The following is a 71,696-nucleotide window of genomic DNA, read 5'->3' as shown; positions in this document are numbered from 1 at the left end:
TACTCCAGTGAGACAGATGCTGTGTCAGCAGGCAACACGTGCACATCACACCAACAAGGGGCCATTGTGAGCGCACGCTGGGTGCTCACAACCATGCACGTTGACACACAAAATACACATGTTCATGCCTTTTGGCTGAAAAAAAAAAAAAATCCATAGATAAGATCCTTGGGTAAACAACAGCGATTGCCGTTATGATCGCTCAGCTGTTAGTCTAGACGAAAGTGTGTGTGCGCGGCGCTTCACGACAGGCAGTAATGATTGAAATCAACCCGCTGAAAGTAGGTCACCCATCCATCTGCACCAGCACCCTATAATGTTTTATGACAGGTGACACGATCGCTGACAGCCGCGCAGTAACCGATGCCATCTTATTGTTACGTCTTTGTGACAGCGTGCGGGGGCCATTTAACTGTGGGGCAAATTAGATTAGAGCAGACGCTAAACAGGTCAGCGCCATAAAGCAATGTTTCACACGCGCTCTCGGAATCCATTAGAAGCCCATTAGTACGTGTCGTTTGTTGTGTGCTGCGGCCTTTTGATCCTGCAGAAGTCAAGCACGCAGGAGAGACAGACTCCCCACAGACCGCCACTGATCCGTGCATGGGCTAACTAAAGCTCGGTTTCGTGGCACCGGGGAATAGAGCAAATCATCAGCTGCTTAAACAGCGAACAGTCGAGTTGGCCGTGAAGCTTCCACACATCGAAAAACAATCACACAACTCCGTCTCATTGAAGCTGAAAGTGTGTTAAAGCCCTGTGAAGTAGAGGTTCATTGATGAAAACACGGATGCATAGACAATCACAATGACCCCTGAGAAATAAAGCATATAGAGAAACCAACGTCGCCGCCTTGTCCATAACTATAATTGCCTTGGTTCTTGTTTCACATCCTTGGCAGGCCCCGGCCATTTATCACTATTAAGCACCTGGTACCCACACACAACCACACGGCTTTTGGTTTCCTTGGCAATGAGCGAGCTAAATCCTGCTCCGCTTCTTCAGGTGGAAGTGAGTCAAGAGTGCTGTTGAACAAATCGCCCCCGTGCCGTAGGCTATACTCATGTTTTGTGTGAGCTCGGTGTTGAGTAGGGAAATAACAAACACAAAAAAAGATGAAGAATAACGAGCACAGAGACGGACGACAGTGTCCTGCCATGGACAACAGACTTCTCCACAGGACAAACACGCATTGACAAATGAGCAGCCAAGACTACAAAGGCTTATCTGAGATAAACAGGCTGTGTGTTTTTCATTCATCCATCTAGGAAAACACAACTGAGCTCCATTGCTCTTTTTTTTCTCCCATCAGCGCCTTGGCACACCTGGGAGCTGTCAATACAGCAGCTATTTGTTGGCCACTGAGCAGCTGCTCTGGGGAAAGGTGCAGCCACTTTAGGACTAAAGTGATGACCCCGAAATCACGATCGCATCAACCTCCAGAGACCGCTACTGCCCTGACTTGAAATAACACAAATTGTCTTCAATGACCCCTTTACACAGTATCACACATTAGTGCTGAAATGAGGAGTTGATTAAAATTGTATTTTTGGGGGATTTGCTACTTTTTTTCCGTTTATATCTTTGTAAATTGAATATCTTTGAGATTTGGGATGGTCTGTCGGACAAAAAAAGCAATTTAAAGATGTTGCTTTGGTGTCTGGTGAATTGTGATGGATGGGACTAAAGCATGTTTTTTTTTTTATTGTGACAGCTGCATCACATATCCGATAGAGATTATGAATATAGCATGAGATCTGTAAAAGAGACAGCTGGATGCAGCGTGGATCTCAATAACACTGTAGTGCAAAAGATCTGAATCCTGTGGACTCAGTCAGCATTAAAAAAAATGCCAAGTCACCATGGTAACAAGGGATGCAACACGCTTTGTAAAAAGGGGTGATGGAGCCAGAAGGCTGTTCGCCACGAGCACCATCGCGTGATCTATTTCAGTTTATGCGGTGATTAAAATGTACACACACACACACACACACACGCGCGCGCACACAGAAAAACGTTGAACAAACCGGATATCCCATCAGATTTTTGTGCACCACTACCACAGTCAGAGCTTTTGGCCACTAGGTCACGTTGAAGCTCCTTCATATTACATAACTGCGTTGAATTACAGTGGTAGAATTAACCAGGCGCTGACGAAATCAAAATTCTCACACGAGTGGTATTTAAAGCTGTGAACAAAATTGCTGCTTAATATTTGGACCCCCCTCGATGGTTTTTTTTGGGGGGGGGGGGGGGGGGGGGGTTGCGCCAAACACGTCAACCACCAGCGATAGTCTACAAAGTTGCATAACAATTCAGTCACATTTCCCCCCCGTGCCTAACGACAATATTTAAAACTGCCCATTATTAAATCATGGCGGGATACATCTCACGGTAAACTATAACACCAGTCCACAAGAACGATATACATGTAGGGACATTGTTGTAATTTTTAATTCGTGTAAACAGGACAAATGCGATAACCCCCCCTAATGTGTCCACCCACATGATGACATCTGGGAAAACATCGAACATCGATTCTTTTTTTTGGGGGGGGGGGGGCAGGCAGGATGGATGGATGTGCGCCTACCTGTCCGCAGGTTGAAGGAGAGCCGGGCTTCAACGAGATATGGGGTATCGCTCTTGGAGCGGAGTCTCCTTCTCGGTCGGCGGTCTGTGCTGCTGTCTGGAGTGGTCGCCATCAATTTTGGACCAGTGTCCGGGGGATGACTGCCGGCCGACTTGGGCAGACGCAGAACCTCGGCCACTCACACTGAGAGGTGGCTATCGATGGGGAGGAGGGAGTTCACAGAGGGAGGGAGGGAGAGAGAGAGAGAGAGAGAGAGAGAGAGAGAGAGAGAGAGAGAGAGAGAGAGAGAGAGAGCGAGAGAGCGAGAGAGGGAGAGAGGGAGGCGTTGGTGGCATGGGAAAAAATATATATAATGATGGCAATTTATGGGGAAAAAAGGCAAAAATCGAGCTGAGTTTTCCAGTTAAAAATTGGCTTGACCATAATTAAGTAGGCTACAGTAATACAATAATAAAAGTAAGTAAAAAAAGACAACGAATGGCTTTCATGTGTCTACATGTACATGTAAACATATCATATAAAAATAGTGAGAACCACAGAAGGAGATATTTAAAAGGGCATATTTTAAGAGGGATCAGTACAGTTTCATGTGATGTGTGATTAGTTCAATCATCAGATCTTTATTGTCCCGCAAATGAAACACTATTTTTGCAGCAAGGCAACATGAAAACACGGATAGAAACACAGCAAGACTGATGGTGGAGCATGAAGTGCTACTCTGAACCATAATCAGGGGAATGAATGAATCATCCTGAATGAATCACACTTCCGGCAGTCTACCACTAGATGGCTCTCCTAAACTACACTTTTTTTTAACTTCAGTTGATGAGCATTTGTCACAGCGCGGTTTACGACAGTGTGGTGCGGTTTACGGCCTCGCATGATAAAATGCAGTGACAGAGGTAAAGCTAAACAAGCAAACTCGGCGTGACTTTCTGCTCCGTGAAGTGTGGATATCTTCTAGCGAGGTGAGTACGATAAAGTGACTAAGGAAAGCTCATTTACATGCAATTCACCGGTCCTGTTTTCCAGCCGACATTATCCGTAAACACAACTGTCTGCATGTGCAACTTAGTTCCTGTTTATGTGACAGAGAGCGCAACGAGATTTAATCACCAGCTAACGTCGCTACAAGCGACGCTATGTTGACGTAACGTTAGTTTTTTTTAAAGGACTACGCAACATGTAAGCTAAAGTTGACTTCATGCTATGGTTAACTTGGGAAAAAAGTGTTTTAAAGTCTGTTTAAAGATGGTCAACAAACAGCCATAACAAGGAGTGCAACTGTAACTAAAGGACGTGTGCAGAAGGTCTTTGTAGTCTTTTATACACTAGCCTGTGCAGCCCGTTAGACCTGTTGGGTCACATTTGGCTTCGGGCTCCAGCTCGTTTGAGGCGTGCCCAATTGTCTGTTATTATTGTAGTAGTATTAGGTATTAGGCCGTTTAAAACCAAACTCTTACTTTTAGCTCCAGTCTAGTCGTTTTCACATGTTATGTTAGCGTGTTAATAGACTTTTTTTTTTAAAACCAAGAGTGGAAAAGTATATGCTTGCAGTCTTTCCAACATTTAGAGGGAGACGGGAGTCATTCGGCGACATCTTTAATTTCCTCAGTTAATATCATGGCGACTCCTCGTGCGTTTTTTTAAAAAGGTGCACACACGCACACACACACACACACACACACACACACACACACACACACACACACACACACACACACACACACACACACACACACACACACACACACACACACACACACACACACTCTCGCTCTCTCTCTTGGACTTATCAGTGTCAAATGGTCTGGCCTCCTCGGGTTGTTGCAATTGCAGGTTACAAGACGAGAGTGTCACTGCTGTGATTGCACAGCCACATGACCTGCATCCCTGCAGCCATGTCTGGTATTTATTTTTCAGTGTGTGTACACAAAGTGGAACAGTTTGCACCGGCTCACTTCTATTGAATACCTTGCTTAATAATCATTAAATGTCCAAACGTGTGCTTTTTTCCCTGCACTTCCTTCATAGAGAAATAAACTAAACAAGACGACATGTGCTTTATGGCTGTAGACTGTATTACACCAACTGCAGACATTCCAGATTGCTTTTGCATCATTTTATACATGCAAAAGCATCCAAATGTAGCGTGACGTAATTTTCGGGTTCCCCGTTAGGATTTAAGGTTCTGCAGGTCTGAGCGATGCTTAGCTGCACAACGTGAGTTTGTAAATCATCTTCATATTCAGTGCTGAAAAGACCTGATTGCATGTAATATAAATAGAGAAAATCATCACCACACACTGTGAATCAACACAACTACTTGGTGAGGACAATATAATAATTTGTTTGTGTTTTTTGTGTTCTCTTTTCATGTCTTTCATGTGTTCCTCTGGTCCTCTGTACGAGTAGCGACAATGCTTCTCCAAAATCGAGCTGCCTTTGCGCTGGGCCTTCGCATGTGCTCCACTCGTGTGATGAAAGGCCCTTTGATGGACACAGCGAGACTCAACTCAGGTAACAGGAAAGCTGTGTGTATGATGCTGGCCTGCTGCTGTGTCAGGTCAATATCAGTCCTTCATCAAACAATAGATATCAGCCTGTCGGGTCATCCCTCCTGACTAAGAAAATCATTCAGCGAAATGTTGAAATGAAAGGTTGTTTTTTTTTCTAAATGTTTTGATAGATAGATAGTTACTTTATTGATCCCGCAAGGGGACACTTTTACGCTGTACTTTTCCAACAAGGTACAGAAACAATCGTAGCAAATAATGGAGGAAATGAGTGAAAAATCAATCAAGTAGTAACTTGATTGATTATATAATAATGATAAGTTACTATTAAACTCACTCAATGTTAGTGAACCACTGTGTAATGATTACAACTGTATATTTGCATAATTGATCAGTTGTTCCTGAATCCACTATTGCAAAGTTTGTGGCGGGGGACACCAAAAACACTACAATATATGACTCAAACATTGTAATACTTACTGATATATTGCCCCTTGGCATTAGTGGACATATTGTTTGGACTGTTAAAATTGCTGCTGCATATCAGGATGAGCTCAAATGGCTGGATTGGGTATGGGTGATCTGGTACCATTATTTTAATAAATAACAATTCAGTACTCTATATATATATATCCAGATGCTGAGAAAGCACTTCATCACATGTTGCCCTTCCTTGTAATTTCCCAGACATGTCTGAATTCCGCGAGGTGTTTTCCAAAGCCAAGCACATAGCAATCATCACAGGGGCCGGCGTGAGCGCAGAGAGCGGAGTGCCGACCTTCAGGGGAGAAAATGAGAAGTGGAGAAAGTGGCAATCTCAGGTAATTTCTTAAAAAGCAAAACGCACACAGTTGTGCGTGGGTGTATATTTTGTCTTTTTATTTAGGTCAAAGTTTTTTTAGTTTGGTCTGACATCCAGCTGTGGCTCATAGTTGTTGCTGCGGCGTGGGTGTATTTAATGTTTACATAATACATCTTCACAGCTCAGCGGATTTATCTCGGCAGCAACAGCCAGCAAAGAGAGAAACGGCGTTTGTTGCATAATCTGGTTTCTTGTCGTGGGCTGCAGCAAGATTTACCTCCAGGAGAGAATCCAAAATAGTCTTTCATACAAAAAGAAATGCTAATCTCCCTCCCTAATTGAGGTGTTTAAACTTAATCTGCGCTGCCTTTCACTAGCTGTCCAATTCTTGCCTGTGAATATGTTTTGTGGTCTTGAGTTGTGACCTAAAAACACGCCTGTGCTGATGCATCCTCAGGACCTGGCCACCCCAGAGGCCTTCTCTCGAACCCCGTCTCGGGTCTGGGAGTTCTACCATTACAGACGGGAGCTGGCTTTGAATAAGAAGCCCAGTGCCGCCCATCTGGCCATAGCGGAGTGCGAGGCCCGGCTGAGGAAGCAGGGGCGCTCCGTGGTCGTCATCACCCAGTGCACGGACGACCTCCACCGGCAGGCCGGCTCCAAGCACGTGCTCAAGATTCACGGTGCGGGAACTACAGACTCTCATGCACTCACACTGACATGATCGTAGTCATTTTGGAATCATTTCATTTGGGAAAGGTTTTATTACCCAGAATGCAAATTTTACAGGAAAGAAATCTAGCTTGTTAAAGATGGATTCCAGTAAAACCGACACCAAAGCGTTAAAACAGTTTTTCTTTGCTAAAATCTGGCTTCAATCGAGTTGTGTGAGAGTGAGGAAAACAAAACCATCATTGTCAATAAATTGTGTGGAGGGGGAGATGTTTTGTGTGACTCCGCCAGGCCTCGATGAAAAACAGCTGTGTTTTTTTTTTTTTTCCGCGTGTAACTGACTGCAGGCAGTCTGCTGGAGACGCGCTGCGTGAGCTGTGGACATGTGACCGTGAACAGGCGCAGCCCCATATGTGCCGCCCTGAAGGACAAAGGGTAAAAAGGCAGCACCTCTGGAGTGTAAACACACACACAAACACACACACACACACGCGCTGATCAACATGCAGGATGCGTAGCCTGATCTCTTCAGTTAAACCCCCAAAGTGTCGGGTAAAAAGTCATTTAACCAACCGTGTGTGTTCTCCTAATGTGCAGTGCACCTGACCCAGATGTTGCTGATGCCCAGATTCCTGTGGATAAACTGCCCAGGTAGGATTACTGTCGCCTCGTATTAATACCGCTGAGGTCAGATTTACTAAGCCCTTTGTACTGCTTTTCTGATGCATATACTACACATGGAGTTTGACTTTTTATTAAACGGCCTGAAAACGCAGTCGTCTTTGCATTCTGCATGGCTCCAGTGAAGTGTGTGTGTGTGTCTCTCCTCTAGTTCTACATGCATTTGAAGGAGGGTTGTGCAAATAGCAGGAGATTTGGATTGGCTTAGTTTTGTGTGTGCCAGTTTTATGTGGAAAACATTCTGTCCCGGTAAAGAGCAGGTGCAAGCACGTTAAAAAAAAAGAAAGAAAAGAAGGTTGTTGTGGGGAAAGAAAATCCTGAGTGAACCTGTCTCGCACAGAACTATCTCTGAGTGTTATAACGAAGGAACAGAATATCCACGTCTCGTACAGTCTGTGCTCATTAAACATTGACTTAAGGAGCCTGGGGGGGAAATATTCAGAGCAAAAAAAACTCCAAGATTAAAGTCGTAACTTTACGTAAAAAGCCTCACAAATTTGCAATATTATAGTCCTAAATTTATGAGAAAACCATTCCTGCGTTACCATGGTGACACACTGACGCTTTTAAGGGACCGTGCCCAACTGTCGGTGTGAAGAGGAAAACAACACAGAAAAGGCACATGACGTGAACCACAGATTATGGTGAATTATGTCCTTAGAGCTTAGCCTGCTGCTCCTGTGACCCGGCCCTGGATAAGTGGATAAGAATGGCTGGAGGGTCCGCTTCAATACAACATACATGTTGCACTCGGCCGGCTCACGTTACCGCTGTGTTTACCGGTACCGGTGCTATGCTGTGATGAAGTTTTTCTCGTAATTTACCACTTTTAATCTCGGAAATTCTGAGATTTTTCTCATTCTCTTAATTCTCATTATTAAAATTGTTTTACCTACAATTACCCTAATACATAAATCTCAGTATTCTACCAATTACACTCTGTAGATAAGAGCGATTAGGTGCCATTCCTCCTCTATGATTGTGAGATAATTGTGGTATTAACCACCGTCTCCACCTGCTCCGCTCTGAGCTTCTGCTGGACCTGCTGCTCCCTCCTGCTCTAAGCCCCCCCCCCCCCCCCCCCCCACACCACCACCACCACCTGCTGCAGTGGCCACACGAGCAGCGTCTGTCTTTGGACTTACGCTTCTGTGTTGCGGCCCATTGTGTTCTGTGATAAATGCGGAATGACACGATGAATTGTCTGAGGACCTGTTTGGTTCCGCTGTATCAAGGTGCGGCGAAAGCGACTGCCGCGGTCTGCTGAGGCCCAACGTGGTGTTTTTTGGAGAAACTCTGGACTCTCACATCCTGACCAAGGTGGAGAAAGAGATGGAGACCTGCGACCTCTGTCTGGTGGTGAGACTTGCTCAGTTTCACGTGCATGCACGTCCTACCCTTTTCTTGTGCAACCAATAAACCAATAAAAATTGCTCAGAATCTCTCAAGGGCTAGACCAGGAAATGAAGTGCTGTACCGTGGATTTAAAGCATTTCCCCCTGTCGTCAACCTATAGGTGGGCACGTCTTCAATCGTGTACCCAGCAGCCATGTTTGGCCCTCAGATTGCATCCAGGGGCATCCCAGTGGCGGAATTCAACACCAAAACAACACCAAAAACTGAGTACTTCATGTAAGTGTAAAAATGAAACCAGACCAGCGAGTTATGAAGCATGATCTGATAATATATTGATATTTACTGCCATCCACTGGCAGCGTAAGCAACAGCCAGCTGTTCACCGAAAATTCTGACTTCTTTGTGGTGTGTGTGTGTGTGTGTGTGTGTGTGTGTGTGTGTGTGTGTGTGTGTGTGTGTGTGTGTGTGTGTGTGTGTGTGTGTGTGTGTGTGTGTGTGTGTGTGTGTGTGTGTGTGTGTGTGTGTGTGTGTGTGTGTGTGTGTGTGTGTGTGTGTGTGGGGCGCTCAGGTACCATTTCCAGGGTCCGTGTGGAACCACGCTGCCTCCAGCTTTGGTGCGACACGAGTCCGAGGTTGTTTGACAGCCCGTTTTGTAAAGAGAGTGACTTCTTCTACAGACCAATGTAATCCAAATGTTTGCCTTAAAATCAGTTTGGCTGGTGATGCTTGGTAGATTTAAACGTAGAGCTTCTTTTAGACTTTGGATATGGATCTCTTTATACTTGAATATACTGTGTAGCTCAATAAACTGGAAATGGGATATTGTACGTTTTTACATGTTGGCTGCTTTGAGTCTGACGCAGTAGCTATGCAGCTTTAATGCAGAAAGGAATGCACTATGTATGTAGTTATTGGCATAGGATGGCCTTGTTATTCCACACACATCTTGTGTGTTAGATGCTGGTGAGGGAGCGTAATGCTTTGCTGTAGATCGTAACCTATTACTCCTGGTGTCCACGGGGATCTCTCTCTCTCGCTCTCTCGCTCTCTCGCTCTCTCTCTCCACTGAATGAACAGATGTACATAACATAATCTTGTGCCTTTCGAAACTGTTTACACAACCATGACCAAACGCTCGCTTTAAACCTCAGGTGCAAATCAACCGATGTTACAGAGATTTAGTTGAGTGTACAGAGTTTGCTTCTGATCAAGGACAGAGGGGGGGGGGTGCTGTCCCCTCAGTCCTAACCTGATTGAGCAATATTTCCATCTCATGCTGTCTGAATGTGTCTATTGTGACATTAATGTCTCGAGTTATTCATCACACATTTTTACATTAGTGTCTGTTTTCAAAAAAGTAGTTGGAAATTGTCTAAAAGTGAATGCAATCATATATTTGAGATAACATGATTATCTGGGTTTTTTTAACAACTCTTTTTTTGCCCATCAACATCATGCACAATTTAATATGATGAATACTGCCATTGCAAATATGCATAATGTAATTATTAAAACACTACTTGCACGTTTTGTTTTTGTGTCTTGTTATTGCGTGTACTGTACTGTGTGTGTGCCCCAAATGGACAGCAGATGCCAGCATGCAGCTTTCTATCCCAACCGCAGATTACACAGGATCCGCGTAACACCGCTCTGAAAGGGGGCACGGGGAAAAACAATATTGTATCCACATAGATTCTCCTCTTAGCATGCATGAGTGAGAGGAAACGCAGACTTAAGTGCCCCGAGGCCATCGGTGAACTCAGATTTGTAACGGCTGAGCCGAGCCGGGGAAACGGTATCGACTTCAATCATAATGCTGCTGAGAATGGAAACGGTTTGAAGAGAGGAGCAGAGTGTGACATCTGTTATCCCAGCAGATCTCTGAACATGGACCTACATACATTTTATCAGTTCATTTTTTGAGGTTTAAATATGTTATTTTAAATGATTGGCTGAATGAGAAAACACAGTTCATGGGTGTATTGCCGGCTGTGACCAGTTTAACTTTCATCCTTTGATTTATGAGAATACAGTAAGAAACGACCCACTGACTCACAAGGAAACAATTGGAGGCAAAGATGACATGCGTTGCAGAAAGGAAACCTCTTGCCTTCATCGTGCGACTCCATGTGGGGTCCCGGCCCCCCGGGGCTGGAACATCGTGGCCTAGTGCATCGTAGAAGGAAAAAAAAAAAAATCCTACTCCTAAAGGGGTTCATCTTCATTGACTGACTGCACTAACATGGTTAAGTCGCCCACTGGAAATGGGAGAGACAGGAGGGGCTAAGAGTCATTCAAATTAGCTGTGGCAGGCTGTGTTCATTAGACAGTGCCATGATAATGTACTGATACTGATGTACTCGTAAAGGAATTATCTCCAGAGAGCTAGGGAGTGTAACACACACACACACACACTCCATCTTTAGAAGCTAAGGAGAGTCACTCAGGGTTGGCTCATTTCATGCCTGCTGTAGTTTCAGCACTTATACAATGTTTGGTCCACACAGCATTGCAGCGCCTCAAAACACCACCGCAGCTCATCCGCACTGGTGAAACGGCACCATTACCTCTCAAGTTGTATTCCGCAACAATTAGCATCCAAATCAAATCCTTCCGCATCTGTCAACAAGGCATGTCCATCTGTTAGTGTACATCCTCATCATTGCCGTGATTAGATTCCCTCATTTCCTCTTCTATTACCGCTGCCTCCCCTTTCAAGGGAGAGGTAAGGCCAAGTCCCATTTGTCATCAGGAGAAAAAGGTACATGGAGAGGCACTTAAGAGAAATCTCAGCCGTCTGATACAGTCATTTCAGGAGCTGGTGTGAACGGGGCTGCCAGAGAGCTGACAACTCCTCTCCCAAGTCCTGCAGCTCATTCATGAATGCAGCGGGGGTGAAATAGTAGAAGTGGAGAGGTTTCTTCTCTGACCCCGAAGCCGTCGGGTTAATAGACTCATCATCATTGTTGGCAGCTCTACAAATATCCCTCTGTCTCTTTGAATGACGAGGTAGATCGAGCTGGAGATGGCATCTCACTGTGTGTAGGCATATATTGGTTTTAATATGAGTGTGTGTGTGTGTGTGTGTGTGTGTGTGAGTGAGATTGACTCTGTGGCTTATTTTAAGTGTTTCTAAAAAGCTGAGAGTGGTAGTTGATGTGTGGCAGGATGTATGTGTGTGTGTGTGTGTATGTGTGTGTGTGTGTGTGTGTGTGAGATTGACTCTGTGGCTTATTTTGTTTAAGTCTCTGTGTTTCTAAAAAGCTGAGACTGGTAGTTGATGTGTGGCAGGATGTATGTGTGTGTGTGTGTGTGTGTGTGTGTGTGTGATTTTTCTGTCTGTATGCAGACCGGCAGAAGTGTCAGGCCAAACCGGGTCAGGCTCGGTGAGAAGCCGCGGACATTACACAGACGCACGTACTACACGGGGCTTGTCACCGTCCATTAAGGCCAATTAGCCATGACATGGCTCATTCTGCTATTCCAGGACTACAGTATCAAACTGAGGAGGTTTTGCTGAAGTCCTACGTATGAACTACTAGACAAACATGTGAATCTAACGCCTGGAGAGAGACTCAAAGACATAGCCCACATTTTAAAGGATAGATAACACAAGCTGCAGGCATCAATAGCTGGTTTAAATCGTATTCAGTACGTAGATACAGTATTAATGGTACATGTGGCGGTCCACAGGTATCAATCTTAGGACCCCTATTCTTCTGTTTCGTTAGCGGGATCAAAATGTGTCTTTGGCATGGAAAACACACTTCAAAATGTCATTGCGTCGCGTCATGGAGTGCCTGGCGAGAGGACAAAAGGCTTACTCTACACTGGGGTAAGACTTAATTACCGTGCCGCACGTATGTAAGACGACGCAGCGAGGCGACTGTCTGTTCAAAACTACAGTGGTCGCTCCTGAAGGAGTAGCGTAAGATGCTGCAATGGCATCGGTTCCATCAGAACTGGAGAGCACACCATAATGAGTATCTCTTTCATTTGCTCTTTTTTTTTTTGTCTTTTCACGTCCAGATTGGATTGAATTTGTGTCGTTTGCTTTGGTTTTCTTTTTTCTTTTGTGAATATTTTTGACAAGCTGTACACAACAGAATACAACCAAACCTCAAATATATGTGAACGATGTGCTCGAATCAATTGATGAGCTTCCAAAATCAATTGCGTTTAAAATAAGCTGATAATATTTAAATGTGGCTGCGTGGTTTAGAGGAAAACAGAACTACAGAGGCTTAGGTATTTTCTATTTATAGCGACTGTCAATTCACAACACTGGAGATGAGCCAGGGGCTTGCCTCACGTGCACGCACACACACACACACACACACACACACACACACACACACACACACACACACACACACACACACACACACACACACACACACACACACACACACACACACACACACACACACACAGGGCTATAGCACCACATACTAATCTTCTCATGGTCTCCTCTTCTTAACCTTTCCCTGAACCTCTTTGTGTTTAGCAGACTTGGCTTCGACACCAAAGGTTTGCGGCTAATCGCTCCGTTGCCATGGGAACCACCGCGCGGCGATGGCACTTGTCACCCATGTCCTCAAGACCGACCTGTCCCCACCCTACGGCGCGCTTAGCGACGCTTTGACTTTGTTTGTGAGGAGCTTGATGTCCTCCACAATGAGATGAACAATAAGCAAGATGTGACAAAAAGGTGTCATATACACCCCCCCCCCCCCCCCCCCCCCCCACCACCACCACCACCACCACCACCACCACCACCACCCGACCTGAATTATGCTGATGCTGGTGCTTCTAGGTAGCCTGATTGGGAGGGAGCTGTTGTTTGGGAAAGGCTCAGGTGCGAGCTAATCTGCTCTAACTCTGCACTAATTAGGTTCAAGGCCAGCGGCCACTTTCTCCGGGTTATTGATCACCGGAGAAGTATTTGGCTCCTATGAGAACAGCAGCACACATGAGAGGAACGCTCTCCCCTCCCTGCCTGCTGAATCTTGTTTGTGTCTTTGAAATTCAATATCCAGTTCCCATTCAACAAGTGTTGATGATCCTCACCCTTTTACATCTCCAATCAGCCGCGCTCTGTTTTCGCTCGTTTCCCTTGATCAGTACTCTTTAGCTGACCTCATCTGACCCCCCCCCCCCCCCCACACACACACACTAGTCATTGTGTAGGTGTCCGTTAGCCAGCAGGACGGGCATCTCAAGCCGGGCCAGTTTTTCTATCGCTCATTACTGCCACCATCTCATTTCACTTCACTTGAGAGAGGCTTTGCTACGACATAAGCCATTCCCAAAGCTATTTCCACTCAAAAAGTAAATTGCTGAGGTTTGGGCTATAAAGTCTGCAACGCAAGCAATCAGATAGATCGAGGTTTTAAACAGCCCCCCCCCCCCCCAAGTTAGACAGACTTATTTGAAAGACAAAACAAAGATGGATGTTTAAAAAAACGATTACACTATGTATTTGCGCACGTACGCAGTTTTCCAGTTTAAGGAGGGATGATTACCAACAATTAGGGAGTTCTCACTTCTGGCTTAAGACAGAGACCTGTCTCTTTGTTTCTCTCTCTCTCTCTCTCTCTCTCTCTCTGTCTGAGTCTCTCACTGCACACTGAACACTTGGAGCGCCTTCATTTCAGTGGGGCACGTGACACTTTGGAGGAGGGAGGGGACCATCGGCACATGGACTGGACGCAGACAAGCAAACACACTCACACATCGCCTCTCCCAGATTACCTGAACTATTAGAAGCTTTAAGAGGATTTCACAATAGGGAGGGTGTTGCACTTGTATCGCATGCACCTGATGGGTATTGATCCACCCTAAGCTTGCACACAGACACATGCCAAACAGCCACGGTTGTTACTTCTTCTTTTTGTAAACAAGCCTCTGACCTTGCTTCTTCATTTTACGGTGTTTAGAGGTGCGCGAGCCTTCTCCTTTGAGTTCAAATCGAAGGTTCAATACTTTTGAAACATGGGTCTGTATCACAAGGATTAAATTGCTGGACAGAAAGCATTTAAACAGTAATCCACACCGTATAAAAGAGGAGTAAATACACTAAGAAAAATAAACTCCTGGGTCACTTTCTTTACACAATCTCATTTCCATCATAGTGGGCAGTTAAAATAAATGGGTCCATGAACAGTATACTCCATCTGGTGGGCTTATTAGCATTGCTGATGTGAGTGGAAGATTAGAGGGGCGGTGTTGTCTGTAAAGGAGGAGACGCTGATCGAGTCCCTCAGATGTGTAGGTTGATAAGCGAAAGGTTGCAATCAGCAAGCTGTCATGTGAGAAAATGGGATATCATGTTTACTGTTTAGGGAAAGGAAGGCGCTGCATCAGGACTACATTAGATGGAAATACTTTGTTATTTCTAACAATCCTTACCAAGCAAACCCTGTTTGATTTATATTTACATTTTGCATGTAGCCCCCCCCCCCCCTCAAAAGGAAGGAGGTGTTGATTTAAGATGGTGAAGCAAATATTGTTTTTTACTGAGGCTACTTCAAACATTGTGTTGTATTTCACACAGAGTTTTGCCTCCAGATCTCTTTAGTTTCACCTCTCACATATAATATTAGAAGGCAACATTGCTAAATATTTAGGAAGGAAAAGACATCCGAGATAAACCATATTTTTGCACATTCCCTAAATCATCCCTTGACCTCGAAAATAATGTCTTTGTCTACCGTGTGGGGACGAGTGCATTGATACCAAAATCGAGATAAATTTAGGAAACAAAAAAAAAAAAAGACCCACACTGCATATCTCCAGTTATGATGGATGCTGTTGTTTATTTCTATACACAAAGCAATATAGTGATACGGTCTGTTAAAAAGGTGCCAAATGTGAAATTCTGAGAATATTAACTCTTTATGGCGACGGCTGAGCCAGCGTCTAGCAGCTAACGGCGCTAAAAGCGCTAACAGTGCCAACGATGGAAACAGTCCTGAGGGTGGGCGCAATGCAGAGCGGAAGCACATGAGCTAACCAGTGGGGACACGCTCACATGCACTAGCGTATGCTAAAAGGCACGCAAGGCCATGGCTATGTAAACAAATCAAGGAGAAGGTCGGATAACAACACACACAGAGGGAGAGTGACTTCATTCTCTGCTCAGGTAGACATTACTCCACTATATCTTTACATAGCAATTAGCTTTTTGCTGCTATATTGAGAACCTTTAGTGTCATAAACAACTGGTTTAAGCAATACAAACAGCTTCACAGTGTGACGTTTTTTAAAATATACGGTCCAAACCTGTCCGATGACCTTGTTGACACTGAACTGACAAACAGACACATTATGTTTGAATCATGGATGCTGGTGTTACACAGCTTTTGCATTTATCTGCTGGAACTGTATATAGACTGGTATTGTAGAAGGGGACAAATCATTCTTGTGCTGAATGAAGTATAAGCTCGTGGATTTTTTTTCCCCGAGTCCAGTTGTGATTTGGTTATTATGTGTGCATTATGTTTTCAGCCCTGACAAATGGAGTTCTGCAGGCCCTTGCTCAACGCTGGAATGCGACTCATTTCTTTTAAGTTTGAAAATAGCTGTCTTGTGGCCGTATTTGATTTATTCCCTCTGTTCTATGGCACAAGTAAAGGGAAAGAAATAGATACATCACCATGTTCTCAACGTAAAAATCCCATTTGTATAAATAAAGCTCTCATTCCTCATATATATCTTTTCTTATCCTTCCAACATGGAGCCGTTTCTCTGAGGAAACCAGGAGCAGCACACCTGACTGACAATCGTGAAAGGGAAAAAAAAATAGGTGTTCTGTTTCTTCGCACGTTTTAATTAAGGCTGACATTAGCTAATTCACAGCATGCATTGCCCGTCCCTCTTGGGTCTGGCTTGGCTGTTTCATTTGCTGGTGTTGAGCCAATGTGTCTGTGATTATAAGACCAGCAATGCCTCAACCGCATCTGGACACTGGTGGGACTTGCCTTCTGCTGGGCTGTCATTACAGATGATCACTTGATGACAGCAGAGTGTAAAGCAGTATTTAGACGGAGGCAGCAGCTCTGAAGAGTATTTTTGAGACGCTCTGCTTTTGTATCCCATTGTCCCCCCCCCCCCCCCCCCTCTTGGACCAAAGCAATGCTCTGTGTGTGTGGGTGTGAGCGGATCCGCTTCCAGATACAGAAACCTCCCGCTGGTTGGAGAATTAAAAGCTGTGTGTACATCTCTTTTCGAGAGGGAAGGAGACATCTCTCACTGCTCAACCCGACAAGAGAAGCCACATTTGAGAGTCGACCAAAGGGCCCCAACACGAGACAAATTTGGTAGCAAGCAAAGATCCTTTATGTGACATAGATCAGCTTTTTGGAAAGAAGCTATGCAACTGACATGTGGCGGAGAAGAATTTAATTGCTCCGGAGAGCTCAAGCTGTTGAGTCATCAAGCTGTTATTCAAATAACGATTTTGCCATGTAAATATGTCAGATCCATAATCATCTGTTTAACACCACTTCGGATGCTCAGCTGTTTCATGTCTTTCAGTCTGAGAGGTTTTTTTTTTTTTTCTTCCATGCAGTGTAATGAAAGAGCAAGAGACAGAAATAGAAAGTCAGACGCAGAGGAGGTAGGAGACGTTGTTTTTAGCAGAGAGGTATACGCAGCAGGGGTGGCAGGCCGTCGCCTCCTTGTCCGGCGCCCTCGGAGTGCAGCGCTGTGGTGCGAAACTCCCACAAGACCTCTCTTCTTTTGTTCTCAGAAGATGAGGGCTGGCAGAGTGTGACCGCGCGCTTACACCTGAAGCCATCAAAAGCGGAACGGATGACACTTTTACACCCCCCCCCCCCCCCCCCACCCCGCGAACGAAAACGAACACAAACCTGCATGTGCAGATACATAAATGACAATCTGAATGTCAGATTTTCATCTAGTTTGAATGCACAGTTTGACATTTGCATCAAGGGAATGCGAGATGTCTTACAAAATATAGAAAAGCGGCAGCGCTGATTACTGAGATTCATTTAGGAGCTGCTACACAAGGAATATTGAAATATTGATCAGGGTGATGGCAGAAGATCAATGCCACATTAATTACACTCTGATCGATGGAATACAAATGACGACGCTGTTTTGTTGCATTTGCATATCACCTCCATTGTCACTGACGAACTGTAACAGTGTTTGTGTGTGTGGCGGTTGATGAAGTCCAGTATAGACCTGTGACAAGGGTAAAACACTCCTACATCCTGCGTCCCACATGTCTCTGACATGGAGCAGGGACAGAGTGAGAGGGGACGGCAAGGGCCCCGGTAGTGGACACAGCAATGTCCCGACAAATTATTCAGAGTGACGGCAAGAGGTTTCTGAAAAGTTTGATTTCAAATAGCTCCGGAAGTAAAAATCAATTTCATTACAGATTAAAAGATGATATTTTCAGTCGTTTTTAGTCCCAAATGACATCTTAAATGTCCAAAAAGCAGTCATATCAGACAGAGATAAAAGCAGCGAATCCTCACATTTGAGAATAATAACGGGCTAATCGACTCGGTTGAGCTTTTTGTGTACTCAGATGTGTTCAAATGTCTCACTTTTCTCATTAAGAATAGTCTTTTGTAGAGCACTGTCGTCACTAAATTTGGTCGGCTACCAAATACTTTACTTCTGTGTCTCTAGTCAGATCAGTGGAAGTGAGGATACCAACAGCTGAGAGAGAGAGAGAGAGAGGGAGAGAGAGAGAGAGAGAGAGAGAGAGAGAGAGAGGGATGGAGCTAAGGAGGGGAGCAGAAGGCATGCGAGTGTCCTGCCTGCACGGTGGAGTGCTGGACTTTGGCATGGGCCATCCATCTGTCACTTTCTCACACCCTGCCTGGCACCGACGGGTCATGGCGACGGCAGCAGCCTGTGACGGATGACTAATCTTCCCCTGGTAATGAAGGAGACGCCACCCCCTGAATGCCAAGAGGGTGCTGATGGTGAGGGTGGCTGCCTCACTGGCAACGCAAAAAAAAAAAAATCATATGATGAATAGCATGCATGTCATCCCCCATGCATGTGCCAACCAAACACAGTGGCTGCCAGCCCATAGTGAGCGCGGGGAATTTTCATGAATCACGGTTGGAAAGCATTGGCTACTACAGTATTTATTCTGCATCTTTCTCTCCTCCGCGTGTGTGTGTATGTGTGTGTGTGGAGGAGACAGGAAAAGGAAGAGCATAAATGGATCAATATATGCAAAAAAAAAAAATGTGCGCAGGCTTTAATGATGGAAACATGTCATCATGTGTAGGTGGAATAGAAAAGGACAGGATGATGTGTGCACTGCTCTGTCACATTAGTGCGCTCTGCAGCCGCAGCAGTCACATCGTCTTGACTGTGTGTTGAGTAGCTGAGACCTGTCTTATCTTCACCTCATAATGCGCAGGCGTGATCCTATCTGAGCCTTGCAAAAAAAAAAAAAAAAAAAAAAAAAGCTTTAACCATCTGAACTAGACGTCGTGTGCGCTGCTCTTCATGTGGCGCTCAAACGACTGCTAAACAATATATACATATATATATTTATTTAGCAGATCGCGTGGAAAATACAGCCGGGACATGAAGGTTTCACTGGTAGCTGATCTGTCCTCCGAACAACACTATTCAACCTGTGGATAGTGTGGAGCGCGTCTGCGGCCACCGGCCAGTTCTCCGGCTCTATCTGGGACGCTCTGCCTCCAGCCGGCTGTCCTGTGCGCGTCTTTCTCTCCCCCTCCCCCGGTCTGCGTCGGCGTGGGATCCGCTCTTCCGTTCGACCCGAGCCGTGAGCAGGTATTCAGTTTATGAATGGCACTGACATGGAGGAAATACCGTTTCAGAAAGTCAAAACCAGGCGGAAGAGAAGTCACTGTCCGACGGGCGTCCCCTTGACCACCATCGCGTGCGAGGACGAGTTCGACTGCAAGGAGCTCGAGTCCCTCTTCCAGAACTACAACCTGAAGCTGGAGCAGACGTCCACCCTCAAAGCCCTGGCCGTGCTCATCTTCCTGTCCTCGACGCTGGCTGTGGTGGAGTTGCTGTCCGGCCCCAGCCTCACCATCTCCAAGGGGTCCCATCCGGTCCACTGCGTCGTCTTCGTCTCCCTGTTCATCGTGACGAACGTCAAGTACCTGCAGGTGACTCAGCTCCAGCAGATCGTCAACCTGGCGCTGCTCTTTGGCTTCACTTTCTCCTTCCTCTGCTGCCCCTTCTCGCTGGGCGCGATGGGCATGGAGCCCCCGACGTCCCCGGAGCAGGGCGTGTGGCAGCTCATCCTGGTCACCTTCGTCGCCTACGCGCTCCTACCTGTGCGGACGCTCTTGGCGGTCGTGTTTGGAATAATGGTCTCCATCTCGCATTTGATTGTGACCGCCACTTCTGTAACGGCGAAAACGCAGAAGATGTGGAGAACGGTGCGTATATGTGTGCGCTGTACACGCGGTGCTTTAGGCGCCTGTGGGTTGTTTTGTATGTTGCGTGTGTGCGGGTGACAACACACCAAGTTCAGCACCGAGGACAGCTCCCATGTGGCTGCACTTGATGGGGGCTTGCTCAGGCTTTTGATTGCATTTGACAAAAGTGTAGTTCTGAAACGTTGAGAGCAACAACAAATAAAACACAAATAAGTGTAGTTTTCGGATAAAAACAAAACAAAAGTAGCTCATGTCAACTCAGCCTCTGAGCCACGAAGAAGACTTGAGTGGACAAACGCAAAATGAGACGGTGAATGTCTGCTTGGTCACTTTTCCCACTGTCATAACTGTAAGTAAGTCTACATGTCATTTGCCGAGGTTGAGAAATAGTGATGTACTGTAGGGGCCGTGGCTGTGGTGATGGTGATGCATGTGTACCTGAAGGCCCCCGAAAAAGAGAAACAAACAGAGAGGGTGGAGGAGAAAAATGAATGAGCCAAAGCAGTCTGCTTGTCCATGACTGTTTCCCTGGGGATGTGATTCAGGCCCCAAAGGAGCCGCCTGGGAATCAGAGTGACATCCTGCTAGCACCAGAAGTAGGGCAAACAGCGGGGCACACACACACACACACACACACACACACACACACACACACACACACACACACACACACACACACACACACACACACACACACACACACACACCACTATATGCTTCAGTTACGGAAAAAGAGGGCACAGTCATTCATGTCATTTCCGAGCTGAAATAGAAATCGGTGCACCGCTCTCTGTGCGTTTATATCTTTGTAGATTTTTTTTTTCCCCCTATCACAATACTCACACTTCTGACTGACTGTCAGGTGTGAGGTGAGAAGATATGTAACATCAGTCAGACCCCTCCGGGGGTGGTGGTGGTGGTGGTGGCGGAGGTGGTGGCGGTGGCTATGGAACACACCTGCCTCCTCCGCGCAGCATACGGCGCGAAGATTGTGCATTTCGGTGGGAAGTGAAATTGAGATGTGATCGGTTCATCACGCCCTCGCATGATGACAGCGTGTTTGCGGAGGAGATTGTTTTTCGCCCCTGTGTGTAGGCTATATATGAGATACCTGCATTGCCATGTGAAGGACGGTGCTATAGCTTTACTACCAGAGATGGCTAATCCATTAAGCTTAGAGATGAGCCGTGCGGCATGACCTCGCGCGGCCCTGGGCTTGCGCCGGCCACCCACCTGGGTCCCAGGCACTCAGCCTGTGGCTCGGTGACACCTGAAATATCTTATTACTGGAGCAAGCGGGGGATATGAGTTAGAAAAATAGGATATTACTAGTCCCCCATACTCTTCAGCTGTCACTCTTATTCTTTTTTTAGTGCCACATTGTATTGCTGCAACACAGAGTTGGGAGTATAAAAATGTCACATGGCGTTATAGTTTACAACCTTGCATGTCTGAGATAAAGCTTGAGTTGGACACTGAACAACCGTTATATTAAATCCACAGCACATTTACGCCATATAACTATAGTGTCTGCTATAAACAATGTAACCAGTCCCAGAGAGGACTGGTTATTTTTTATCCCGCCGCTCATTGACATTGAGCACAGCAGTGATAGCCTGCTAATTAAATGAAAGCCCGATTGCGCAATAGAATACCACAGATCATTATTTGACATAATCAACGGCAATGTCAGATGTTTCCTCACCGCGTAAAACCGTGAATGGGTGAAATAGATGTAAAAGTGAGTCCCAGCACATTATGGTCAGTTATTGGGGTTGAGCATCGCAGATATAGGCCACTCACTTCAGACGTCCACATTTTACTCACTGAGGCTGTGAAGTAACTTGAGCATCGTTTGAACATGTTGATGTTTGCCAGCGCTGCTGCCAAGCACAAAGACAGACTGCTGCTGCCAAAAACTGGATCCATTATTCATTGGACTGGGAAACAAGCCTGTCTGTGGCAATGGAAGTTTGTTAACTTTGAGAATATATCATGTGAAGCTTTAAGATGTTTTTTTAAGTGAAGTGTAAAGTCATTGGTCATTTTTTTTGTTGATGAATGGCCTAAAGATATGAAGAGTTTGAGTTCCTTTTAATCTTATCACCATACAACCACTGCCCGGGGTAACAGCTTGCTGGTGCGCACTTAAAGGTAGATCTTGTTCGGTTTGTATACAAAGTCAAAGCCAGCTGAACCCAGTCAAGAAAAAAACAAAACAACAACTCTCTTTTCTTCGTGTCCTGGACAAGGTTGAAGCAGTCATGCTGCTGTGCATCTGCTGTGATGGATGGACCAGAGCGCCGGCTCTCAGACGCTGTAATGTTGCTGACTCCAAAATAGAGAAATATACGGCCCCACCGCCATAGCAGGATGCCACACAGTGTGTGTGTGTGTGTGTGTGTGTATTTTAAATGCAACAGCTACTAATGGGATGGATCATAGTGATGTTATTCTCTTCAAAACAACTTTATGTATCCTTTGTCCTTTATTTGTCCTTTTGTTTATACGTGTAAAACCTAATCCCCAGTTACAGGACCTCAAAATTAGGGACACACTTTCACATAATGCAAGTGTACATGCGTATGTGCAGTCATTCCACTAAATACATACATAAAAGAATGTACTGTGTGCCAAAAACACACACACACACACAAACTCGCAAACAGAATACCAATCAAATCGTTCTTATATAAAGCGACACACATCTCTTGATGATTCCCTGTGTCTTTAACAACCGTACTAAAGAATCCCAAAGAGCGTGTTTAACGTTCCTATTTTGTCTTCTTCCGTTTTTGCAGTTGGTTGCCAACACGGTGCTGTTCACCAGCGTCAACCTGTCAGGGCTGTTTGTGCGCATCCTGACGGAGCGAGCCCAGAGGAAGGCCTTCCTGCAGGCTCGCAACTGCATCGAAGAGAGACTCCGCATGGAGGACGAGAACGAGAAGCAGGTACATGCACCTGTGCGTTGCTGAAACTGTGGGTAAAATTAGATGTGCATCTGTTTTGTTTTTTTCCTCCCCACCCCCTCCTTGTGCCGCGAGTCATTTCAACACATTATTCATTTCGGCTAGATTTCATACCTTTTTGTCTGGCACATTTCTTATCGCTGCTAACACGTTGTCCTATGATAACTTTGCTGTGTTTGACTGTATAAATGTATATTTGAACTTACTTTATCTGCTCTCTCGCTCCCTTTCTGTTCACACACATACACACACACACACACACACTCTCACACACACACTCACACGCAGGAGCGCCTGCTAATGAGTCTGTTGCCCAGGAACGTAGCTATGGAGATGAAAGAGGATTTCCTGAAGCCCCCAGAAAGGATCTTTCACAAAATCTACATCCAGCGCCACGACAATGTCAGGTAGGATCCTCACATCGACAAAACACAGCCGCAGAACAATCCCGGTTGGTAATTAAATCCCTCGTGGATTCACTTAACCAACAGCCCTTTTTATTTGAGGATACTATATTCTCCTCATGGGAGAATCTCCAGCTGAAACAATGGAATAAACGCTGTCCCAATGCATTATGGTGCATGCTTTAAAAAAAAAAGAAAAGGAACTGAATAAATTGACCAAACATGTCCTTTGGAAAGAACACTGAGGGCTACGCGATGTAGTGTGATCCGACCCAACAGTGTCCTGAAACATTAACACCGCCCCAGGCTGCAAAACTGAAATATTTAATTCTTCACAGTGAATATGACGGGTGAGCCCCCCGACTCACTCGTTTGTTATCAGCCCTGATAACACGGAATCCAAAGACGCTTTCCATTTGTTTCATATCGGTGGCCAATGTTGGTAGAGAAATGATTCATGGGCAACAAGGAACCAACCCAAATACGGTCATATTTTTTGCTGCACTCCGGCTAATATGCCAGTGGTGCATATGTCAACTTCTGGGCCGTCATATCTTGGCAGCCCCCAGGGGAAACAAAGCTCTCGGAGTTAGGGTGCCTACTGGGGAATATAGAGAAAGACAGTTTGGGCAATGCTTAGTGAGGAGGACATTCCTCCTCCTCATCCAGGGTCTCTCTTTGAGAAGTTACAGAAACTCTTTTTTTCAGAAGACATCGTCTTTTTCCTCCCTCCCAGACATTTTCACCCTCCGTCCACCAAACGTATACCAGCTGCTTATCAATTGTGTCCGACCCCTGTGAGTGGACCTGCCCTTCAGCGTTTGAGCACATTTCATGTCTTTGTGTCGTTTGTTGCCGTCTATACATACAATCTGCAGGGAAGGGTGGCGGTATTTAGACCCTTTACATAGAGCCAAAAGTCCAGTAACATTTGTATCTGCGGTACACCTTCGAGCCACACAAGGGAGCCTGCATGAAGGTACTGTTCTGATAACTGTAGCTATACTAATAACATTGAATCTAATATGAAAGGCGCGCATGCATTCTGATTGTTTTTGCTGTTGACAGGATGGCCTGTATATGTATGTTTCCAATAACATATGCATTAAACGAAGTTGACATTTATCAAACACACATATCTCTTCGAAGTGGCTGTTTTACCGATCCGTGAAGATATACGGTCAGGAACGTTCATTTATGGACAGATCCGCTCTTAGGCCTATTGTGAGCTGGCTAGTGATGGTTTGTCATTAACCAAAACTTTGTATTTTGTCATTTGGGAAACACTGGTATATACTGTGTATATGAAATAACCTCCTGGTAAATACTATTACTCTTTACTCTTGTTTGAAATACATTCCTGCCAAATGAAAAGGATTTGATATTCCAACAAACACAGAGTAATCAGATGAAGACGAGAGTTTGTCTTAACTTCCCTGGAGTATCAATATTCTTATTATTTTTATTATTACTACTATAGATACTATTATGAAAATCTGCAGTCTGCAGCAAAGACTTGCATTTACCTCCCGACTCCTGCAGCTGGCTGTGGTTGACCTTTCAACCCTGTGTCGGCAACATGTGTTGAAAACACAACCTTCTCCTTCACCTCTCTGAAATCTCCTTCATGCCGCTCCAACATTCCCTTGTTTCCTTTTGTCGTCTCCTCTTCCTCCTGTCCTCTGTGTTCTCAGAGCAGCAGGGAGGCTTGAGGAGAAGAGTTTGCTTAGCCCCAGGATTACGTTGCTACAGGGGATTAAATGCAATGGAGACTAAATTCTTGTTGCATAACGGCGTGTGTGTGTGCGCGCGCGGTGGTTAAATATGGACACATCTCGGTGGAGCTCTGCTGATTGCTTCTGTGCCCTGAACTCCTTCAGATAGCGCCACCCCTGTGAGAGCGATCTAGACTGGATGCGGACGTGATTTATGTGATTTGGGCGGACTGCAATTAGAAAGTAAACAGCGTGGCGCACAATGTACTGTTGGTTTTCTTCATTATACTATGAGACTGCAGTATTTGATCTGATTAAAATCCAGCCATGGGGATATTGCAGTAATCACTCACGAACAAAAAAAAAGAAAAGAATACGACTCCAAAGTAACAAACCTGGAGTTTATTGAACACGATGTGTGTGGGTATTATAGCTCCATGTTGACACACACTTTCATTATTATGACGGTTGTAGTATAGTAACTGGTGTGATAAACTGATCCTGAGCTGAGAACAACAGGGATTACCGTACGGGAAGTCATTCATTGACAGTATTTCATTCTGAATTGTTTCCTAGTTTATCAAGTCACGTCTTATAAATTGCATTTTCCTTATTTATATGATTACTAATGTGAAAATGGAGATGAATGATGAGCATGCACCTTTTAATATCACATCTCTCTTTTAATCACTTATATAATTTTATACGACAGGCATCTTCACCACTCTTCGTTTTTGTAATTTACAAGCATTTCCACCGTGTCTATTTGCACTATTTCATTCCACGACCACACGTATATAGCACATACGCACAAAATGCTAGGTGAAGACATTCCCACCAATGACAGCATTCCCATTACAAAATAGACGTATTGTTTGCAAAGAAGTTTCACTTCACCCTTCTAAATTTTGTTGTAAGCATCCTGCGCACCCGTCTGCGTCGGCCCCTTTATTGGCCCGACGTCAGCACATACACCAGCCCACATACTGCAGCTCCAGAGGGGCCCATCCAAAGTTAACCCATGAGTTGGCTCGTGTCTTCCGCTACGTGATTAAATTGAAACCGCGTCTGCCAAAATAGCAACAGTAATGCCTCCCACAGGGAGAAATAGGAGATAATTGAGGGAATAACTTTGAGCGAATATGTGCCATTGGAGAGGAAAACAATGGATGAGGGTGTGAGGGAGGTCGAATTAGACAATATTATTAGACAAGCTGTAGTTACCACAGGAAAAATCATGTTCGTATTACGCCGCTTAATCATTTCAATTGTTGTGCCTTGGCTGCTGTGGATGGCGGAATTTATGGAGTCAGAAACTTGAGTTGGGGGATGAGGTTTTGACTTTGACCAGTGAATATGGTCCACTTACAGTACAGTACAGTAGGTTTGGACTAACTCTTAGCTGTTGCCAAGAGTGCTGCAGCGTTTGTTTTGAAGGTTTTGCCGGAGGACATTCAAAATCAGATACGGGAGCTTCCAGTCTGCGATCCCTCTGCTTCTCAGTGGTCCAACTCACAATGCCAAGAGTGCCTTCGAGGTGTGGGATTACTCACTGAAATGTATTCTTAATGCATCTGCAAATTCCGTGTCAAATATCTCTGGAAATACAAATTTGCATGTGTATATTTTGCACGTGGCTTGTTTAAATACAGTTTAAATGCTGCTATGCAGATATGTATCAAAACTAATGCAGTGGAGTTGAAAATAAGCCCCAGATGTTTGTGTTATTTTAACTGAATGCTCAGCACACTTCCCACATTCATATTTATCTTTATGATTTAGTCCGCCTGTCCTTGCACACGTGGACACGGTTCCTTGTTACCAAGTAAGCTGATGTGTATCCCTGGATTTATGTACCTGCATGATGTGCTGAGTGGGACAAGTTCCTCATGTCGGTAAGGTATTTCATCATAAACATTTGAGCAACATAATATTCGTGGCTTTTTATAATTTTTCAGCTTCTTTTGAACCATATTCAATATTATTTATATATATCATTTGTGTGGGCTTATTTGCCTTTCTCACAGCTACAGCCAGACAGGACAGGGTGAGAGAGACAGCGGGTCGAATTGGAAGCCCCCCTGACCTTAACTTTGTGCTGTGGAACACAGGCCCCATGCGCCGTGCATGCGTCACATAAAAGTGGACACAATAGTATCTGCTCGGGTTAAATGAGGTAAGCAAGGCTAAAAATAACTGAGTGCAGCAAAGTTCACATTGGGTCGCGAGAAGAGACCATGCACTCGATGGGATTCTCCCTGCAGCGCGTCGGTGCGGTTCACTTGGGCTGGTGTGAAAGCCGCCAATCGATGCCTGGTGGGGACCAAAGAACCAAAGCGAGACCTTGAAAAGGTGGGTCTCAGTCTGAGGTTTGAACGCTAACATACCAACCACACCAGATTATCTTTTCAACAATCAAAGCTAAACTACAAATACATCCATCTACTGAAATCTGTTCAAATAACTTATTGATCTGTATTTAAGGCACTGTATATAAGCATGTCGGCTCGGGTATGTTCCCCGATTAATCGTTTAAATGCTGTTCTCTATTAAAAACTGTGTGACAGCGATAACGCGCCTCATACGCGGGTCCGTGTGTACCCCCCGACATCCGCACGTGTGTTTTCATCAAGTCATCTGGGAGCGTGCAAAGGGACTGTCTCTATCGTTATTCATCATAACATGCGGTCGAATTGAAGTCTAATAAGACTAATAATGCTTCTAATCAGTTATTAATCAAAGAACATGAATACACAGAAGCACATCAGAACATTAACATGCTGCATAAACTTCACCAGGATTTGATTTCCCCACGTGGGTCCCGATGATGCACGAATGATAATAATAATAATAACTTTATTTATATAGCACCTTTAAACAGAGTTTTAAAAAGTGCTTTATTTGATGCATGAGTGCTCATGAAGCAGGATGACAGTCGCCCAAACTGTCCAATCAACGAGGTATACCTGTCAGGCTGTATGACTTCATGTTTACTCTTCTGGTGTGTTTGTAAAAAGTCGGTGTGAACAGGAACAGCACTACAACTAAAATGCAACAACACATCTTTTTTTTTTTACCCATATGAACCAAACTGCAGGTGTGAAAGTCGTACTTTCTTTAAGTTTCTTTCTGGAAAAATACCCCAAACCTTTGTTTGCCTGTAGGAAAATGTCTGACTAAATCCTCCTCCACGAAGGTAACCACACCACTTACTGAGGGAAAGAAGTCGTAGCCTGTGGCTGAGCTGCAATTATGTATGTTATCACATAACTCATTCATCAGCTTCCAGTCCGGTGTTAGTAATCCAGCCATTATTCTCGTGTTTCCTTTTGCCTTTTTGAGGGACGTGGACTTGAAAGCGATGAAGCAAGTGGAGAGCCGATTTACACAATACGGTCTCGCAAAAGAGCACTTGAATTTTAAGGCTTGCAGTCATCATGAGGATTGCCGAAACGGCACAGTCTGCTGCCTCTACATGTCGAGTAGCCACGCGGATATCATGAACCAGACATGAGCTGAGTTATGAGGTCACATTGCAGGATTCTGTTAGCAAGCACACTAGGGATCATCCTAAACTGTGTGTGCACGGCTTCTATCTTATGTTATCATATGAGTGAGAGAGAGAGAGAGAGAGACAGAGAGAGAGAGATGGAGAGAGAGAGATGCAGTGCTACTGTGCTATTTTTAAAAGCAGAGCCCTGAAATGATTAGCATAGTTCAGTCTACGTAAAGACACAGAAATGACCGTCTCTCAATATAACAACAAGATTTCATAGTGTAGTTTGCGACCTTCTTCTCTATATATAGTTTCCTTTTTGAGAAGACGGCTGGATTTCCATCTGGCTTTAGAACGGTTATTAAAGGTGGGACTGTGAAACGATGATTCATTTTACAATCAGCTTGTCTGAGTTTACATTTTTACCGGTCTTTGAAGAGAATGACAGAAGGCTGGAGACATCCGGGTGCAAATTACAATCAGCAGTTCAACTTTTGAGATGGCTCATTCAAGGCAGTGTACAAGAAATAGAAACAGCAGGCATGAAACAGATATTGTTGTGGTAGTGTGAGGGTTTAAATAACTGGGCATCAAAATCAATTTGGTGTTTATCTCGCGCTTTGCTTTATTTTTGGGTAATTCACGGCACACATTGAAAGATGCTTTGATTGCATTTGAGCACTATTTTTTCCCGCGGATATGAAATACGCTATCGTATTGGTTCAGTTCTTTTCAGAGTTTCAGAGTTTCAGTGAAGTGTTTACACTGGCACAGTGTTAACCGGTTCAAATATTTGTCAGCAACAGATGGTTGCCGATTAAAACGTTCACAAAAATGTAATCTATTTCCCCTCGTTACAGTGGCATCTGCGAGGCGACAAAAATGACATTTCGCAGCTCCCCGTTAGAGATCCAGCACTCTGTCACATTGTGAAAACACCAGCCCCCCATGCAGGAGCTGCAGACATGCAAGTTGGACAGGACGGTCAGTTTGATGACTAATCCCCTTAAGAAAGTGAGCTGTTTTCAAGTTACAATGAAATATGATGAACAAGATAATCAGCACAAATCAATAACGGCACAGAAAACAACGTAGTGAAAATGCAATGTTTAAAGTTAACCTGATGTTTAAATTCTCCACACTTTTTGTGCAAGGCAATATAATCTAAAATGCAACTATTATGCCTAATATTCTGTCTTTTGAAAAAAGGATATAACTGTTTTTGGACACATTTGCAGAAACAGTCGGAATGCAATGGAGCCTCACTTGCTAACGATAGCCAGGCAGCAACCCCAGCGAAACCAATTATGAAGTGTCTTAAACCTGTATTCTTTCTAATGGCCAGCAGGGGGCAATCTGATTGTATAGAAGTCTATAAGAAAATTACCCAACTTCTCACTTGATTTATTACCTCAGTAAATATTGATGTTCATTTAGTTTAGTTTGGTCCCATTTAGAGTCAAACAGACCATAAAGCAGAGTATGCTTTAGGACGTGGCTACCTTGTGATTGACAGGCTGCTAACACTGCGTTGTTCGGTCTGGGAGTTGTCCATGTCCTTACAACTTTCACCATTTCAGAGTGTGTTTTCAAACTGTAAAAGATAATTGTGACATTTTTAGTGGCCTACAAATGGCGTTCGGTTGTGCTTAGCTCCACCCTCTCCTGTCACTTCTGATCGCAAAAAAGCCAAGATGGCGACGTCCAGAAATGTCAAACTCGGTGCCTCGAAACGGCAGTTTCACAAAACAATGGGTGAAATCACGGCGACTACGACGACTTCTTACATACAGCCTATCGCATAAGCACTGATTCCCACCGGACGTTAGCTTTGGTTCATGTTCCTCCATCAGCAGCTCTCACACACTCTAGCTCGCGTTAGCTGTCATTGCTCTTTCATTGTTTCTTTCATCGTCCAGTTGTGGCGACGGCAAATAATCAGACTATGAAAAAAAACTCACAGCAACAGATAACCTCAGCGCTCGGTAAGCTACACTGTGATCCCAATTAGGACGCTGAGTAACTAACATGTAGAGTCACTGAGCAACATACGGAGCCCTCAAGCCACAGATGGGACTAACAGCTAAAAGAGGCGGCGAACAACATTAGCCCCCCAGCCGGTTAACTGCTTGTGTGGCTGTTGGAACTGCAGTGATATCAACGACTATTTTAGGGCCCACCCACACAGATACTGGACCAATTGCAGTACAGCACCGACAGTCGCAGCCGAAGATTCATGCCACCTGGAGAGCATTAATGTAGGAGGTGCTATCACAGCAGAGATGTAAATTAATCGTACCGTTTCTTCTTTTTCCTGACCAAATCAATACACAAGTCAAAACAAACGTTTTTTTTAATTTCAGTTCAATTTTAAACCTCAAGCACTCTCAGTTCAATGTAGCAACTGTGAAAAGGGAACACAAGTTCACCTGGTGAGGTGACAGCGCCTTGATGGTTGCAATATATCCCAGAATGGCTGTTCACCAGCTGCTAACAGGACATGTCTCCACCTTGATCCCCATGAGAATGCTCTTGCTTCTATTTCGAGTCGCTCTGCTTGACTGCGCTGCCAGTTAGAGAACGGAGCACGCTCCCCCTTGCTCGCTCTTTTTTTTATATTTTCGCTGCCGCAGGTCATTAATTTGAATGTTTGATTAGCTTCCTGTAAAAACATTATCAAAAGAGAATGTTCAAATTGTCATTTGCAAAAAAAAAACTGAGAGCTAATCTGATCAGGCACCCAATAATCTTTTCTCCTTTTTCTCTCCTTCATACATGCTGCTAAAAATAACCTGCTTTGACTGAAAAGCTTCTCTTTCTCTCTCCGTCACAGCATCCTGTTTGCAGATATAGTCGGTTTCACCAGTCTGGCCTCCCAGTGCACAGCCCAGGAACTGGTTAAGCTGCTAAATGAGCTGTTTGGAAAGTTTGATGAGCTTGCAACGGTGAGTTTCTTTCCCTTCCTTGAACACACATCCCTCAATTACAGCCACAGTTGGCATGGGAAGCTGCTGTTTTGCTGGTGCTCTGTCCAAACTTTGACAAGGGAAGGAAGCGTGTGTGTGTGTGTGTGTGTCTGTGTACTGCTTTGGCCACAGGCCGCTGGCACATGCCACTATTGTACCAGCTTAGCATGATGTCACTGTGAATACTGGAAGCCCATATGATGCTTAATATGATTACCCGGTGCTTCATTTGAGGAACAGTTGACAGACCTCTCTAATCTAGGCCAGATTTAGCCGGGGCTCAACCTTGCCGCCGCTCATCACTCGCTGTGTGAACGAACTGAATGAAGGGACCACTGAGTTGTCCTTGTCCCGATCTCTCTCGGGTTCGCGTGTAGGAAAAAATAGATTTCAGCTCTCCCATCTGTCAATATGTCGCTCTTTGTGATTTCCGTGCAGAAAATCCGCTCAACTTTTGCTGTGAGTTTGACCGCTGTGGTTAATCTCGTCGCTTTCCAATGTGACGCTATCAGTGCTGGTGTTACAACAAAAAAAAACTTTCGGGCAAAATACCACAGGTACCTCGATGTGGTTTTCCTTTAGATTGTGCCGATCGGAATCAAAGCACATCACCAGGACAGGGAGGATATCGCTCCTTCATTCGACACTGTGAATTAGTTTGACACATATATTTAGTTTGGTGAGAAGGTTGAGCCCCTGAGCCCCCGCAGATCACCCTTCCACAGCCTTATCTACATGTAATCTGGCCTCTATTACTTACACTAGGCACATGCCCTTGTCAAATCCATTAATCCACAGGATTACAACTAACCCTTTTTTTGCTTTCATAGAAGGTTTTGCTTGGCCGTGTTGGGAGCTTCTATTTTTAACTTGTTTGTTTACGTGCACAAAATTAGAACCGACTCAAAAGAGAGTGTCTCTCAATTTGACTCGTTATTGTCAAATGATTGTCATTGCCTTTCCAATTAGTCTTGGATCGGTTGCTTTACCCGGCCCTTGCTGTTTTGCATGACAGCTGCAGTCTGTCTTTATCCTGCGGAAAGTTGCGTTCTGGGATTCCGTGCATGCAATAAATACACACACACAGCCAGAGACGCTCTCATTTATAAGTCAAGTGGTGTCAACAAGTCGATGCACTTTCATTTTCCAAGATGCTGCAATTCATTTGGCCTCAAATGATACAGTTTCACTTCCATCTCCCAAAGTAGTTTGGCTCGAAGAAATGCAATCTTGAGCTACGTCTGTTTCCTTGCTGTTGTGATTGGATCCGTCTCATTGTTTGGGTTACGACAGAATAGATCGGTCTGATCTCAGCTCGGCTGCTAGCTGGGAGCCTTGTGTTGCGCTGAACACGCTGTCCCCGGCCATGCGACTTGTCATCAAATGTTCTAGCCTTGCCCTGACCCAAAGCCCCACTCATTCTGATCCACTTTGGCAGGAAGTGGCACTGCCGGTGACTCATGGCTGTGGTCACTGTGGCCACGCAGACTCTTTTCGTTCCATACTCAGAGCGGGCGATGCCACATGGCCACCGGGCATCATCTCATAATACCATTCCAGCACCATCCCCACACCACCTGTCCACTCTTTGGACTTGTCAAGCTGCATGGGAAGTGGGCCAGGAACGCAGTGTACTCCTAGAGTGTTGTTGTAGTAGACCAAGTCTCTTCTCCTCTCCTCATCCAGACTTCATATGAACACAAATGAAGATAAGCCTTTTAACCACAGGTGGCTTCTGAACTTGACACATTATCCCTTTTACACTTAATCTTAGACACAAAATAGATCAAATTAGACTTTTTTGCAATTTCAACCTTATCTCCATGTCAATCATTACTAATGCTCACAAAAGGAACGCACTATTGCCGTTTCTTATTGTTTACCCATCCTGTGTCAGAGACACAGGCGATCATTCAGTCATTTCAAACTCAAGTAAACTATTACAGTATTTCTCCTTCCCTTATATTCTTAGTTGTATGCAGCTTAAAAAAAGGTGTTAACAAAAGACTGACGTGTTATCTCCTTTCGTCGCCATCTTGGCAGCGACGACACAGACTAAGTCCCGGCTAATCCAGAAATGGGCAAAGAGGCGGATCTTACGTATGGTAGGGTGACGCAGCAACCTGGGACGGCATCCACCTGTCACTCAAAGCTGCCAGGCCCTCAGTTATGCTTTTCAGCCTTAATATAATTCAAAAGGGGGAGTTATATAAAATGTACCCCCCCGTTACGTACAGTTGTCATAAACTAGCCATAGGGACCAAAACCATTTTCTGTTCCAGGCAGTAAACCAGTTTATTTCTGCTGTTAAGTTTGCCATTTTAACATGGGGCCGTTTTGAGGAACTGTTTTTGACACTTCTGCATTGGCTTAATTTCTTAGCACCGGAGGTTGCCGCTTGTGTTACATGCAAACATGCAATGCCCAGAGGCAAAGACAGCGTACCCTCCGACATGTTGCATTAACCTTGCAAGCTAACAGTCAGCAATGGATGGAATGAGGCAAAAAGCCTCGGATCAGTCGTCAGGTTTGGATTACAAATTTGGTTGCGTCAGTGTTTATCAAGTGTGTGCCCAAACCTTTCCTCACCACAACCACAAGCAAAAGCGTGTATCTGACCATTAAAAATGAGCTAGTAATGTACAGCTGGCTCCCATTGTTGCATGTATCGATATGGAGGAAGTGGAAAAGAGCGCTTTGAAATCTTTTACTGTAAGTAGCTAATGGTTTCAAGACTCTCTGAAGTCTGAGCCTTCCGTGAGCTAAGCAACTCAGTGAACAGCAGCATCAAAATTAGCCAACGCAGAAGTGCCTTCAATTTACATTTCCTCTAATGGCCAGCAGGGGGCGACTCCTCTGGTTGCAAAAAGAAGTCTGATTGTATAGAAGTCTATGAAAAAATGACTGAGTTCTCACTTGATTTTTTTACCTCAGTAAACATTGTAAACATGAGCTTATGCTCTCAATCGCTCGTTTTAAGTGTTCTTCAATACAGCATGATGTTCATTTAGTAAGTTATGGTCCATTTAGAGTAAAATAGACTATAAAGCAGGGTATGTTTTAGGGCGTGGCTACCTTGTTATTGACACGCCTCTACCACAGTATTGTCCGGTCTGGGAGTTATTCATGTTTTCATGTGCAACTTTAAGCCTTTTAGAGTTTCTTTTCAGCTCATGAAAGTTAACTGCAATCTTTCTCGCTTCAAAACAGCAGTCCACAAACCGATGGGAGATGTCCTGGTGAATACGTCCATTTCTTATATACAGTCTATGGTTAGGAGGCATAACAAACAATCCCTCTTGGACTGTGACATATGAAGTAGAGGGTATAGCTTGAAGATTGAAATTTACCGGAAACCCACTCGCACAGATCAGTATTTGCAGTTTGATTCCCGCCACCCACGAGAACGCAAGCTGGGAGTAATTATAACTCCTCACCACCGGGCTGAGAATCAGCCGACTATACCGCTGAGAACGAAGACGAGGGGCGCCGACATTGCAGGAAAGCTTTGAAACCGTATCTCTACTCAAACTTGGTCTTTGGTGAATTCGAGAAAATACAACACACAGAGCAGACACAATCACACAGGGTTGAAGAGAGTTTACCATAGAAGTGGAAATTGATTATAAGGAGTTGGTATTTTTTAAATACAGGTAACACAATTTAGATAGCATTTTGTAAGGAAAGTAATAGAAGAAGAAGATTTATTTCCAAGAGGGATAACAAGAATGTAAATTCGCACACCAACCGGTCACTCTATAAACACTTCCTCTCCCTGGCTGAGTTCGCAACCGTCTGTCCGGCACTCGAAACAACAGCTTCTGTTGTGAGAGGGACTCTGTGATTCATTTATTGTTGTTGCTATACATTAATAGCTCTGGACTGGTTCTGCTTTTGTGTATGCGTGTGTGTGTGTGTGCGTGCGTGCGTGTCGTCGCCGTTTCCATGGCAGACTTTCACAACGCTTTTCATTCTTGTGTCTCTTTTCTCTCCTCTCCCAACACCTCCCTGCATCACAGCTTTAAGACTCCTCCGCTCCTTGTTTCTCAGCTTTTTGATTGACACGCAGCAGCCTACTTCTCTCAACTGTGTCTTTTGTGCCCCGTGGTTCTCTGCACTCTCTTCCACTCTTGTGTTTCCATTTTTAGGATATGGCTCAATGATGTATCTTATCTGCTGCCTCTTGCTTCCCTCGACAAGTCAGAGTTCCCTTTCCATTCACACACGTATGACTGTGAAGGCTAAGAGAATAGCCTGGGCCGCGTGCGCAGTGCACGGATGCATGCTGGAGTTGACGGGATTCATTGCTATATTTGCATCCCGGGTATTTTTACTTTTTCCCCCCCAGTATTTTGAAGAGAATTCACCATATCAGATTATCAGTTGCCAGAAATGTAATTCCCTGTTTATACATTATACTATTCTATATAACAACAAATACTCTAGTAGATAGTCGTAGGTAACCTGAGAGATGGTGCAATTTGAACTGTAATCCTTTAGTGAGACACTAAAGATTCCCAATGCAGTAGGAAGAAAGTGAACAAAAAACAATTATATTCCCAAGGAAAGCGCAATTCTGCAAAAAGTTAACTTCAAAAACCGGTTCCAACTGCTTTGTAGATGTGATCATTTGTACATCTGCAGGTTTATATAACACAAAATCCTACGCCAGGAAAAATTGAACAAAATACAACTGCTCAGGATGCTAATAAAAAAAATGTATTCTTAAATTAGGCACAAGGACTGTTCAGTGCCCACACTGTGACAGCTGCCTGCCAGAAACTGAAGTCCGGGTGTAAACACAGCTCCAATAACCCTGTTTGGGTTTGTCTCACGAGCAGGTGCAAGGATCACTCTCAAGTCCTGCAGGTTCCCTTCAGACGCCTGTGTCCTAAGAACTGTGGACTGAAGCAAAACCCAAGCCAAACAAGCCAGCTTGAGATCTTGACTGAGGAGTACGGGCGAAAAAATGCTTCAGTTTGAGAAAAAGAAAATAAAATGATTCGGATGATTGGTTGTCAACATTGAAGCAGCAGAAGCCAAGACATCCGGACTTTTAGTCACTAATACGGGGTCAAGCTCCAAAAGCACTGGATCCTACACTTCCCAGAATGCATCTCTAGCATTTTTGTGTTCGCTCTCTGACTAGTACCATCCCCAGTATTTGAAACGACACAACCGCAGTTTTTAAACGCTGGCTGTCTTGTTAAAAATGTGTATTTTCACACGTCACAACGTCATCAGGGTTATTTTTTAGACTTGACATAGCCTGTATGTGTAACATCAGTCAAGTAGCCTTTGAAATTTATATTTAAAAACTATTAATAAGATGCATATTTTTAATTTAGGCGAAAACAATGATTTCAATCATCATTAGCTTGTTATTTGTATTACAGTTCCTACGCATAGCTCAGCTAAATGCTGATTTCCTGGAAAGGCAGTCCAGAGCAATACTATAATTACAGTACTCACAGCAAGTGTTCTTGAGGTGTTTTTCATATTGTAACAGAGAACAGCTGACAGATTAAAATCACAGTTTGCTCATCTCAAACTGAAAAGACTGATAAAACCTGCAGAGACATTATTTATAGAATTAGATTGAGCTTCAGAAATTCCTTTTACAATTTACTTTGCTATAGGCTTAATAATGCATGTTAACACCCAAATATATTTTGTGAATCTTTAATCATCCAAGAAAACAGTGCTCCTCGTTTCTATTTCCAATCAAACATTCAGAAAAAGCGCTGCCATCTTTGTAAATAAAACACTGTTGGAGCGCCAAACATTTGTTGTTTGTTGTATCCGTCATATCTGTGAAGTAAATCTATATTAATATGTTTGCTTAACGGATCTCCAGCGCCCGCTCGTTCCAACCCACCAGTTTGTGGTGGGTGGAAGAAGTGTTGATATATTATTCATTTTGTTGTTGCACATAAATTATTGCTTATCAATGCAAATCAATAAAAAAGGGAGCTGGGGGACAAAAAGAGAAATATGCAGTCAGTGCTTGTGTGCAGGCAGAGACGGAAAGGAGTCAGCGGAGCCGAGGAAACGTTGAGAGAACTTCTGTGTGCGCCATAAAGATTTTGCAATGGCTCACCGTCTGCCTTTATTGATGAAATTACTTTAAATAATTCAAGCCAAGGTAGATTGGAAAATGTTTCTTGACTATGTATTGGCCTCGTATGAAACAAATAAAATAGTGTGATTGCTTGTAGTAATTAAGAACATTATTTCAACCGTGTGCCAACAACAATTGGCGAAAGGCAGATTCAGTCAGCTGCAAACACACCTTCCGTTTCCCTGTCTCCGCGTCCCCTTTTTGTCTCCGCGTCCCCTTTTTGTCTCCGCGTCCCTTTTTGTCTCCGCGTCCCTTTTTGTCTCCCTCTTTTTGTCTCTGTGTACTTTTTTGTCTCCCTCTCTTTTTTCTGTGCGCACTGAAGTGCTTTCTAATTTCCATCTCTGAAAGCATATGCGTGCGCTGTATGTAAGGTGCCTGGTAAAAAAAAGAAAAAACAACACTGCACTTTTGATGCTGCTGCTGCTCGTGCTCGCAATGTATTCCGACCTCGCTGAAAACATAAATTATCCAAAGCGGTCACCTTAAAAATGTATTTTGGCTTCCCTTTCTAATGGAGATTGTGAGTAGGTGTCTAAGTCTACCTGTCCCTAATACACGCAGTGGCCGTCTTGACCGTCCGGATTGCCCACAATGCCTCAGTCACATGACGGTGGTAATCCTTCTTGGGACTGAATCAGCCCCTAAGCCCTCGCAGTGCAGATTAGCACAGGAAAAGTACAGAGTAGGAGCCTCTGTAAGCACCAGGGCTTTCCCCTGCTTCCTGTAGCTTCAACTATGCCTCACTATAGCGCCATCTGTTACTGCTCCACCGTGGCCTGCGTCACCCCGAAGAGACCTCATTGGCTCCGTTACAGTTAAAAAAGGGTTTTATTGTCAAATGGAAATGAGAAAGAACCAGATCAAGAACCAGTTCACAAAATATCAAATTTATAGTCGATACTAGCTTTGTCTTTTTCGACCTATGGAGTGAAGACATTTAGCTGTCCATTTTTAGCACTGAGCACATGCCTTTTACCGTAGGTTTGACATTTTAGCATTTTACGAAATGATGAAATAAGATAACACTTTGTTGATCCCCAGGAAACACAGCCGTGGATAATATGTTTTGGGTGGTCTCTCCATTCCATCTATTCTTGTGAATGCAAGTCCTCAGTAACGCCTGGAGGCTTTTCTGAGAATGTGGCACAAATGTCAAAGGTCAAAAGTGGAGGTCACTGCGATAGACAGACCTTGGACAGACACCTGCAACGTGACTGATTGGCGGAGGCATACCACCGCGTGGCGGTAACTTTCCAGTTTTGAATCCTCATTTGAGGTCGATAAATATTTCAATTTGCGATTCAAATATTCGGGACAGTATTTCAACCGAGACGTTTTTTCACAGAGAGCTGCTCAGCAGTCAACGCGCTTCTCTCTGCGTTGCCTCATTTCACTGCTACTGAGGGGTTTTTGAACACGAACAGCACATGTGCCTCCATGCCACTGGGCACTCAGACAGGCATGACCACAGCATGTACAGCTGCACGAGGCAAATAGTTGCCTCTAACAAGCCCTTGCCGTCCCTCTTTCCTGAAAACTCACATGGCTCGCGTGTCAAAAATAGAGCATCCGTCTTGTCTTGTGCCCACCGATGTGCATAATTATGAGGCTTTGTGCTCTTCACATGCATGGCCGGTGATCCCATTACCTCCATGGAAACAAATAAAGGGTTATGAGAAGGCGTCCTCTGTAACCCGGTCTCCCTGGTAAAATCTCTGTCTGTTGCTCATACATCCTCTATTAATGGGTTGTGTTGGTAAGCCACCTTTTCATGCCACTGCTTATTGTCCCTAAAGAGTGAGAGAGTGACTCACCTTATCCCCTAAAGTGAGACCGATCCTTTGATTTAGCGCTGCACTGCGGGAACCACTTCAAGGTCTCGAGAGTTTGCATGCTGTACAAATATCAGTCCACGTGGAGATCCACGGCATCGTGGTGTTCTGTATGCTGTCCAACTGTTGCTGAATAACTGTCTCATCTGACCTTTTCTTTTCTTTTATTGACTGCCTCTGTCGTTCTGATTGTGTGGCTGTATTTATTCATTTATCCCTCACATGTACGTCTTTGGGTTGGGTACTGTATCTCTGTTGCCTTCAACGGTCACTGTGATTGGTCATTGTAGCCAGTGGTATATCTTTATGCTGTCAAACATCCTTGGGGGCATAAAACACAATCAATCCAAGAGTGTCAGGCTATTTCTGTCAACAGTTCATCCATTAAGCCCCACTTCCTAGCCAGACGGATTTGCTGACTTTCTCGTGTTTTTTAAGCTGTAAACTAAATGTACTGTGATGAAGCACAGCGCTGGTGTTAATAAGGACATTTCTTACCAAACTGTTTCAAATCAGCCCTAATCTCGCAAGGCCAATACCGAGATGGAGTCGACCGTTTGGGACTAATCTACGTCATGAAACAAAACGCCCTCTCCCCACAGCCGCCGTTGTTTTTCGCTTTTTCCGTAACCACTGTGTCGCATTACAATCACTGGACAGCAAAAGCATGTTCTCTCCTTTCTGTGTACGGAAAATGAAAGCATCATCACATTACAACATCTGGTTAAACAGCGTTAATGGCCGATTATCTGGCGAGAGCAATGTGCTTTCCTACGCTGTGAGGAGAGTGTCGATGAAGCATTAAGTCGTTTTCTGCTAACGTTACACTGGTTCGAGAAAGGGAGTGTGAACAGCGAGACCGGAGCTGGGAGGAGAGCAGACGGCCGCATGGGGGTCCGTCTCCCGAAACGGCCACCTGCGCTCCCTCCCGGCGTAGTAGTCTCCCAGCCGTGAGTAGTGAGGCGGAGTGACCGCGGAGTGTAATTAGAAATTGACTAATTTGTGGTCTGATCTGATCCCGGGCCAAGAAATAGTACAACACATAACCCCCCCCCCCCCCCCCCAGTGTAATCACAAAATGCCTACACTTTGTGTATGACGAGGTAATGAATAACTCCATAAATTCAATCGACTTTGGAACTTGCAGCAGTGGATAGCTTGAAGCTAAATGGATCAGGTAAATGGATAAACTATAATTAAATGTCAGAATGTTTCAACTGAAACACCGCTGCTCTCGGACTGAAAGAGTGATGGGGTTTGGTACTTTGAATGTTTTTAACCACGAGGATGCTTGTTTAGGATGAAATGTAGAGGTAGAGATGATGTTGTTACTGATTGGCTAATCCTCATTTGGGGCGGAAGACATTGGAATCACAATGTCTTTTTGTAATCGCCAGGAGAACCACTGTCGGAGGATTAAGATCCTGGGGGATTGTTACTACTGCGTGTCTGGACTCACCCAACCCAAGGCCGACCACGCCCACTGCTGTGTAGAGATGGGTCTGGACATGATTGACACCATAACGTGAGTGTTCACATTTCTTTGACTTTTATCCAGCAGTATTGAAATAGTGAAATTTAAAGTATCATTCCACTTAGTGTACAGGAATGAAATCATTATCTGTCCTTTCACTTTCTAAACAGGCGCGGCTGAAGCCAAAGAAATCTTCCCTTTAATCGATATTCTGTTGTAAACACACTGTTTAACTGAGTCCGTGTCGAGAGATTTCCTTTCGAGTAGAGTAAACTGCAGCCTGATTGGCCATGTGTGCTGTGAGTGAATTCTAACACTGAACGTCTGAGTGAGCACAACTACAGTTGGCTGAGAGAGGTGGGGGGGGGGGGGGGGGGGGGGGGGGAGAGGTCTTTCATGGAGGGAGAAAATCAGCTATTTCATTGAGCTTGTTGTCACCCTGCGTAGGGCCAAAGGAAAGTGAGAGATTGAGATGCAGCGGAAGATTAAATCAGAAACTGTCATGACTTGACTGGAAGCCCGTTAATTAAGATTCAACTTTTTTCCTCAACACTGATTAAACAGAAATGCTCGACCTAGCAGTCTTTTTTTTTTTTGTTCTTTAGTCTATTTCTGTATGTTAGAGCAAAGTAGAGCGTTTTTGAGCAGAGTTTGTTCCCCGTCTGCTTCCTGACAGATTGGCACATCTATTTATAAAGAGTTTTATATATTATCCGCCTGTGTCTGACCTCGGATCATTATACATAATGTTTGATTTGATAGCAAAAATTAAATCGACAATGTTGTTTAAATTAACACTGATGATTGATTTCCTTTAAGGTTTGTGCATAAACAAACACGCAATGATGACAGTAGCGGCCCTACCCACGATGGATCACCTGTAAAGCATATCGATCGACGACTGCTGCGACCGTTCAATATTATGTCCAAATGTTTCAGCACGTGAAAGACATTATGTGTCGATTTTGTGTCTATAAAGTTTCGTTTGACGGACATGTGTTATTAGTATAGTATGTATAAGTCTTATTCAATAACTCTACAGTGCTTGTGTACAATAATATATTGTTCAAAGGTGGAAAGAGTACTAGAGTATTGTACTCAAGAAAAATTACTCTTACGTTGAGGAAATGTATCCAAGGAAAGGTACTTAAAAATGTACTTTTGTAAAAAGTACAAGTTAATGTTATTGTGTTACGTTTTAAAGGGGGGGAGGGGTCTTAGATACTAATGTTAAATCAAAGAGTAGGCGACAAAACAGACAATATATAGTCTACACAACTGGAAGAACATCAGCTACAAGACCTCGTATGTCCAAACTAACAGACACAGACATATACATGTATATATGTATATATATACATACAACCACACCAGTGTAGCAATCTATTAGTTTCGTGTACAGGGACATGTATTGTCCATTTAATGTGTCGCTCGCATAGACTGTAATAACTCGGCACGACTTCTTTTTACGTAAAAAAAATGCACAGACTGACATACGTTAGTGCGCTCATAGGCAACCTTGTTGCAGCCAGGATGTGGTTGTTGACAATTTACGCTAGTTGGTGTTACAATGTTCATCCGTGTGTTGTTGTACTCACCTGTCTGAGCAGCACAGTGAACTCCTCCACCGTCCAGGTTCAACTTTTCCGCTCGTTCACTCTCGAAGCATGATATAAACAGTCCCAGTATAACCAGTCCTCTCACTCTCTCTGGTTCCACTGCGCTCTTCAAATTCAAAAAGTCTTCAAGTGAAAGAGGCTTTGCAGTCACACTCTCACAAACAGCAGAACGTCCTCACTCACCTCACTGAAGCTGAAGCTTGCCCCTACTGTTCAGCTCACAAATGTCGTCGGTGTGTCACTTAGCCTGCTCGCAGGATGATGCTTTAACTCATCAGTCATTAATTAAGATATATGTTAACCTAACTATGCAACATGCCAACTATATTCACAACCTGAAGTGGCCACGGCGGCCCGTAGACTCTGCAGCACGTGAACGCATTTAATTATAACGTATCATTTCCGGAGCGTCACCGCTCTCCTGCGGCCGCAGACACACCTGCAGCTTCTTCTCTAACACAGCTGCTGATTCATCTCCTTTACCTCTGTTCTGTTATCACGCACGACTTTGTCACGTGATTTTGGTTTCTGCATTGTAACGGATGCAACTTCTTCACAAAAAAAAGACTTTGTTACAGTCACAATAGTAAATGTAATTCGCTACTTCCAGCCCTGGAATTGTTGATGTCACTTTGTGTTACTTTCTTCTGCCCTGCCTATTTATAGACGCATGGATAGCAAATGCAAACACAACCTCACCCCAACACGCCATGTGTTCTGTCCCCCGCAGGTCAGTAGCAGAGGCCACAGAGGTCAACCTAAACATGCGTGTGGGCTTGCACACGGGTCGGGTGCTGTGTGGCGTGCTGGGCCTCAGGAAATGGCAATATGATGTGTGGTCCAATGATGTGACCCTAGCCAATGTAATGGAGGCTGGAGGACTACCTGGGTCAGTACTGGACATTTAGCATGAAGACCAGCCTCAACAGCAATGGACACCGCACATGCACACTAATTATGTGATCTAGAATTGACACATGAAATCGTATTGTAAAGCGAGGTGTGAATATTTCCATTATTATCCTATGTATATATATATATATATATATATATATATATATATAATTCTTATTTTTTCTTTTTAACCAAAAGTCTTAATGCTAGTGTTTTTACAATACTGATAATTATCTTAAGATTTAGCCATAAAATATCAACCTTTTTGCAGCATTTTCAAAAGTCTCCTGTAACACTCTTCTGCAGATGAGACCTGCTTCGGAACAGTTGGTGCCTGTGAGGCTGCTTGTGTATTACCCTGTCCCCGTCTCCGCATGTGTTCCACAGGAAAGTCCACATAACCAGATCTACGCTGGAGTGCCTAAACGGAGATTATGAGGTGGAGCCGGGAAACGGTCACGAAAGGAACGCCTTCCTCCAAAAACATGAAATTGAAACCTTCTTTATAGTGCCATCTCACCGACGGAAGGTATCGCACTGTAATCCTGTGCTGCTGAATGTGTATTTAGCTTCCTTTTTTAGCTAAAATGATCAAGATGAAAGCATCAGTCGTTTCTTGAGATGACACTTCCTATAAGACGTCGGCCTTAGTTGAACCTTTTATTGCCCAGACAGTGTGGACACACGTATGCTAATCAGTAGTAACAGACTTATGTGGTAAGTAGGCTATAGGTCAAAAAAGCAGACTTATCTCGACCTGTCTTCTCCTCGATGCCAATATGTACAGCCAAACCTTCAAATAGGATGGAGCTCTCACACACTTGTTGTTGAGCTATATCTCCCTTCCAGCCTGTACTGGATTGGACCGGGGCCATAAAGCCCGTGGCATCTATCATCTCGAGTCTGCACAGTCTTGCAAACGTACATACATATTAGTGTTTGTGTGTGTGTCAGTGCTGACACATAAACATGCACATCTCCCAACAGATGTGCCAGAAAGCAGCTGGAGAGGGAATTTCAGTCTTGGTTTCATATTACACTCGACTCTCCCTCTACTTCTCCTCTCCTCTCTTGCAGCAGGTTTCTAATCTCACACGATGTACCGCGTGTACGCAGGTTACACGGGGCCTCGTGTGAACCCGTCGCATCCCGGTTGCGTGCATTTTTCTTCGATACGCGGGAGACTTCGCTAATCCTCTTAATAGAGGCTGATGGTTCGACTTCATCAAAGGCATGGCTCGGAGAAAGACGTGCCCCGACTAAGCTGTGTTGGATAGCCTGCTACTCACTCTCTGCTATTGTGCCTTTATTTGCTCCTGCTCAGGGGAAAAAACGCCTTGGACGTTGTGTATCGAGCCAAACGAATATGTCTTACTGCAAATGACATCTCCTCAAACGCTTTAACTTGTGCTTGATTTTGATCAATCTTTCTAAAAATAGTTTTATAGAGAAATGAGGGCAGCAAAGTCCTAAAACTATCAAAACCACCTTTTGGGATTGACCTCATCTGAACCACTTTCTAGTGAAATTCCTGAGCCTGATAATAATGATTGCGTGTGTGTGCATGAACATGTGTGCACGTGCATGCTGTCCAATGCCTGTGCATGATTTATAGACCCGTACATACTATATACACATATATATATTTATATATATATGTGTATATAACTGTTTGGGATATCATGACTAAATCCTTGTTCCCGTTTCTTATCTGGTGACAGATATTCCCAGGATTGATTCTTTCGGATATAAAGCCCGCCAAAAAGATGAAGTTCAAAACTGTGTGCTACTTACTAGTGCAGCTTATGCACTGCAGGAAGATGTTCAAGGCTGAGATTCCCTTCTCCAATGTCATGAACTGCGAGGACGGTGATAAGGTATAAACTCTCAGTGTCTGTGTTGACGTTTCTGTGTTTGTTCGTGCTGTGACTTACATAGATGGAGACAAAGAGATGTACAAGTCTGAATGTCTAGAGTTTTCTGCAATAGTTCAAAAACATATTTGGTCAACGCTTGTTTGACTTACCTGGATTTTCTAAATGCCCTTAAATGGGGGCCTGATCTCTTTATTTAAACCACAACCTGAATCTTTGTTGTCTTTTTTCCTGGTATTGTTCAAGCATTGGTGATGAAAACTACTTTAGCAACAACATCTGTCAGGCAAATGCTTAAAACTTTTCTTCTTCACATTAAAATGTTTAATTTAATGTATATACCTGGATGTTTCAATAATGTGTTTAACACCAGGAGATGGCTGTTCCGTGAGTTCAGCTCCACAGGACATTATTTCAACAGAACAGAGCTGTGGATCATCAAACATTAGAGGAGCTACAACCGCGTGTTCGTGGATTCCTTTACAATGTACTGGCTTTCTGAATATGAACTCTTGGACACAGAGTAGATATTATTAGCATGCGCAAGAGACGCACACGTGCACAACGCTGTCACACAAATGTTCTTTGTCACCTCATTGAACATTGTACAGTGCAGTCTTGCAGTGATGTTCGTAGCACAGCCAGTTCCTTCTGTCCATCGTCTCCGGATCTTTGCTGCAGACTTTAGAAATGAATCGTTCACCATTTTGAGTTTTAACTGCCTTTTTTGGGGGTGTTGGGCCGGTTTGGACAGAAAGCGAGCGGTTCGACGGTGGTCACCGCTTTCTGACATTTCAAAACAAATGTCAGATGAATTGATGATTAGTATAATTGCCACCAGGTACAGCCCTTCTCTGAATGGTCTCTCTTAGATGTGACATGGAAATCATGACACCCAACATGTCACTGAATCGATGATGAATGAGCAAGTTAAGGAGAAAATAATCAAATGTTCCTGGGAATTAAAAAGGCTTCACCAACTCACTCCAGCAGCTGTACATCATAGTCAGTAGATAAATATGTGGCAGTCACAGGATGTATATGCTTTATCGTAAGAAGCTAGGGAATGATGGTAAGTGATGCTCCTATCAAGACCTTAGCATGTCGCTCCTGCCATAGATCAACATACTATGACTCCCCCCCCCCCCCCCCACACACACACACACTCAAGTCAGTCATACTGGCAATCTGGCCAAATGTCAAAGAGCTTACTTGACCTTTTGTGCCTTAACAGAAATCCAGTGGCCTGGCAGCTGTGTAATTCTTGCGCCAGCTGTTATAATCCAGATTTTCAGGTGTGTGTGTGTGTGTGTGTGTGTGTTGGGTATATATTTAGACTAACCACAGGTCACACCATCATTAATGAGGACTCGCCTCTCCAACAAAATAGTTTCCATAAGTGTAATCGTTTGTTTTGGGGTTAAGACTAAGATAAGGGTCAGAGCGGTGTGTTACAGCTGTGGTTAAGGTCAGGACAAACATGCCCTCAGTGGCTGCATGGAGTAAAGCTTAACCTCAAACTACATGTCTCCTCTTAGATCGGCATTACGTGATAACGACAACACGGTTGCACCGTAGACAGGAGGCACACTAGTGTAAAATGAAAGACAAATGGAAAAGTGGTGACAGGTTAAGTCATACATGCACCCACTACTGAAAGCTAATTTCGCATTCCGACCACAGACACTTGGAATTGTGTGAAAAGATATATGCATTCAAGGCACGGAGGGGAGCAATACGGATGAATAGGATTTTTGGTGCAGCAGACATGGCTGCATGATGTGTCCTGTGCTACATTGAGCGCAATATGGAATATAAGGCGAAGTCGGCATCTATGCTGCTGCCTCGTGAATAACAAAACGAGAGCATGAGGGAAGCGCAGAGAACTAAGGGATGGAAACAGGGAGATAAAGGGAGAAAAAAGACTAGATGGGGGGAGGGAAGAATGAACAGAGACAGGGAATGATGTAAGTAAGGAAAGGGTGAAGCAGGGATGTGAAGAAGGAAGTAAGCATGAATAGACAAAACCATGGATGAAAAAAGCAGGAAGAAAGGTAGAATAGATCAAAGCAGAGAAGGGAAGAAGAGGGAGAGGATATGTACACAGAAGCAGGCAAGGAAAGAGGGAGTAAGGAGGGATTTACAGAGCCAGGGAAGGAAGGAAAGAAGGAAGAATATACTAAGGAAGAATAGCTGTAATCAAAGAAGTGGGAAAGGAGAGACGGACGTAGGTATAGAATATATGGAATTGGGCTTGCTAAGGAGGAAGTAAGGAAGAATATACGCAAGTGAGAAAGGAAAGAAGGAAGTAAGGAAGAATATACTGAGGCAGGGAAGGATAGAAGACTGCACGGAGCAGGAAAGGAAGGAAGGAAGAATATACAGAAGCGCGGAGAAAAGGACAGAAAGAAAAGGAGGAAAACAAGGAAGTGTCAGGTCATGAACTCCTTGCTCACCCTTTGCTCCCCTACTGTTCCACCGAGCCACACACTTCACTCACCATGCTCACTTACATGTACACACACACACACACACACACACACACACACTCACAAACATCCACTCTGCCATGTTAACTCTCTGGCTCTGCTCCAATGCCCAATGTTTTGCAAAGCAGCTCCCTTTGGCTGCCGAAGACACTCAGCCACAGCGGGGTGCATTCAGTAGTGAAGTTAAGTGTGAAGGCAATGTCCTAATTTGAAAGTATAATCAGCCTTTTTTCACCCTTGTTCCTTATATGATCATGCTCCAGTAGTGCGGAGAGTACAGGGCGCTGCATTGCAGCCTATTTATCACACTGTTGTTTTTTCAAGTTCTACATTCTCAGTGAAGACTTCTTTTCTTCTTTTTTTTTTTTTTTATCATGTCCACCAGCGGAGGGCCATGCGGACGGCTCCACAGAAGCTGAGGAACCGTCCCAACGCAAACCAGGCTAATGTGATCCAGAGCAGCCCCAGGACCCGAGTCAACCGCTACATCGGCCGCCTGATCGAGGCCCGCCAGACCGAGTCGGACACGGCGGACCTCAACTTCGTCACGCTCATGTACAAGTCCTCGGAGCGCGAGCAGAGGGTGAGGGGCACTTCAGACACTGCAGACACACACGAACTGCACCTATGCTTTGTTGTGCATTAAAACCTCCGAATTATATTTTGTCACCCACTCTCTATCTGGTCTCTGGCATCGCGTAGTACCACCAGCTTCCCGATGAGCACTTCATCAGCGCAGTGGTCCTCTCTCTGATCCTAGCTGCCTTGTTTGGCCTTGTCTATCTTCTCATCATACCACAGTACGTACAGCAGAATCGGTCGCCGTCCCTCCTTCTCTCTATTGCTTTCCCTCTCTCCATTTACCTCTTAGTTACTCAGGTCTGTCTTTTTAACTAACCCCCCCGCCCTCTTCTTCTTCTCTCTCTTTTTTTTTGTTATCCATTCAGGGGCACAGTGGTACTTGTCCTTCTCGTCTTCTGCATCTGTTTCCTAGTCGCTTGTATCATGTACCTGCATATCACTAGAGAACAGGTAAACGCGTCCTTCTCGCCTTCCTTTCCTCAGCCACCTCTCACTCACACCCAACGAACAGAGCTGTCAGGTTTCCTCGTTTCAATTTGTCTCTGCTGTACCTCTTCTCTTTTTTTTGCTGACTAAAGAGAAACATGTCAATGTGTTTCACAAAGGCCCGTAATAACGATTCAGTATTCATTGGCTCCGAGATTACTTTCTAAGCCCCTGTACTGTGTTTAAACTAGTCTGTTCATTTCAGCTTTTGTTGAGGTTGATGGTCGTCCTCAAAGCTCCTGACCGCGTCAGTTTGAAAGTTGTCCTTTCTTTCGATACTATTCTCCCATCTGCTAACGCACTTTGTCCCATTGTAGACTTGCCGTATATTCACATATATAGTGTCATATATGTAGGCCTCGCAATATAAATATTAAAGATGTGTCATATCATTCACAATTCCTCATGGTGTCCGTCGCCTTCACCTAACTTGTCTTTGTTGTTGTCTCGCAGTGTTTCCCAGGGTGCCTGACCATTCAGATTCGCACTGCTCTCTGTATTCTCATAGTGCTCTTAATCTACGCTGTGGCCCAGGCCTGTGTGGTAAGTGGGAAAGGCAAACGGTAAAAAAAATCAACCAGTCATCCACCAAAAATCACCCACCATACTAGGCAACCAGTCAGAAAACACGTTGCCAAGCCTTGCACTGTAATTGTAGTTCCTCTTTGGTTTAGACTGCACCTGTGAGATGATTTATTGTAACAGATTTGATAAATATTCTAACAATTGTGCTTTACATGATGGTAAAGTAAATTAGGAAACCAAAAAAGCTATAATGATAACTATTTCTATGAGAGTAGACTACCATGTGTATCTGTCTCGGTCAGGTGGGCTGCATGCCCTGGTTGTGGGGTAGTGCCAACGCCAACAGCTCCATCGTCATCATCGATGTGGACAGCGGCGCCAACCACACCATGGCGGAGCTGCCTTGTGACGGCGCCCGCTACGCCTTCCTGTCCTGTGTGGTGGGCACGCTCACCTTAGCACTTTTCCTGCGGGTCTCCTGGCTGCCAAAGATGGTGCTGATGCTCCTTCTGGGGGTGCTGTATGTCACCGTGTTGGAGCTCAGCGGCTTTCGCAAGACTGCAGGGTGAGGGGTTCATCACGGCACGACATGACATGACCGCGAACACCAGGCACGCACAATCACGCACAACACCGCTCGTTTGCACTTTTTTTATGTCGGTCGGTTTACCGGAATCACACGAGGCAACGATTGGCTGTGAACGTCAAGCAACGCCTGTTCTGTGTTTGATCCGCAGAGGGGAGGGTTAACCATGAATTTGGAGGAACATTTACAGTATATGTTCTGAGATGTATGTGCGTGGAGGAGTCTTTTGCTTGTCTGCAGCCCACACACTCTTTCAGTTTCCACCCTTTGAAGCAGCACATCTGCTCATTAGTTCCAAATCAGAAGCTTGAAAGGACAATGTGGGCTGGATGATGGGATCGCATTAGCTGCCCCCCCCCCCCAGTACCGAAGGGGGCTCGGCCAATTCTTTTGGAGCACAGATCATAACTGTGTCCCTGAAAAGTGATCATGTAGAATTTGATACATGAGATAAAGATCTCTTTTGAAAAAAGCTAATATAATATCATTTGTATGGTTCAAAGTTTCAAGCACATTTAATCGCTTTAATTTATACTTTTCATTCATTTAAAATTTTGTTTAAAAATAAATAAATAAACATTATTTATGTAATAAAACGTGTTGTTCCCGACGTTGTGGGGGGTCCATACAACCCTCATGTGCAGTATTCTGTGTGGTCCAGTCCGGTGCTGACTTGTGCGTTGGTCTCTCTTCCACAGTGGGGGGTCCTTCCACGTCCGGGGCTATGAGCCCATCCTGTCTCTGTTGCTCTTTGTCAGCGCCCTGGCCCTCCACTCCAGGCAACTTGACCTCAAACTACGCTTGGACTTCCTTTGGGCTGTGCAGGTCAGGAAGTGTGTGCATCAGTGTGTCCAGTGTGGATGTCATAATATATACGGTGTGTGCCATAGAAATGCTGCCATTTCAGCCTCGATATATGTAAACTATCGGGGTATGGAGGTATGGAGGGATTTGTATTTATAGGCCGCCAGCTGTCTGTTCTTTGGCAAACACGAGGGTAAGACGCTTGTTTTCGTTTGGCGCCAGGAGGTTGTTTTGCAGAGTGGGACTGCAAAAGCTGAATTTGAAGCTATCTAATCATTTAACTAGCAGCATTAGTCATGTAATGTACCCAAGACCATCCAACTATGAGCCACACAGTCCATGTTGTAAGGTTTGTTACTGACCCCATGTGGTGAAAATGTGGGACAAGCTACAATCCTCACGGCTGTATCTGTGTATTTGTGTGTGTGTGTGTGTGTGTGTGTGTGTGTGTGTGTGTGTGTGTGTGTGTGTGTGTGTGTGTGTGTGTGTGTGTGTGAGTGTGTTACGTTTTGCTGTCAGGCGGAGGAGGATAGAGATGGCATGGAGAAAGTCAAGCTGGACAACAGGAGGATTCTCTTCAATCTTCTGCCCGCACACGTGGCTCAGCACTTCCTGTTGTCGAACCCCAGGAACATGGTGAGCCTCGCTAATAGACAGGCAGACAGACAAACAGACCAACAGGTAGATAAACAGACAGAAAATACCAATCAGAAGACACCAAAGGATGCGCTTGACACAGTTACACTGTATTATTTCGTTCTGCATTAGGATCTCTACTATCAGTCCTACGCACAAGTCGGTGTCCTGTTCGCCTCCATCCCGAACTTTAACGATTTCTACATCGAGCTGGATGGCAACAACATGGGAGTGGAGTGCCTGAGACTACTGAACGAGATCATCGCGGACTTTGATGAGGTGGGATGCAGATTTTCTGTTGTTTTTTTTTTTAACACAGACCTGCGGGGGATTTGAACGGTGTCTGTATTTTGTGCTTATTTGAATTGCAGCTCATGGATAAAGAGTGCTACAAAGACATAGAGAAAATCAAAACCATTGGCAGCACATACATGGCAGCCGTGGGCCTTGTCCCCACCATTGGTACCAAGGTGACGTGTCGTTCTGCATGTAAATGGACGTAGTGCACCATAACGAAGACAATAGGTGGGATCGTTTCGTGCATTAGACACTAACCGCTCCGTGTACTTCTCCTCTTCAGGCCAAGAAGTCTGTCTACGACCATCTGAGCACGATAGCAGACTACGCCATAGAGATGTTTGACGTTTTGGATGAAATCAACTACCAGTCGTACAACGAGTTTGTGTTGAGAGTGGGTACGTCTACCCTTGTATGAAGCCGTCGGCACGATCACAAAGTAAATCACAATCAGAAACCTCAGGCAAGATTTTTGTTTACCGTGTTCTTATCAATGTGTGCAGGTATCAATGTTGGTCCGGTGGTTGCGGGGGTGATTGGGGCACGGCGACCTCAGTATGACATCTGGGGGAACACGGTCAATGTGGCCAGCAGGATGGACAGCACCGGAGTACCGGGAAAAATACAGGTACCCAACGCACCTTAGATTACAATATTTATCTAAAAAGTAATCAAATTATAAGGGTTTGCTTTCCACGCAATGCTAATAGGGAAACCTGGACAAAAAACATCAAAACTACAGAAATGAATACATCATAAAAACACAAAACTAATAAAAAACAATGCATGCTACATGTCTAAGTAGACCATCATGAACCAGGACTTTAAAGACAAGTAAATAACAATACGTAAATATCCCGTTTCATTCTGTTTCATGTGATTGAACTTGGCTGAAACCCAACAGTGTTTTCCTACAGTGGGTTTCTGTATGTTTCCAGGTGACCGAAGATGTCTACCGCCTGCTGAACACCAACTACGACCTGGTGTGCCGTGGCAAAGTCAGTGTCAAGGGTAAAGGCGAGATGCTGACCTACTTCCTGGAGGGCAAGGTTCAGTGCGTGGGCACCGTGACCACCTCTTCGGTCATGCGCTCCGCCAGCCTGGCGCGCCGGATCCACTCCTGCGGCAAGACCAGCGTCCCGACTAACCTGTGCAGCGTCTCCTCCGTCACCAGCCTGAACGCCCACGGCAGCATGGGCAGCAACATTCAGGTGAACGCCGGCAACAGCCAAGCGACGTGCCTGCCCTCCACCTGCGTGCCCGCCGTGGGCGAGGAGGACGAGGAGGACATCGAGCTGAAGGAGATCCAGATTGAGGCCGCCGCAGCGGTTGCAGATGTTGCGGTTTAGGAAGAAAGACAAACTTCCCTGCGGAGAAGGAAAGGAAAAAGCCTGGTAGGAGACCTAGAGAAGACAGGGCTGTTCCAGGTGTTTCCTATAAATCCTGAGCTACTGGCACAGCCCAGAATATGCTCATTCAGGGTGTGAACTTCCGGGGAGAAACATGGTGATAAGGGACAATCATACTCACTCGGGGGGATTTTTATTAAAACTTCTTGCCACTCTTGGGAGGCAAGAATGCCCAGAATCTCAAATCCTCTGTTTAACATCTCTAATACCAGATGATTAGATTTGTGGCGCTCCCGGGTTTCCCCTTCAGATCCAGGTATAATGTGCATCTTTGTTTTCTATGTCGTGCATAATCCGTGTACAGGGGATATGTGCGTTGATATCCAAACAAAGACTGATCCCGCTATTGCTTTTGCACTGTCTCTCCGATTATGCCAAGGATACATTGCATTATTTACCACGTAAAACGGTGTTGTTTCTTTTTTTTTTGGTGTGCGTAAGCATGCACGTGCGCGTGTACTTGTGAGCGTGTGTGTGTGTGCATGCGTGGTTAACTCTGAATTGTAAAACGAAACAGCACAAAATACTTCTTTCTTTTATACTCAGAGCTCACTGGATGAAATAGGCTTTTTCGAGTCATATTTACAGTTGATAGCGCATGACCTTTTTTTAAAGAGTTGACACAGCCATAGTAACGGCACTCCTGTTGAAAGAAAACCAAAGTATTGAGCTTTCTATAGATTTTTAGTTTCGCTGCTCATATCGCCTCAACACATATGTAACAACACACAAGAGAGACGGTTGAAAAATATTTGGCATTCGGGGCTCTTTCAGATGTCAATGGAGGTTAATGCCCCCCCGCTTTGTGGGGCGCAGACATATATGTAGATATCCAGGAAGGAATTCATACACAAAGAGAGAGCACATACAATAAGCACACGACTTCTGCAAATGCACGACCTAGTCCTTTAGCCGAAACCTTTCAAATGCTCCGTGCACATCGGAAAACTTTTGGTGCAGTGTCTGGCTGCTGTTCTCTCCGAGGCATGCGTCGCCCTATACTCCAGCTTTTTTTTTTCTCTCGCTATATTAAAGCCACAATTTTGAGTTTTCCTCAAAAGAAATATATAAATATAAGCTTTAGCACGTCTCTCAGATACAGTCTCAGAAAAGTGAGGCCCTTTCGAATATCTTTGTAGCCTCTTTATCAGCGTTGGACTTTCACTCGATCCGCAAACGTGTAAATACGTGATGTTTCAAGTTTTTTGCCTTACTCAATAAGCTTACAGTGATTGCAACCTGCCTTTTTAGATATATTCACTTTGATATGCAGATCATACTTTTTGTAAATAGCCAAAAGCTGTAAACTATGTTGTATCTTGTACAGTGTAAAGTTGGGTTATTGAATATTTTGTAATAAAGACAATATTGGTGTATAAAATAATCAAACGACTACGGCCGTGAATGTCAATGCAAGTCGGGCCGCGACAGATATGAAACGAGTATGTGTGTGGGATCGTGGTTGAGGGAGGAAATGAAGATCTTTCAGGTGATTTTTAGGATGAGCCATATGCGGATTCAATCTATTTACATTTTGCCCCCCCCCCCCCCCAAACCTCAAACACTCATCAGGCAACACATATCACTTTTTACAGGTAGTTAGTTGCACTAAAACTTAATTTCACACACCTTATGGCTCTAAGAATAACAGCTGTCACGCTACACGGCAGAATGCGGCACACAATGGTTTATTATGCCAAACGGTGGACTCCCACAACCCCACAGCCAGATGAGTGTCACCATGTCACAAATGCTGTTTTCCTAGCGTACACACAGTGTAACAGTTAAGTCAACACACGCCTGGCTTGCTCAAACATTTCCAGTACAGTAGTGCTGGAATTATTTTTTGCTTTTGGACTGAAATACAAAAAAGAATTCTGGTCGGTTATTTGAAAATTTGAGAAGGATTGTAACGCTGATGTATTCTGAAGGAGTTCTTGCTTTCCAGAAAGTGTCACCGTCGTGGTTCCCTGACTCCAAGCTGAAGTTGACATTAAGCAATGACGGTGACTGATGGTTCACAAATAACACTCCCCCTTGTGTCATCAGGGCTAAAAGGGGTCAGGATGAGTAAATGAGGTTGAGATATTCATCAATAACAAAATTTCAACAAGCATGAAAACAGTAGAAATTTTAAAGATCATGTTTCGGCTTTTTTTGCCTTTATTAGAGCAGCTGAAGGTTGACAGGGAGGGAGGGAGGGAGAAAGAGAGGGAACGACACACAGGAAAATAGGGCGCAGGCTGGAAACGAAACCCCGGGCCGCTATCAAGGACTCAGTGTACACGGGGGCACACCATGTACCAGGTGAGCCCGTCCCCCCAAGTTAATATTAACTCATGAATTACTGATTGGCGAAGACTTAAAAGATGTTTCTCCTAAACAAACAAATGTTACGCTCATATTCACCTTCAGTTTGCGAAAACACATCATGTTTACCTACTTTATTGCAATGTTTCTTTCATCATCTTCAAGACAATTATTTACGCGAGAGGCCATTGCACTTTGTTAAACTTTTTATAGTGTACAGTTGAATTAATAAATGACAGGAAACAACTAAGAGACACAGAACTCAACCAAAACGAAACAAAACACACAAAAAACGCTGTTTGTCCTCGAGGTCTTACAACCGTGTTGAGTACATTTATCATGGAATAAAGATCAGTAGTAATCAATGGCTGCGTCCAAACTTCCATCCTAACACGCTGTTTAGCACGCCAAAGCAGAATGTGAGGTTTTTTAGTATGTCTGGTGAAACTTTACAGTATGCAAACACTGGAGGCTATACGGCGGCATAAATATCCCACAATGCAATACTTGTAGTGACGACAACTTGCATGGCAGACAATGGCGGGCAGCTATGTCACGTCAAGCACGCTTTAATTTAGGTTCAAGATTCCACTTTGCTGTAAGCGTCAAACATTATTTAAATTAGTTCAGACTGATTCTCACTATCATCATTTGAGATTGGCACAGGTTACCATGGTTACACGTCTCCAACCGGCAAGGAGGCTCTCAAGAAGTGGCGTGGATCCACTCCAAGTGGCGTGGTCGGTGCGTCAGAAAAGACACATATACTGTTTATTCACACATTTTGAGTACTGCTCCATAGCACTATAGCCAAAAACTCCATATGGTGCCTTTAAGTTTCACACGTTTGTCGAATTGTAGGATGGCCTGAGAAAGGTTCCACATTTATTTGCCTCTTCAGATGACTTAAGAACTCTCTAGGTCACACAAGTTAATTCATTCATTCATTTGTATTGTTTTTAAAAATTTGTACCATATTACATAATTTTTTTCAGGAATGTTTTATTTTGTTTTTATCTTCCTCTAGAGCTATAGAGCACATTATACAACTGTTTTCACTGGAGACTGTGACGAATATACTGAACTCTTTGTGTCAAAAAAGTGTCGTTAAGTGTGTCTTTTAGATAGTTACCATTTCAAATGTATACATTGCAGTATTTAGCACGTACAATGGTGTTGTTTCTTTTATGGTGTGTGTAAGCATGCATGAGTGGACTTCACAAGTTAATGCCCCCTTTTGTGGGGTGCAGACATATATATATATGTATATATATATACATACACAGTATGGTATATATGGTTTCAAATAGATATGTTTTGCAACACATATATTTGATTTTATACAACCTTTGGTTCCTGTGTCTAAAAGGACATCCACTTCCACCTGTCTGTAATCAAGCTTCCACACCTGATTTCAATAATCAACTAACGACAGCCTGAACCTGCAGGAGCCTTAAATATCAGAAGAGCCTAGTCATCCAGCTACATAGACATTCAGCAGCAATATGTAAGTTTCAAGCCCCTGTATCTAATCTTAACAAGTGAAATTATTTTTTTTTAATCCGAAAATTCATCACTAAATGGACCTTTTATATTAATTCCTCCCTGTACTTTAAGAATAACAAAAAAGTAAATGGGGGAACAGAGGCCACGTCTGGAGCCCATACAGGAAGAGTCAGAGAGGGAAGATGAAATCAAAGGAAGCGAAACCGGAGAGGAGGAGGAGGAGGAGGAGGAGGAGGAGGAGGAGGAGGAGGAGGAGGAGGAGGAGGAGACAATGGAGGTGATGACAGAAGATGAGAGCGAAGACGATGAAGATGCTCCGCTGAGGGTTCTGAGACCTCGACGAATGTCTCGTTCCCTCAGCCAAGAGAGTTTTGTTTGTATCCAATCCAACGACAATAATCGTGAGGAAACGGACGAGTTCTCTGAGTCACATCAGAACACTCACGCGGTGGGTTTAAGTGAGGAATCTACCCCGCCTCCGCAGACAAGGTTGGGAAATGAGAAGAGGTCCATTAGTGGTAAGCTGAAAATAAAGGTGAGTTTGTTTTTCTAGGGGCTCGATTCAAATGAATTATCAGGCAACTCAAATGGGAAAACAGACAGTTTTTTGGTTCTTTTTTTAAGGTCTCCAAATGGAAAAAAAAAGAAATAGCTGAACCGCCAGTGCAGAAGAAGAGAAACAGAAAAGCGAAGAAGACGAAGTCTCTGGCTGTGAGTGCTCACTTCAAGCAAAGATGTTTTCACTTTAAAGATACAAATTACGACGTGAGTTTTTCTTTGGTTCACCAATGTCCTCAAAAATATTTCCAAGGAGGAGCCGTTCCCTCGGTGGCTGGTGAACCTGATGGTCAACATTGAAGAGGCAACAACTCACCAACTGGTGGTGGAGTAGCAACTCTTTGCAGGCGTCCCCAAGGTCAAACATGTGGGTGGGGGGGGGGGGGCGTCCATACCTCTGCAACCTTTGTCGTCATCAGTGAACAAAGAAAAAAAACAGCTAAGCTACAATAATAAGGCCAACATGAAGTGTTGACTCCCTGTCAGTGTCAAAATAATATTGTTTGATGTGTTTGTATTCTCTTCAAAACTCTTTTTCGAATGTCTTTTTTGTGTCTCCTGTCAGAAATACTGTACGGGAAAACATGCGCAACACAGATTTGATCTGTCTCATGATATGAAACTACAAAGAAAAAGAAACCAACGGCAATTCTGTGTGCACGTCAGTCAAATTTCTCTTTTGGGGTTTCTTTTCCTAGATAATAAGAAATGCCACCACTCCAATGAGCACTCTAGTTTTTCCAAAGTCTCTTTTCAGGTGGTGGTTGTAATATTCAGATCCTTTACTTTAGTGGAACATTTTTTTTTTTTTAAAATCCTGCATTAAAATGTTTACCTTAGTGAAAGTATCAAAGGTGTTATGCAGACAGATGGCCCTTGTGAGCATTATGTTATATTACTGGATTATTTTTATATTATGCATTTACTTTCAGCAGTACTTTAATGTATAAGTTGGTCAAAGGAGGGTAATTCTCTCTATTTACTGTTGAGTATTTTGACCTATAAAAATGTGTATTTTCTTTTAATGAGCTCATTATCATTCTTCTTATAACTTTAACAATCAAATAAATGCAGTGAAGCAAAAAGTGCAATATTTGCTTCTCACATGTGGTGAAGTAAAAGTACAATAAAACAAAAGTTTCTATAATCCTTGTTACTGAATTGGTCACTCCTGGTAGAAGCATCATAACAGTGCATGAATCTTTTGTTGTTGTTGTAGTTCAGCACATTTTTGGGTGAGTGGGTAGCGTTTCATATCAGATAACACAAACAAAAAAATTACAAAACGTAGAGCTCGGGGTCACGTGGAGTACACCGCATGGTGCTGGTGAGTGCGTCAGAGTAAGACCAGGTATCAGGCGATCGCCACGCAGCTATGACAAATACTACACTAAGGAAACAACCAGTGTAAGAGCCATGCTATAGTGTTGACAGTTTTTTTTTTGGTACATGTTACGTTTTTAAAATGTTGAACATACAATAGAATTAAGGTCCTGCTCATGGATCACTTTGGGTTGACTCCTTTATTAAGTGGGTTTAGTGCAAGTTCAGCTTCGATGGAGCAGGATGTGGAGCAACATTTATTTCTGACTGCATATTGTAGACCGTATTTTAGTTATTGCCAGCAGAAGGTCAGTTTTTGATAATTCATTATGTGGATACATTTGAGTTTTCGTGGAATAAACTACTTCTCACGCATTACGGGCCTCATCATTTGGATAACTGACCATGGAAAACACAGTCTGCAGAGGAGCACGTTTGAGGACATGTTAGTCTCAGTCAGAACCTTTTACATCCTGCAGGAAGTGGCGAAAGGTTTTTAACAAGCTGCCACCGGTTACAACCATCTTTGTTCAGACAAACATGTTGTGATTCCAAAGCAGAGCAATCCATAATGCTGGGGTTATGCAATGCTGAAAGCGGAATGGTCTTGTTTATCTGCCTGATAACGGAAACCTTCACCAAAAGAGGCTAAAGGGACAAATAGGATTTCAGTGTCAAAACAGTGTCGGAGCACACATCGGTCAGCATTACTTCACGAAATAAGAGTCTGTCAGCAACAGTTTTCATAACCACCAGTCATTATCTCGTGGCCTATACGCTCGTTATCCAGTATTCCTGATGCCATCCATTACGACTTTGTTGCATTTCTTTAAACAGCAGTATCCATGTGGTTGTTTTCATGACCTCAAAAGGAAAAACACAAAGATCTGTAATTTTGTCGTTTACGAAAACAGGGTTGTTTTCACTTTGTGTTCCAAAGTCAATATTGACTGCAGACCTGGTGAACCTGGAATCTACGCACGTCACGCAGGGTCATCCACCGTTTAAAGCTGCTTTGTCAAAAATATTTTATGTCTGTGGCCGAGTGTGTCAATCATTAACTCCTCTGGAGGCCAGACGTCCGTATAAATAGCCTACTGCTGGGTCGGAGAAATCAGTTTAGAAGGAAAAGTAAAGGCAGATTGTAGAGGCTAAGTCTAAGAAGAGGAGCGCATTTTTTTCTGAAGATGCCCGGAATATATGAGAAGCTGACTCTCGTCGCAGCGGCGGCAGCTCTGGCCGTCTTGGCCTCGGTGACGTCGTCCCCGGTGGTGGGGCCGGAGCCCATCCGCTGCGCCGCCTGTACGCAGGAGAAGCTCAACGCCTGTCCCGCCGTCCCGGCGGACTGTGCGCAGGTGCTGCGGGAGCCCGGATGCGGCTGCTGCATGGCCTGCGCTCTGGAGAGAGGAGCGTCCTGTGGGATTCACACGGCCCACTGCGGCGGGGGCCTCCGCTGCACTCCCAGGCCCGGCGAGGCCAGGCCGCTCCACGCCCTGACCAGAGGACAGGGGGTCTGCACCGAAAACCTGGGCCAAGGTAGTCTCAAGAGTTTCATGTGGTTGTTTTTTTTAAGATCTGGATCCAGAAGTGACCTCAAGCCAACACAATAAATAAAAAACAATTCAAATAATTTTGATATATTTTGAAAAAATACACAAAACAGAAATATATTCAACATTAAAGTCAAAATGATTCCCTACAACAGAGGATGCCGTCCCTGACCACGGATCTCTGCACTACCTGTTGGGCCTCAACCTTCCCTTGGACCCCCAAGACGAGGGCCAAGACAATATCAGGACCAAGGTCAACGCCATCCGCAACACGCTGACACAAGAGGTGAGCAAAAGAAAGAAAGAAAAACACATCAACCAGACTCAAGAGGCTGAGAGTGTTGCCTTCCTTCCACTAGAGGGAGCTCTCGAGGAGCTGTGGAGATAATTGGGAATTTATTTATTTATTCAATTGTTGCATAGCAGGCCTACATAGTGTAGTCCTATTTGTTCACATGTGGGCGTATAGTTCTCACATTGTCTGTCTTTCTCTCTCTTTACGCACAGGGCCCCTGTCACATTGAGCTGCACGCAGCAGTGGACACGATATCCAGCTCGCAGCGGAAACTTGGAGAGAAGTTCACAACGTTCTACCTCCCCAACTGCGATAAACGCGGCTACTACCAGGCCAAGCAGGTGAGGAGTCCAGGATGAAAATAAAAAAAGAGATTCATCCTAAAGCTAACCGGGCTGATTTATTCATGTGTTTTGTTTTTTTCCCTCCCCATCAGTGTGAGTCATCTCTGGTCGGACCGCCCGCTCGCTGCTGGTGTGTCTCTCCCTGGAACGGGAAGAAGCTCCCGGGCTCGAGCGACCTGCTGGGTGACTCAGAGTGTCATCAAGAAGTCACGCGCTAGAGGATGGACTCACTTTAATAATAAACACACACTTACAGGCACATCTAGTCACAATCAGACATGTTTCACAAAGGGAAAGTGTAAATCTTTCTGATGAACTGACTTCTCTTAAAAAAATCCTATTTCGGAAGAGGGAAATTTCCTCTCATATTAGTTACATGATGTATGTATCAAGTCTTATTTATTCTCACTAGCATTAACCATTTGTCATTTTTAGATTTTTTATATGTTTGCCCGTTTTTTTCTCTCTCTCTCTCTCTTCCCGATTGTAAATAGGGCAACACTGTATACATTTGTGTTTCTCACTAAATAACTCCATTTCTCAAAACCACAAGTCCGCAGCTCTGCCAAGCCCATTTCAGAGGCTTCAGGATCTTTTTCTTTTTTTTTTTTGATTCATTCAAAAGTGGAGCACGAAACGACACAGCCGCTCATTCATCCAACGTGTTGACATTGTCTGAATGTATCTCCATTGGCGTTTCCTCAATGGGTATTGGGGGAAATACTTAAAGTGCCGCAAGTATGTGCACGGTGGCCAAGCACAAACATATCAGGGCTCATCCCGGCCAGCGTGAGGTTTGGGATGGGCTGTTCTGCATTTGTCTACCTCTACCAGTCTCTGCAGGTCCTCAGGTTTAGCCGAGGATTTCTGAGGGCTCTTCTCAGCTTTCGGGCCTGTTCTTGCATCTATTCTAAGTATTTATTATGATCCACTTGTGTGAATTCTGTTGGTTTTTTTTTTTGTCTGTTGTTGGACCAAAATTGTTTGTAAATGCTGCTATCCAATTATTGGTTTTGTTGAAACAATGTGTATATTCTTCTAATTCTGTAGCTGTGCGTCCCATTAAAATGTTATTTAATCACGATGGGGTGGTGTTTGAATGCGTTTTTTACAACAACGTCCTGTTTCATACAGAAGATGACGAAACACAAAATAAAAATGCAAATGCAAAAGCTGGATCATTTTATACTGCCTTTATTAAGTAAAAAATAGACCTCTGAGGGTTGCATTTCACATGCAAACAGCGTATTCACTTAAACCAAGCCAGGTGATGGAGATGATCACCGGCTACACGGAGATCAGAGATACCGGTTTGTGGCCTTTATCCCCAAAAATTCAGCTTATGCAAAGTGACAACAAAACATTATCAACCACAGTACAGACTCAAGGAAATGTCCCTCTTCTTGTGGCTTCAGATCCAGCATCATTTTATTTGTAATAAAGTATACGTACTGTAGTATTTGAGCTGCACAGTCCAGTCCAACTTCCTGAGGAGCAGGAAGCAACCGGAAAAGTAAGGCACTGCATGCTTACTCCGAAAGACATATTCATACACACATACACAAAGTCTTTACAACAAATCACCAGCATACAAATTATGACAAGCATGTACACATGTGCAATGCCACTCAATTGTGCGTAAATGAAGAGCAATCTCATCAATGTTGTGTCTCTGTTTTTTTTTTTTTTTTTTAAATAATCGGCCTCTGAGATGAATCGCATCCTCTTCTCAGAAGTTGTCCTGGCTTAGTCAGAGACAAAAAAGCTTATGAGGAGTCCATCCATCGCAGAAAAGTACAGTATCTGTGAAACAGAGGATTTGTATTCTTCTTCCTCTGTTCCCGTTGCTCCGCCTCGTAAAAAAAAAAGGTCCCACAGGCAACAGATGGAAACAGCAAACATCCAATCTATCGGCTGAGCCATCTCCTGACCTCTCTCCCAATATCCTCAGCGTCTCCATTTGTTTACAATTCTTCTTGCTCTCACAAACCCTCCCTCCCTCCCTCTGTCCGCCCCGCTGCTATTGGCTCTCGGAGTTGTAGTGCTGGGCGTCTCCTCGCTCCTTCCCATCGAAACCTGGCAAGGGCTGCCCGTATTTGTCCACGCACCAACAGAAGCCTCGCTTTCTGCCTTTGGACGGCCGGCACTGAAAGTGAAAGAAAGGGACAAGGTGAAGGGAGGGGGGAGAAATAAGGAGAGGAGGGGTGGGGGTGGAGGTGGAGGTGGAGGTGGAGGTGAGGGGCAGCTAAATGTGTAAATCCAGTTGACTATGCAGCATTATGAGAAGCCACTTTACTCGATGAAGTAGAACAGCCATAGTTAAGGAGCATTAATGGTCAGATTGTGCTGAGTCGACGCAGCCTTGTGGTGTTGTGAGCTGCTTTTTATGGTCTACCTCCTGTTACACACACATATAGAGAGACCTTTAAGGTAAACAGAAACCTGGTAAAATATTTGCTTAGTCCCGTTTGTGAACAACTGGGAACCGAGATCTATTTTCAGAAGCTGGTGGCCAGTGCGAATCATCTGTTGCTGATTATACCCCACAGCTCCAAATTATGGGTACTACAAATGACTTACAGAGTCTGTGGAGTTACCCAAGGGCTGTTATTTTACTGCCAATTTTACTAAAGGTCAACCTCCACTCTGGTAAAACATGCAGCCATTCTTTTCGAGGGCTCAAGCAACGGTGTTGCCGCTCCACAGAGGAGTCGTTGCCGATCGGGAGGGAAGGCATCCGCGTTTAGTTCAATACGTCGTCGGGGTTTCGAATGAGAGGACTCAGATCAGTGTTGCATAGGAAGCACGGGGGGGGGGGGGGTTAAACTGTAGTTGCGCGATGAACGTATCACAAATTGCATGGTAAAAAATACCACAGAAATCCAAATTATATTTGCAGATTACTGGGGGGGGAAAAAGTGCATCTGCTTCCAGCATAACATCTGTCCTGACATTTACTGTTATTAAGAGCTGTAATAAGGGACGTTCGTGCTTCAAATCATGCAAACGTCCACATTAAACGTGACCAACGTGAGATGTCTGCCACGCCCTTCAGCCCCTCGGGGCTCAGCGGCGGTGCGTTCTACATAAACAAAGACAATGAGCCCGGCGTTGTGAGGCTGGCTATGAGATGATTGCAGGCCGAGGCGAACACTTCCATTAAGCAGGAGGGACTGCTATGTTATAAGAAGGGCTGCCTCGGCGGCGATGCAGGGGCGCCGGGAGCCCTAAGTGGCTCCATATGAATGCATCAGAACCACTCATTTATTACAAGCCGATCGTGGGTTGAACCACGTGAGCGCGGGGATGGCTGCGGCTCTATTTCTGTGCGCGCTTCTGGAAAAGTCCAGCAATTATGGGGGGGAGAGCGTCGGGTGCCGGCGGCCACCTTGACGTCTGTCTCCCTGGGAGGGTTCCCGTTAAACGGCCATCGTCCCAGCCGTCAACCCCGCTGGGGTTTGGCCCCTGTGGCTCCTGTCTCCGGAGCCAGTGGCTCGGGTCTACCTCACTGGTGTGGTGGTGCAATGATGAGGCTCTAATGACTACCAATGAATGCAGGAAGACAGCTACGCATCTGTAATTGGGCTGCAGGAGCCCGAAGGTTTGAGTCACTCGACTACAGCATTGGATCTTTATTAATGTAGCATGTAAAAAAAAGGAAATGTGGGTTTCCTTCTCACGGCCTCTCAAAGTTGTAAACAGTGTTCATCAGGTAGATGTTCAAATGATGTGTACCTGTGTTTCAGCGTACAGTCAGTATCAAATGATGGTCCATGTTAATGTGCTTTTTTTTTTACCTGTTTTTTCTTATAGAAGCCCTTCTTGTCACAGTTTGGTATGCGGAATCCTCTGGGGTTGAGAATGTCTGTGATCTTGAGGCTGCTGAGAATGCTCTCAATCTCCCTCCGACAGGGACCCTGCAGATGAGGGAACACAAAAGCAGTGACTACACTTGAACATCTCCAGCTCCGAACTTGTGCGGCTGATGCCATTAGCACGAGCTAACATTTCACTTTGCAGTGTGGTTTGGACATGCATTCTTTGTTTTTGTAAGGAAGGGGGGGGGGGGGTTAAGGATGTTAACAAATCTGACTCAGGCTGTATCACACACTGCTCCGGCGTAATACCTAAACAATGGCTGCTGCGATATGAAAGAGGTGACGCACGAGAAATCAATTCATCCGACCGAACTGTGGCGGCTTAACAGTTTGCCAAAGCTGCCTAACCCTTTACACAAGGATGGGGGAAGAAAGTGAAATTTGGACGAGCTCAAAGAGGGAGCCAAAAGGCTTGTCGTCAAGTCCAAGTGCTCCAGTCGCTAATCAAAGCAGCCAGTCAAAGCCCATTACTGGTGTGTGTGTGTGTGTGCTCACTTCTCTGGCCAAAGAGAAGATCAAAATAGCAGCAGGGCTTCCCAACAGGCACTCACACAGGCCAATCCATCATCCGCTGGCTCCCAGTACACCCGGCACGCGGACGCCTTGTGGCCAAACAACCGCCTGACCCAGGTCAGCCGCAGGGCCGTCGTACCCGCTCGCTGCCACGCCGTTCTACTGCCAACCATCGGCACCGCGACCCAAAAACATTTCATCACCCGCAATGGGAGCAAAACACCAAAACACAGAGGAAGAGGAGAAAAACATTCCTCCAGTGTGCTCTGAAGAGAGGGGGGAAAAAAGAGAAAAGTTAAAAAAAAAAGCTGGTTCTGGTACTTACATACTCTGGCTCCTGTTTGGTCTCTAGAGAGAAGTTTTGCTGGTCCGTGATGAGGGGTCCCGGGAGCTCCTCCATTTTAAAGCTCTGGGTTCTCTTCTGCTGCTCCCGTCGGAGGACCTCTGACTTGGCAGAGGGGAAAAAAGGATGAGGCGGAGGTCTCGGGGGTCCCGTGGGCCTGTGGGTGCTGTACGAGGTCTGGAGGCCTGACCCGGTGGAATTTCGCTCCTCGTAGGAAGTCTCGATATTCTCTGCTGAAGTTGGAGAACAACACGTGTTAAATCTCAAAAGCGGTACACAATCTTCCACCTGAGGGAGGGATTTTGTCTGCTGATCAAGACATGTGTCACTGCGAGGGTCAGAAGGAATCTATTACATCGTTCAATCGGTTGGAAAAAATGAACACAAATATGCAAAAACGACCACCACCACTTGATTCCAAATGTGTTAAACCTTGACTGTAGTCCCAGTGCCTCTCCTTTAAGAACCCAAGATAAACATGATCACCTTTAAAGTCAACATGTAATCTGATTCAGGGAGGCTCAGGTCTTCACACTGACTTTAAACCCCCAAAAAAGTAAACTTCCTGATATCGAGTTGCACCTCTCCTCTCTTGCGCCATCAAATTCTTCCAAAAAATCTTTCCTCCTCCTAATGCTTCAACCCGTCTCATCCTCCAGCTCCTCTTTGCATGAATGAAGAGAACTCACTGAGTGAATGTGGCTTTGAGCTGGATGTCTGCTCTCATTGTATGCGATGGGACTGAGAGTTGATTAACACGTGTAAGCCGGCCAACCTCTCTTCTCATCACATCTTCCTTTGGCATTTAGAAGCTCGCAGATTCAACGAGGGAAACAAATAAAACAAAGTCTGCACCGCGATTTCACGTATACTCATTTTTAAGGTGAATAAAAACATATTGGGGGGGAAAAAAAGGTGCACGCGCAACAGTTACCTGGCAGCTCGTTGACCGGAGGAGTCGGTCTGACGGAGAGGCGTCTGTTAGAGGCGTTTGCACAGATCCCGCGTCCCTCCAGCAGCGCCTGCAGAGGTCTCGTCTCACCGGGCTGATGCTGACACGTGAGCCCGGAGCCGCATCTCCCGGAGTACACGCCGCACGGCTGGCCGAAGCTCAGCGCGCAAGTCATGCAGCAGCCGCAGCCCGGCTCGCGGACTCTCTCGGCGCAGTCCCGGGGCAGAGGCTTGCACAGAAGCCGCGCGCCCACGTCGCACGGCTCGCATCTGATGACCGGTCCGAGCGCACCTGACCTCCGCGTGAACGACGCCAGGAGAAAAGTCATGCAAAGTGCGCGAAAACGGGAGTCCATTGCGGCGTTTGGGGTTTCGCGTGTACGGAGGGGGGGGTGTCAACGTGAGGAAGCAGAGTTGTCCCGCTGCGGTGACTTTCCACGCGGCAGCTTCTAATTCACATAACGCCACCGGACAAAACATCTCAATATATAGAGCCCGGGGACTGTAGGCACACCCCCGAGGAGCTCGCGGTCTGCCTGCCGATGAATTGCCTCGACTCCCGTTATTCCTGTCAAACCATCCGAGCAAGTGCAGAGCAGCAGAACGGCATTTTGAAGATTGATTTTGAATAAAATAAGAAAAGGGATAATAAAAAAAAAACTATTTAGCAACCCTTTGCTTTAGCTGAGGGATTTAGATGAGGTCTTAATAGCCTGACTACATTTCAAAATAGGATGCATTTGACAGGTGATTAAACACACTATCAAGGAGGTAATCATGTTATTACACAGCAATGTTTTAATGTGCATCAACTCTCAGTTTGAAGGGCACACGAGTCCAGGCATCTGCTATGCACAGAGTCCTTCATAGGGGGCGCTAATAATGTGTGTGTGTGTGTGTGTGTGTGTGTGTGTGTGTGTGTGTGTGTGTGTGTGCGTGTGTGTGTCAAGCATTTACAGCTTCCTCAACTGGGATGCAGCTCTAATTTGTCAATGATTCAGTGACACTTGCGGTGAACTTAAGAGGCCAAAGTCACTTCATCTGCACGATGAGTATATGACTATGTGATGGCATTTGGTTGTGTGTGTGTGTGTGTGTGTGTGTGTGTCCACTGATCTGCAGCCCTAGAAGCTATACCGCACATGACCCTGCATGACCTTTATACTGTAAACAGTCATAAAGTGTGACCGTTCCACGCATTAGATGATGACTTCAAGCTTCGGTACAGTATAAGCTACAACAGATGACATGTTGGAAGAACGATACAAAACCAGCGGAGGAATGTTACTGAAGCACTTATGAGAACACATTTGTGGTAGCTTACTTTTATTTATTATTATTATTTAGAATTATTATATTTACTAGTTATCCTGCAGCATAATACTTTAAATACAAAACAAATGGTTATTGAATATTATGCATTTTTATAGATGAAACAATCCAACAGTACCTATATATGTGAAAGCCTCAAACTTGTCTATTTTGAATATTAAGAGGAGATACTACAGGTGAGTATATTAAAAAAGATGAACCGATATAGACATCGCCATGAAACTTCCCAAGTTCATTACTTACATTGAGACAATTCTTTTTTATGATACAAGTTTTCTGAAAATACATGTTTGACGAGACAGCATCTTGTGCTGATTTTGGCATCCATTTCCAGACCCGAAATCTGAACATTGGATAAAGCCAGGTTCAAAATTCTTGTTTAATTCTGTCGACATATTAAGAGTCAAAGGTTTTTACAGAGGGGATTTCAGATACCTCTTGTTATCACTCCGTGAATCCCAAAACACTGTCAACAGCCGTAATGCGACTAAGACGATCCAAGGGATGAGGTTTTACATAAACAGGTTCCATGCACGCCAGAGGAAAGTCACAATACAATTCAGAGACCAGCTGTGGCTGTGCAGTCTACACGATACGGTTTGGGCAAAACATGGAGAAATACCTGCGGGAGGAACACAAGTCAAGGTGACCTGCATCCCCCCCCCCCAAAAAAAGCACCTTGTGTATCTGTTCCTCACACATGCAGTGCAGCAGTGTTCTTCTGAACTAGCTGTTAGGACATGTGACATAGCTGGGGCTGCTCTGGCTGCTCGTCAGTGCCACAAAGCAGATATCTTAAAATAAGGACGCATACCACACATGTGAGTGAGAACAAATTCCTGAGTAATTACATCTAAGGCGTTTTTTTTTTTAAAAAAGGTCCACTATAAATGGGTTACAGATGAGAGAGGCAATACGCCGACACGAAATGTCCAGAATGCCTCAAAAGAATAACGAGGTGTACGGCTCCTCTTGGCTTGGAAGCCGATGTCGAATCAGTTGCCAACAACAAGCCCTGGCGTACTGCCGCCTGTTAACAGACAGGTCTACAGCAGAGCAGTGCACAGTGGAATGCCAAACATTTGTTTCATAAGCTGAAAAAAAAAAAAAAGCCTGCTGATTTTCCTCTCTCCTCCGCTCAGAGCTCTTCGGAGGGAGGGGGGGGGGGGGGGGGGTGTTCTCAGCCACCTGTGCATATTCAGCATAGCAGAGCAGAGCGCCGGGCACGGGGAGCAATGTACCGGAGGAATGTCGTCCCGCGGAGCAGCCCCGCTCAATAAAAGAGGGACTGTGAAGAATTTGCTTTTGCACACACACAGGATATTGCTGCACACGTGTTTAACGTGACCCGCTGTCCAAAAAACAAACAAAAAAAAGGCTACACCGGGCCAACCGCAGCTGCTTGACAAATCCTAATCCGGAGCAATTTTCCACTGTTTTAAGGTGATTTGGAACCAATCAGATACGCTGGCTCCAAGCTCCGAGAGTGGTCTCGCAATGGGGTTTTTTTCGGCCAGTAGTGCGCTGTGGCTCATGGGCGACGGTGTTAAGAATCTGCAGCGAGGGGCCAAAGCTCACAGATTGAAAAGCACATAGTCTAATCAGCTGGAGGTCTGCAGGAGAAGGCTGTGTGTGTGTGTGTGTGTGTGTGTGTGTGTGTGTGTGTGTGTGTGTGTGTGTGTGTGTGTGTGTGTGTGTGTGTGTGTGCGCCCCTCATTCTCAAACACCAACCAACTCTTTCCCCATTTTTACATGGAATTTGGGTTGGCAGTGGGGAGGGTCAGTGTGTGTGTGTGTGTGTGTGGGGATACATATCGTACGTGGGTGTGTTGGAGTACGTAGGGAATGTTTGGGAGTGCTGCTGCTGTAGATCACATGATGAGTCTGGTACGGTCACTGTTATTCTTTTTTTGTTTGTTTTCCCCCCATAGTCTCACGACCGCCTCTCATATAATTGCCCCTGTCTGAGAGCTTTCATGGAGCAGACTCTAATCACAGATGAATTGGACGCAACGGCTCCTCTGTTATGATTAATGTGATCATCTTTGATTCCGCTCCGACTGGCACCCATGCCGAGCTACGACAGCCATCCGAGATGTGGTTTTGAATGGTGGACAAAATCAAGAGCCAAAAGGGTGTGTGTGTGGCGGGGGGGGGGGGGGGGGGGGGGGGGGGGGGGGGGGGCAAAGGCCACCTTTCATAATTCCAGGGTCGGTTAATTCTTTTTCGTGGACCTGTCATGGTCCCCATTTCTGGAGGCTTGGCCCCCGAGGCAGTCCAAGGCTGTAATTAGGCCAGAGCGAAGTGGAGGAGGACGGAGAGAGAGAGAGAGGAGCTCCACGCTCTCAGCCTGACGGATTGCAGAGAGAGAGGAAGTGGGCTGAGAGTGGCGCCGCTCACTTTGGGCCCCGAACCCCCCCCCACCCCCCGCCCAATATCACTTCTTATGTCTGGGTTTCTCTGTGTCTCATATAGATGCATTAGGACTTGTGAACATGAATTCACACATATACGTACATCTGCTCACATGCTAAATACTGATTCTCTCACTCTTTCACTGGGTCGTGTTATAGATGAACTATAGCAACTGAATTGTATGGAAAGCATGATTTCAATGTAAACATGAACTTCCAATAAAGTAATAAATGAAATATCTGATTGAGCATTTTTTTGTGTGTGTTTCTGAGCCACAACAACGGCATCAAAGCACCTAAATACAAATGAAACGGAAAACTACACGACATACATTCTTGCACTATCATGTTCAATTTTCTGACAGACACCAACACAGCATTACACATCATAAACAAAGACAACATTACAGCTGGTGGAGGAGGGAATATCCCACAATGCTCCATTGATTTTTATAAGTGACGGTGGTCTGCGGTTGCGAGACCTGGTTTGATGACGACATGAAGAGAATAGACTGTAAACGGTTCTAGCTCTTTCTTACAGGTCCACCCGGCCCAACAACGATTCATCTATATTTCACTTAGTTCCTATACATTTCCCTTTTGTTGTTGAATCTCTTTCATGCAGTTTATATCTGGTGTAGTTTATTTTGTTGGTCTGTTTGAATAAGGATAAGACAATGGGGGTGGGGAAGCATTAGTATTTCACCAGTTGGGAGCCAAAAAGCAGGATGAATCGGTGTGACATGTATTTATTGTCACGACAAACCTCCCACACCTCCCACCCACCAGGTGTGCCAGTAGTACCATGAGATGTGATTGACACCCACCACGACCCACAAGTGGTTGACAAAAGCCTACCGCAAAGCTCGTCTTGAGTCAAAGAAAATACCATATCAATATCCACTTTTATGTTGGCAACAGTGTCAAATAACATCCACTTTAAAGTCTATTTATTAGCATGATCAATGTATCGATGAAGGAGCACTTGAGGTCAAATTCACATCACGAAGGCAGCACTTGACCTCACTGCCGGTTCTTTCCACTTCAGTGACCACGACTACGGCCAATTGAGACCCGTCCCCAGCCATAGTCAGTGACGTGTAGACTGCATGTGCATATACATACTAGGAGTACACTGGGAGTCACAGAGCACCCGTTAGTGTAGCG

General features: G+C 44.7%; 4 protein-coding genes across 5 annotated transcripts; 3 read left to right on the top strand and 1 right to left on the bottom strand.

Moving 5' to 3' along the window:
- Positions 1 to 3,439: 3,439 nt before the first annotated feature.
- On the top strand, positions 3,440 to 10,142 carry LOC306705864 (NAD-dependent protein deacylase sirtuin-5, mitochondrial-like). Its single transcript, XM_079172726.1, has 9 exons — positions 3,440 to 3,558; positions 5,006 to 5,110; positions 5,794 to 5,927; positions 6,366 to 6,591; positions 6,928 to 7,015; positions 7,178 to 7,231; positions 8,497 to 8,620; positions 8,778 to 8,893; positions 9,186 to 10,142. Exons 2-9 carry the CDS (start codon positions 5,011 to 5,013, stop codon positions 9,256 to 9,258), a joined length of 915 nt encoding a protein of 304 aa, XP_079028852.1. The 5' UTR covers positions 3,440 to 3,558; positions 5,006 to 5,010; the 3' UTR covers positions 9,259 to 10,142.
- Positions 10,143 to 19,425: 9,283 nt separating this feature from the next.
- Positions 19,426 to 54,509, top strand: LOC306705859 (adenylate cyclase type 1-like; the record flags this gene model as incomplete). Its single annotated transcript, XM_079172721.1, has 20 exons — positions 19,426 to 20,034; positions 22,836 to 22,985; positions 23,292 to 23,410; positions 31,452 to 31,563; positions 40,935 to 41,062; positions 43,361 to 43,519; positions 43,912 to 44,053; positions 45,246 to 45,401; positions 48,273 to 48,470; positions 48,590 to 48,687; positions 48,835 to 48,919; positions 49,409 to 49,498; positions 49,783 to 50,045; positions 50,765 to 50,891; positions 51,390 to 51,506; positions 51,639 to 51,785; positions 51,878 to 51,976; positions 52,087 to 52,201; positions 52,307 to 52,431; positions 52,742 to 54,509. The coding sequence occupies 20 exons, from the start codon at positions 19,426 to 19,428 to the stop codon at positions 53,150 to 53,152; spliced, it is 3,450 nt and encodes a 1,149-aa protein (XP_079028847.1). The 3' UTR covers positions 53,153 to 54,509.
- A 5,580-nt stretch (positions 54,510 to 60,089) lies between these two features.
- LOC306706103 (insulin-like growth factor-binding protein 1) lies at positions 60,090 to 61,316 on the top strand (the record flags this gene model as incomplete). The annotated part of the gene is made up of 4 exons (XM_079173012.1): positions 60,090 to 60,445; positions 60,615 to 60,745; positions 60,967 to 61,095; positions 61,191 to 61,316. Exons 1-4 carry the CDS (start codon positions 60,097 to 60,099, stop codon positions 61,314 to 61,316), a joined length of 735 nt encoding a protein of 244 aa, XP_079029138.1. The 5' UTR covers positions 60,090 to 60,096.
- A 1,795-nt stretch (positions 61,317 to 63,111) lies between these two features.
- Positions 63,112 to 67,139, bottom strand: LOC306705865 (insulin-like growth factor-binding protein 3; the record flags this gene model as incomplete). 2 transcript variants are annotated; one of them, XM_079172727.1, is made up of 4 exons in its annotated part: positions 63,112 to 63,244; positions 64,896 to 65,015; positions 65,815 to 66,065; positions 66,767 to 67,139. In XM_079172727.1, 4 exons carry the CDS (start codon positions 67,137 to 67,139, stop codon positions 63,119 to 63,121), a joined length of 870 nt encoding a protein of 289 aa, XP_079028853.1. In that variant the 3' UTR covers positions 63,112 to 63,118. The 2 variants fall into 2 exon arrangements, with proteins under 2 accessions (XP_079028853.1, XP_079028854.1); XM_079172728.1 differs by having other exon boundaries at positions 65,815 to 66,062.
- Positions 67,140 to 71,696: the final 4,557 nt, after the last annotated feature.

Source organism: Pholis gunnellus, assembly GCF_910591455.1.
Source record: "Pholis gunnellus genome assembly, chromosome: 14".
Classification (NCBI taxonomy): Eukaryota; Metazoa; Chordata; class Actinopteri; order Perciformes; family Pholidae; genus Pholis; species Pholis gunnellus.
Note: the sequence above shows the minus strand (reverse complement) of the source record. Positions and strands in the feature narration are given on the sequence as shown.

What these genes read in the sequence shown, in the direction of transcription:
- LOC306705864 (XM_079172726.1), top strand. Translation starts at nt 5,011, where the DNA reads ATGCTTCTCCAAAATCGAGCTGCCTTTGCGCTGGGCCTTCGCATGTGC. An exon ending in CACAGCGAGACTCAACTCAG is followed by an intron (nt 5,111 to 5,793) that starts GTAACAGGAAAG and finishes GTAATTTCCCAG; the next exon opens with ACATGTCTGAATTCCGCGAG. An exon ending in CCTGTGGATAAACTGCCCAG is followed by an intron (nt 7,232 to 8,496) that starts GTAGGATTACTG and finishes CGCTGTATCAAG; the next exon opens with GTGCGGCGAAAGCGACTGCC.